At 38.7% G+C, this 72,089-nt stretch overlaps 2 protein-coding genes across 4 annotated transcripts in view; both read right to left on the reverse strand.

Annotated features, from left to right (window-relative positions):
* Positions 1 to 35,241: 35,241 nt before the first annotated feature.
* Positions 35,242 to 44,821, reverse strand: LOC142549177 (ubiquitin-conjugating enzyme E2 7-like). 3 transcript variants are annotated; one of them, XM_075658000.1, is made up of 6 exons: positions 44,580 to 44,821; positions 44,361 to 44,463; positions 43,281 to 43,378; positions 43,102 to 43,202; positions 36,143 to 36,220; positions 35,242 to 35,563 (listed from the first exon to the last, which is right to left on the reverse strand). In XM_075658000.1, exons 1-6 carry the CDS (start codon positions 44,626 to 44,628, stop codon positions 35,489 to 35,491), a joined length of 504 nt encoding a protein of 167 aa, XP_075514115.1. In that variant the 5' UTR covers positions 44,629 to 44,821; the 3' UTR covers positions 35,242 to 35,488. The 3 variants fall into 3 exon arrangements, with proteins under 3 accessions (XP_075514115.1, XP_075514114.1, XP_075514116.1); XM_075657999.1 differs by having other exon boundaries at positions 35,242 to 35,566; positions 44,580 to 44,819; XM_075658001.1 differs by lacking the exons at positions 35,242 to 35,563; positions 36,143 to 36,220 and adding an exon at positions 36,249 to 36,559.
* A 27,096-nt stretch (positions 44,822 to 71,917) lies between these two features.
* The window catches only part of LOC142548092 (4-hydroxy-3-methylbut-2-enyl diphosphate reductase, chloroplastic-like), a 1,830-nt gene continuing 1,658 nt past the window's right edge, over positions 71,918 to 72,089 (reverse strand). The window contains exon 7 of the mRNA XM_075656449.1: positions 71,918 to 72,065. The gene's annotated coding sequence lies outside the window, so the exon portion shown is untranslated. The remainder of the gene's footprint in view (positions 72,066 to 72,089) is intronic.

Raw genomic sequence — 72,089 nt, forward strand, 5'->3', positions numbered from 1 at the left:
TATATATTTATGGATGTTCGGAGACTTCAACTGCTCCTACGTCAGCCCTTCTACTGCCTTGGTTAGGGTCCATTAGAAGACTTTGATTTATACAACACCTTGTACAAATCCACTCAGGTAGGACTTACCCACTACCTAAACTGAACTCCTAGACTTGTACTGAAGGCAGAACCTTCTAGTCAACACTTCTTTAATGTCTATATGAGAAAAACTATATACACAAGTTTAAAGTCTTTGTGCAAGACTGTATTTGAGTGGTTGAGAGTGTTTGTGTGTGAGAAATGAACAAGGATGTTCTCACACTAAGCTGATATGTCTGGAAAGAATTCCCTCGACTGGGCTGAATGCTTCTCTTAAGTTGGTATAACTTGGAAGCGTGCCCTTTCTTTTCTCTCTTGTGTTGTATATTCTTCGAGTCTTCAATTATCTTATCTTTATATAGGCGGGAAAAACTGATCGTACAGTGAGACTCATTGGTTGTATCAGTTGCATCTTGAATTCGTTTCTTGGACTTTGTGTCTCGACTTTTCGACTGCCCTTCTGAAACGTTTTTGTCTTTAATGCTCTGATGCAACGTCTATTATTGTCCTTTGACTGGATAATGGCTTTGTACCTTCACGTACAGCTGGATTCCACTTGAAAGAGTTTGTCTTCATCCATAACTGAAAGATTCTAACTGATGCTTCGAACTGGTCAGTGGAACTGATCTTTCAGTTGGGCTGGTGAAATCAGTTGACTCGTCAGTTGAACGGATTTCACACCTGTTCAGTTGGACTGATCAGCTGGGTTTCTTCATCAATTGAACACTCCTTCGGCTGGCCAGGCTTCTGAGGTTTTTCCTGCTGAATCACGTATAAACTGGACAATCAGCTGGACTACTCAATTGACGTAACCAGTTAGACTGATTCATTTCGTACGATCAGGTGGGTCTTTAGTTTTGCGATGTAAACATCTCGTTAGTGATCCTAGATGCTGCACACTAAGATAGATCATTAGTAACATAATTAACATGTTTTGTTATCACCAAAATCAAGATTGCGAACTTGAAAAGTTCCAATAATCTCCTCTCCTTTTTGATGATTACAAAACCTGAGTAGTTAAGCGCAATATACTTAGGTCAAGGATTAGTAAGTTCAAATATCATTAAAGGCATCTCCCTTTATAACTGAATTTAATGAAATTAAAATAATCAAAAACTCTATCTCCAAAACTGAGTTAAAACCTTTTAAAAGAGATGGACAAAATTAAGAAACTACTTTTCAGTTGATGAAAAGGAAAGAATTTTTCGTAACAACTAAGTTTTAAAACTGATTGATAATATTTTTAGATGGAGAGAAAAACAAGAAGCTCCCCCTCAGAAACTGAATAAAAACCCGTATCTGAAAGATATTTATATAGTCATTCATTCAGAGATTATAATCATTTAAGGTTGTCTAGACAAGAGATTTAGAAATATCCATTTAGTCACAATGAAACACAGCTGAACAAATGCGATGTTTATTTAAATAAATTTCCTTGTATTTACATCAGAGTACATACATCAGTTGAACAAAAAAGATTACTACAACGGTAGCATATTTTAAACAACATCAGATATCAGTTGGTTTGTGTGACAGAACTGGATATACCATCAACTGGTTGCTTGACTGCTTAAACTGCTGCATCGGTTGTGAGTTTATCTTGCTAGAGAAACGAGTTAAACTGCTTGAACTTGACTTCTTAGTAGACTAACTGGTCGAGCAGACTCTGACTAAGCTCCACTGGAATGTAGCTGGTGATTTTAATCATCCAACGTCCCAGCATGGATGAGTTTCGTCTGAAGAACAGCTGACCTGGTAGGCTTGCAACTGAATACTTGTTCAAGGAGCAATTTAGCTGTGCATCTTTACAGATGATTCTCAGTGCCCTGCAGACTAATTAAAACCCCTAAGTAAAGAGTCTAATGAAGTGGCTGCAATATTAGTCGCAGAGCCAATCCTCTCCACTCTTTACCAAAGAGCGACATATAAATATTTTCAAATAGTTTTGAAAATTGTATGAGATACTTTTAAATAGCTTTTAACACTATTTTAAAGTAAGATTTTAAAACACAGTTTTTTTCAAATGTTCTTCTTAGAACAACCTGCTCTGATACCAATTGAAGGATTGTTTGCAGAGCAATCTTTCGGATGCTTCAAACAAAATATTCTACAATGAGCTGCAATAGCTCGTGTTCTAAGAATATTAACACCGATGAATTAAATCGAGTTTGGTTAAAAACCAAGCGAAAGAAATTCAAAGTAATCCTTCGTGAAGAAGACTGTTATATTAGAAAGCATTTTATCTTATGTAAACTGAATAACCGAAAAGGGATAGATTAGTTTTTGCATTCATCAGTTCAGTTATGGTGAGAGCTGAACTAATGGATACTCTAACTGATTCAAACATTTTAAAAACAGTAGTTAAACAGTTAATTACACAAGATACGTTTATGGATGTTTGGAGACTTCAACTGCTCCTACGTCACCCCTTCTACCGTCTCGGGTAGGATCCACTAGAAGACTTTGATTTATACAAAACCTTGTACAAACCCACTCAGCTAAGACATACCCACTGCCTAAACTGAACTCCTAGACTTAGACTGAAGACATCACCTTCCAGTCAACACTTCTTTAATGTCTATGTGAGAAAGACTACATACACAAGTTTAACGTCTTTGTGCAAAACTGTATTTGAGTGGTTGAGAGTGTTTGTGTGTCAGAACTGAACAAGGATGTTCTCACACACTGGGGGAAATACGCTTCTAATCTAAGCTGATATGTCTGTAAAGAATTTACTCGACTGGGCTGAATGCTTCCCTTAAGCTGATATAACTTTGAAGCGTGCCCTTTCTTTTCTATCTTGTGTTGTATATTCTTCGAGTCTTCACTGATCTTCTCTTTATATAGGCGGGAAAACTGATCGTATAGTGAGACTCATTGGTTGTATCCGTTGCATCTTGAATTCGTTTCTTGGACTTTGTGTCTCGACTTTTCGATTGCCCTTCTGAAACGTTTTTATCTTTAATGCTATGATGCAACGTCCATTATTATCCTTTGACTGGATAATGGATTTGTACCTTCACGTACAGCTGGATTCCACTTGAAAGAGTTTGTCTTCAACCATAACTGAAAGATTCTAACTGATGCTTCGAACTGGTCAGTTGAACTGATCTTTCAGTTGGGCTGGTGAAATCAGTTGACTCGTTAGTGGAACTGATTTCACACATGTTCAGTTGGACTGATCAGATGGTTTCTTCATCAGTTGAACACTCCTTCGGCTGGCCAGGCTTCTGAGGTTTTACTGCTGAATCACCTATCAACTGGACAATCAGGTGGACTGCTCAATTGATGTAACCAGTTAGACTGATTCATTTCTTGCGATCAGTTGGGTCTTTAGTTTTGCGATATAAACATCTCGTGAGTGATCCTAGATGTTGCACACTAAGATAGATCATTAGTAATATAATTAACAAGTTTTGTTATCACCAAAATCAAGATTGCGAACTTGAAAAGTTCCAACACAATTGCCCCAGAACAACCACGTATCACAAGTAACACAATAAACCCGTGAACAAGACTTTTGACAACTAAAACGATTTTTACGACTACTCATTCTCCCAAGTGCCTAACGACACTGAAAAAAACGTCAATAACTATCCCAATATCATTAACAAAGTACCTATATGCAACAGCGATTACCCGTCGATCCCCAACGAAGCCTGCAACAATAAAACTTCAAGAAAACGTCAATAGCATATATTTTCAGAAAACACAGTTTGAGCAGTCCAACAAAAACGATCATAACTCACTCATTTCTAATCCAAATATTTCAAATTTACTGTCATCTCGAAGGTATCAAAAAGTTCTACGTTTTGTATGTTGAAAGTTTTACCAGAAAAAGCGACCGAAAAATCGCAGTATTTAAAAGAACAGTAAATTTCGAGTTTTAGATCTAAAAACGTTTCCAAAAATCAACCTAACAAGTTTCTGCTCAAACTTTGCACACCATGCATGGATTTTTACGCTTAATAAACAACACAACGCGTAATATGACGAGATCTATGCAGGAAAAATAGAATATACATGCCTTTAAATCTTTAACGTTATCAGTCGACGACACCGAAGCGGGAAGGATGCGAGAGACGATCCGGGACAAACGTGGCACGATTTTCTTACAACGAAAGTGGCAAAAACTTGTTGGAAATTTAGAGGGATAGGGGCGGCTGCTCTCTCTACGAAGAACCCTAGTTTTCTCTTCTCAAAAATAATAAAATTCTACATGAAATATGTGTGTGTGCGTGTTATCGGTTTCTAGTGTGTGTAAAAGTGTGTGTGTGGTTGTGATTATAGTATTAACACGTGTGTGTGTGTGTGTTTAATTAGGAGTAATTAGGGGATAATGGGTGTAACTAAAAATACTAATACTGATAGGATCGATTAACGAATCAAGATTGTTTATAAGGGGGGGTTGAATAAACACTCACAATTAAAACTGATCTTTTCGAATTTTGAGTTCAGTTTGGTGACAAACTGATTCTCGGAATCTTATTGGTCAATGACAATCAGTTAAACTAAAGTAGTTGCGGAAAATAACTGATTGAAAGATAGAATACGAAACTGAAATAAAGTAGGCAAGAGTTGTTTCTGGATGTTCGGAGAATTTAATTACTCCTACGTCACCCCTTCTATCTCACGGATAGGATATCCACTAAAAGACTTTGATCAAATACAAGAATTGTATTGACCCACTTCAGTTTGCACTTAACACTGCCAAAACTGAAACTCTTAGTTTAACAGGATGTTCTCAGTGCATAACTGCTCTTAGTACTATCAAATTTCAACGATTTTTACAACTTGCTGGTGAGCTCAAATTGTAGCCTTAACTGCTACGAATATATCAAATAAGAGTGAGCTAAGATTTTGGCAGAGTAACAGCAGGCTTTTGAATAGAATAATCTCATTGTCTTTTTAGTTGTTCTTCTGTCATATTTATAAGCTTCCCTTCCAACGGTAACTTGAGATGAATTTGAATCTTTGTATCCGTTGAATTCTTCTTGATTATTCCTTGGGCATTGTTTGTTTCATTTATTGTGATGCGGCCTCTTAATTGCTTTCGCCGAAATGCGTTGTTCCAAGTGCGTCGTTCTACATTCAGTTGCAATCTGCTATGTTCTTTCCCGAGACCTGTTCAGTTGAAGAGTGCTTAGCATCAGGCTGAATATATCAACTGATCAGTTTCCAACTGATCAGTCAGTTGATTTCAGTTATTAAGTCCAGTTGCTGAGTTCAATTTACTCGATCAGTTGGTTCGTACTGATCAGTCAGTTGATTTCAGTTATTAAGTCCAGTTGCTGAGTTCAGTTTACTCGATCAGTTGGTTCGTATTTTTCAGTTGATTCATATTTTGTCAAACGCTGGAATTTAGTTTCCAACAATTTCCCCCTTTATGGTGTTTGACAAAACTAAGTAGATAATAACTGAACGTTTTAGCTTATTGTAGATAAAATAAGAGATTGAATTTCTTGAACTGAAAGAAGTCTTGATTTAATAACAACTGAATCTAATAATCTGGTTAATTGCTTTTTAACAAGATGATTTATTCTGCTGTTACTCAAGATGCTCTTTGATCTTTGATTTCTTCCCCCTTTTTGTCAAACAATTCCATCTTCTCAGATAATTTTCGAACGTCAGTGGAAATAATTTTGACATCTGCGGAGATACTTGAGACATCAGTTTGTAAACAAGTCTGCAGCAATTCCATTTTATTAGAAGCAGAAGTTTCCAATCGCTAAACTCGTTGACTAATTATATCCTGAGTTGTAAATAGACTTTGAGCTAGACCTCTCTTCATCTCATCCACAGTTTTGGTAAGAGACTCCATGTTTGCCTGAATAGCTTTCAGTTTTGCAGAGTCATATTTAATTGAAGAATCCAATTTGACAGTATGAGAGAATTGTGTAGATTGAATTCTCTTGATTTCAGTAATCATCTGCTGCATATTGTGCTGCATATTTTGGATTTATTCAAGAACAAGATCCATTTCTGTGGATTGAGGAGGAGGTGACTGATGAGAGGATTCCGGTCCTCTTGTGGTTTGATCAAATATAACCAACTCTTGGTTAGTTGCTACTGTTTCAGCAACATTCTGAACTGAAGTGATTGTTGCAGCAATTTCTTCTGGAACTTGAGACGGAGAAAGTGGATTTTGATCAGCAGATGAGATGCCTGGAGGAATAATAGAGTCTGATGAAGCCAAAATTGGTGCCTCTAGAGGATGATCTTGGGGATCAATTGGCACAACAGTTGAAATAGTTTGTTCAGCAGATGAATCTGGCTGAACTGGTGCTTCTGAAGAGATAGGAAGCTCTGGATTGATTTGATCAACGGGATGATCAACTTTATCAGAAATAGGTTCACTCAATTGGGATTCTTGCACCACTGTTTGAATAATTTCATCAATGTTTGCGAAAGATAATTCTGCTTCAGTGTACATTTGATGTTAACCAGTAGGTGATTCAGACATATCCTGAACTGGCTCTTCAGTTGGAATATTAGCCTGTTCTGAGGATGACTCTTTCTGCTTAGAGGGAGGTTCTTCAACTATTTCCTTTTCATCATCGTCTGGATCTCCTTTATGAAGGACTAACTCTTGATCCATTTCCCAAAACTTTATCTGAGATAGCAAGCCAATCAGATCGGTGTCTAGCTGAGTAATCACCGCATGATCAGCATAGGCAGTAGGATTTGTTGGAACGTAATTAGCCTTCAGTTTGTCAATAATTTGTGCTAACTTCTTGACTCTCATCTGATCAAACAAATATGTTTTTCTCTCCATAGCTTGAGCAATGGTGGCAGTTTTGACTATCTTGAGGACAGAAGCTTCCAGTTTGATGAACTTGTTCAGCTGAGATTTCTTTCTCAGTTGCTTGGCAAAAATATGTGTACGATAGGCTGTCCAAGCATCATAGAGTTGAAGTTTTGATGCTGCAAAATTATTAACCTCATCCCAAACAAGGTCAATGTGGGTTTGAATGGGATTGGATGGCCTTGATTCTTCAATCAATTTGCCCTTGCCTTTGTCAGAACTGAGGATGTGTGGAATTTCCAGACCAGTTCGAGTAGTATCCACCCGTTCTATAATACTGATGCCTTTGGGTCGGGCAGGTGCCAGAATAGTAGGACGAATAATATTAATCAGAGGGGCTTTGAGCTTAACTGTTTCTCTCTTTGCACCAGCTGATTTTTCTAGTGGGGATGATCTTCAGAGGGACTGCTTCAATTGGCTGCTGAGCATCTGAATGATATTAGCTTGTCAGTAGGAATAGATTCCTCTGTAGTTGTTGGTTTAATCCTCTGGGTTCTCGGTTTCTTGGCGATCTTTGGGGAAGGAGTTTTCTCTGAATCGGATTCCTCCACAACTAATTTCCTTTTTGCTGACTTCAGTTGAGCCAATGTCTTGGCCTTTTTCACTGATTTAGGAGCCGCCTGTTGAGTCCCAATCTCCTGTTTTATCTTTACAAACTGAGCAGGAGAAATGTCCAATTTTGTCTTGGGTGGCATAGTATTCTTCGCATTGAAGACTTTGAATTTGGATGATTTTTCTGAATTATCTGCCACTAACTCCTTCACTTTCAGCAGATAGCTCAGTTGCACTGCAAAGCCTTTGGACTGTTTGGATGATAGAAACATATTCTTTAAAATATTGAATATAAGATGCTTCCAGTTGAGTTTACGTTCAGCCATAATGATAGAAATGGCTTGAAATTTTTCCAATGTAAGTGCAGCAAAAGATCCAGCTTTCGCCAAAATTCCTTTGGCGACTATATCAGCAAGTAACTGAACCTCGTGCTTCAGCTCCTTCTTTGGATCAGAAACATTGATTTTCCATCCATCAGCAGAAAGTGAGGTTTGCATTTTTTCAAAGTCAGATGTTTTAACATCAGAGAAGTGTGCCAGTCCTATCAGATGGTAAAGAAAAAATTTCTCCAAAGGAATCTTCAGAGATGGTCAGCAACTGACCATTGATAGTAGAAGCGATGTTTCCATCAGAATTGATCATACCGTTAGAGTAGAATTCCTGAAGTTCTTTGGGGTAGATCTCTTGTGATGATTGTCCCAAGAATTTCCTTAACCCAGCAGTTTCGAGTTTTTGAAAGACGTTCTTGACATCAGCGTTGCCGAAAGATAGAATGGATCCGAAGTTGATAGCCATTGCATTCAGCATATAAGCAGGATTTTGATTCGCCATTTTGATAAAATGATCTGAAATTCGTAAACGATAAGCTCTGGAATAAGTATGTTCTTAGAAACTGATTGTATGCGTAAGAAGAAAACTTATTTGAAGCGGGATTAGTACAGTTGTTCGTGACTGTTCAAATTCGAGACACGTGTCAGTCCATTAATAATTTTGAGTAAAACTATGTGTACGTGTGCTGTGGGTTTTTGAAAAAGATGAACGGTTTAAAATATACCACGTTATGAAATTGCAGTCACGTCAGTTGATTTGGAATATAATAAGTTTTAAATTTGTTAACTTATGTGAGAAGATTTGTAAAATATCCAGCTGAACGATCAGTTGGGAAACTGATTCATTTCAGTTGAGAGTTCACAAACAATTGTCTTCTCAGTTAACCTCTTCAAAACTGATATTCCCCCTTAATCGGTTCATAGAATAATTAAAGAGACGATATAGATAAGTTTAAAGGTCAGAAAGATTATCGTTTGCTGAAACGTTGACGACCCTTCAGCTTCCTTGATATTCTGCTATAAATAGAGGTAACACGGTTAGTTTCAGTCATATTGGTGAAAACATTCAAGACGAAAGAATGGCATATGCGAGTAGCTCGAGTGCTTCGCCATTTTCTCTGGAAGCTAGGAAGGCTGTTATAGAAGACGAAGTCTTCAACAAGAGTCTTCCCTACTGGGAAAAGTTACAGGAGCTTGCGTTCCTGTATAATTCTGGAGAGGCTACCACTCCCAAACTGATGGCAGAGTTGAGAGAAGTGCGGGAGTGCGGGAGCACTTGTACATAGCTGTGTGGGTGGACCTCTTTACGGATGGTCGTATCTATCAGCTGATGCTTCAAAAAGAACTGGAGATCCTTAATCGCATAGCTTCTTCTCACAGCTTTCTCAAGACATCTTCCTCATCTCTATCCGTTTGGTTGAGAATGTGGATAGATGATATAGAGGAAAAATATGAAAATGTAATCCAAGCAAATATTCATGGTTGAATAAAACATTTATTTTGGTTTAACTTTGTTTTTCTTTTTCCTGCAAGTAATAAGTTTCATTAGTTATATGAATTGCGATCATAAACAGACGAACTGATGATTGGTTAAGCGTTAAGTAATAAATGTCAAACTGATATCAGTTGATAATGAACAACTGATAGTTAAGAAGCCTCGGTAAATGAGAAAAACGCTTCGGTTGATTTGAGTCTCTTCAGTTTCCTCAACATTTAAGTTTCATCTGTCTATAAATAAGATGATTAGAATGTGATAATAACAGTTTAATATGTCGGATTCAAGTAACTCTGATGCATGCAGTAGTTCGCATATTCAAGTTAATGAGCAAATAAGTCCTTATTTAGAAGAGTTGAAGAAGACAATAGAAGAATATGTCTTGATGAAAGTGATGTCAACATGGTTCAAGATTCATGATTTGCAGAGGGTAAGTAATAGTGGTGTTGTTCCTACTCGTGCCCAAGCAGCAACAGCAAGAAAATACATTGATCGTTTTGAAGTTAGGCATGTTACAGATCTGATTGATGACAAATGTCTGTTAGAGGCAATGTTATGGAAGGAATGGCATGTGGTTGAGAAGATTTCTACAACTAGGTCATTTTCTAGAATCCAAATTTATGAGTTGAATAATTGGATTAGAGAATGGCAGGATTCAGTTGGTTCTATGATATCTTCTGTAAACTGGGATCGATGGTATTCTTAATAAAGTATTATTTTCAATTTGTTGTGTTCTTATTTTCTGCAGATAATTCTATTAGTAAAGCAACATTAGTAATAATTTTAAGACAGATCAATTAAACCAAGAATATTGCGAAAGTGAGAAAACTTAGTCTCGGGTAATGGTTTGGTGAAAATTTCAGCTGCTTGTTGCTCAGTTGATATATACTCCAGTCTAATGTCCTTCTTCAAAGCATGATCTCTGATGAAGTGGTGTCTGACATCTATATGCTTTGTCCTTGAGTGAAGAACTGGATTATAGGTGATGGCAATTGTACTCGTATTGTCACAAAATATGGGCGAATTATTTGTAATTACTCCATAATCTCTCAGTTGTTGCTGGATCCAGATCAGTTGTGCACAGCAACTACCAGCAGCAAGGTATTCTGCTTCAGTTGTTGAGGTAGCTATAGATGTCTGCTTCTTGCTGAACCAAGAGATCAGCCTGTCTCCTAGAAACTGACAAGATCCACTTGTACTTTTACGATCAAGCTTACATCCTGCATAATCTGCATCGGAATATCCAACTAAATTGAAAGTAGAGTCTTTAGAATACCATAACCCAACATTTTGTGTGCCCTTAAGATATTTCAAAATTCTTTTAGCAGCTGAGAAATGTGATTGCTTAGGATTTGCTTGAAATCTAGCACACATACACACAGCAAATACAATATCAGGGCGACTGGCAGTTAGGTATAACAATGACCCTATTAAACCTCGATATAGTGTCGCCTCAACTGATATTCCTCCTTGATCAGTGTCCAATTTTACTGATGAGCTCATGGGAGTATTTGCAGCTGAACATGATTCCATGCCAAATTTCTTCAGCAGCTCCTTTGTATATTTAGTCTGACTTATGAATATACCAGTTTCCAGTTGCTTCACTTGTAGTCCAAGAAAGAATGTCAGTTCACCCATCATGCTCATTTCAAAATTATCCTGCATTAGCTTAGCAAATTTCTCGCATAATTTGGGGTTAGTTGACCCAAATATGATATCATCAACATAAATTTGAACTAATAAAATGTGATAATTCCTAGTAAATTTGAACAAGGTCTTATCAACTGATCCAACAGAAAAATCATGATCAGTTAGGAATTTTGAAAAAGTTTCGTACCAGGCTCTGGGAGCTTGTTTAAGACCATATAAGGCTTTGTTCAAATGATATACATGATTAGGAAAGTTGTGATTTACGAAACCTGGGGGTTGTTCAACATATACTTCCTCTTGTAGTTGACCATTTAGGAATGCACTTTGACATCCATTTGATAGACTTTGAAGTTCTTGTATGATGCATAAGCAAGAAACATTCTGATTGCTTCCAGTCTTGCAACTGGAGCATATATCTCATCATAGTCAATTCCTTCCTCTTTCCTATATCCTTGTGCTACTAGTCTCGCTTTATTGCGCACAACTGAACCATCCTCGTTCAGTTTATTCCTGTACACCCATTTTGTACCTATAACAGTTTTTGAAACTGGTCTTGGAACTAAGTTCTAGACATTGTTATGAGTGAACTGATTTAGCTCTTCTTGCATTGCATTTACCCAGTTAGGATCAGCAAGAGCTTCATCAGTTTTCTTTGGTTCTAGTTGTGATACAAAATCTGAATAGATAAATAAATTTAGCATTTGATTGCGAGTTCTTACTGGATCAGATGGATTTCCTATTACCAGCTCAGGTGGATGTGATTTTCTCCATCTGTACTCAGTATTTGTTGTATCAGCAATTTCTTCAGTTGGTAACTATACATAGTTTTCAGTCTCAGTTGGTGCTTCGTCAACTGGTATTTGAATGTTATCATTATGCTCTATCAACTGATCATTAGGAATGGCTTCTGGTTCAGCTGATTGATCTGACACTTCTGGTTCGGGTGTTTGGAGATTGTTTTGATTAATATGATTGTCATTTCATCACCATCCTCCAAACTGATATCTGTAAATCGATCAACTAGCTCAACTTGATTAGTTGGCTTATTAGTTAGTTCAGTTTCATCAAAATCAACATGAGTAGATTCTTCAACATTTAGGGTTTTCTTGTTGAAGACTCTATAAGCTATACTAACTGATGAGTATCCAAGAAATATTCCCTCTGCAGATTTAGCATCAAACGCTTTTAAATAATTTTTACCATTATCAAGGATAAAACATCTGCAGCCGAATATTTTGAAATAAGTAATTATACTTTTTCTTCCATGCCAGATCTCATATGGTGTTTTCATATGATTCTTATTAATCATTGATCTGTTCTGAGTCTAACACGCAGTGTTTACTGCCTCTGCCCAAAACCTTTGAGAAATACCAGAATCAGCAAGCATTGTTCTAGCAGCTTCTTTAAGGGTCCGATTTCTTCTCTCAGCTACACCATTTTGCTGAGGAGTTCTGGCTGCTGAGAGCTCATGCTTAATTCCAGCATTCTCTAGAAAATTTGAAAGAGTTTGATTGATGAATTCAGTTCCTCGATCTGATCTGATTCGATCAATTCCAACTGATTTTTCATTTAAAAGTCTTTTGAAGATCTTTATCAGTTGTGAAGCAGTATGGTCTTTAGATTTGAGAAAAATAACACAAGTAAATCTTGAAAAATTATCTACGACTACCAAGGTGTATTTCATTCCCCCTAAGCTCATGACCGGTATAGGACCAAAGAGATCCATGTGCAACAGTTCTAAGTATCGGGATGAAGATTTACAACCCTTGTTTTTTAAAAGAAGATCGTACTTGTTTACCATACTGACATGCTGAGCAAAGTTTTTCTTTTGAAAAGTCTATTTTGGGCAAACCAGTTACAAGTTCATGTTTACTCAATAGGCAATGAATTTAAAGTTTAGATGACTTAGTCTCTTGTGCCACAACCAGTTTTTAGATGATTTGGAAGTAATAAAACAAACTGGTGCATAAGTTTGATCATTTTAACTGACTTTATATATGTTTCCACAACGTTTGCCAATTAGTATGATTTCATCAGTTGAAGTTTTGACTGAACATGAGTTTTTGTCAAAATGTATTGAGAATCCACTGTCGCATAACTGACTGATGTTGATCAAGTTATACTTCAAGTTTTATACTAATAGAACATCTTTAAAAGTAAAGTTACCATGGATAAGCTTACCCTTACCCACAGTTCCACCTTTGGAATTGTCCCCAAAACTGATATTTGGACCACTGTATTTGATCAGTTGAGATAGCACACTTGCATCTCCTGTCATATGTCGCGAACATCCACTGTCCAAATACCATATTGAGTTCTTGTTTGTACCTGTTACCTGCAGTCACACACATAATATAATTTGGTACCCATATCTATTTGGGTCCTGAACTGATTAGTCCTTTAGGAACCCATACTTGGATTAGTCTAACAAACTTTCCAGTAGCTGTATTCCAAATGGTTTTTCTCGGCTTTTGTGTGCTTGTGTAGTGTACGGATGATACAATATGTGTTTTAGCTTTATTCAACTGATTGTTCAGTCTATATCTCTTCTGAACTGGCTTGCAGTTATAGTAATTGGAATAGCCATTCTAATAGTTTTTGTAAAATCTCTTTGATGACTGACTTTGTGAATCAGTTGAGAATTTTTGACTATAACCAATCTCATTTCTTCTAGCCTTGTTCATATTCTCAGTAGGTTGCTCAATCAGTTTACTGGGCTCAATTTGTTCTTGTACCACTGCTGATTTGACAAAGTGAATGTATTTCCCTTTGTCGGTTGTTAGCTTTGGTTGAGTATCATTTGGATACGTTTCTCCTTGAGTGGTGAACCCAAAACCAGTTTTATCATAAACTGATTTTTGTGAATTCTGCATCTCACTTAGTGCAGTTGATGACTTGTTCCAAGACTGAATGAGCTCAGTCTGTTTTGAGTTTTCAAGCATCAACTTCTGGATTAATGACTGATTTTTATTTCTCTCTGCTTTTAACTCAGCAATCTCCCTTTTTAGACTCAACCCATCAACTGATTCATCAGTTTTGGTTTTATTGTCTGTGGGATCAGTTTGTTTTGCTTTGATTTTTTCAAATGATGATGCAAGTTTTTGATACTCATTTACCATGTCATGTAGTGTTAGAATGAGTTCTTCTCGTGTAAAATCAGTTGAACTGAAATCAAATACCTGTTGGCTAGATGACTCTTCTTCTGCATCATTAGCCATCAAACACTTGACTTCCTCATCATCACTGGAGCTGTATGAGCTTTCTAGTTCTGACTCCTCACTGTCAGTTTCTGCCCATTTGGATTTGTTTTCTTCAGCTAAGAGTACTTCATGTTTCTTTCTGAAGGAATTCTTATCTTCCTTGGGTCTTCTTTTGTGTTCATATGATTTCTTTCTTCTATCAGTTGAGCCTTGACTGTCCTTCTTGGGTTTAGGACAATCAGCAATAAAGTGACCTGATTTGTCACAGTTATAGCAGGCATTTGGTTCATCTTTGGAATTGTTCCTTTGGTATGGCTTCTGGAAGTTCCCTTGATTCTTTCTCATGAATCTTCCAAATTTTTTGATGAACAATGACATAGCATCATTACTCAACTGATCAGCAGATTTTTCGACTGAACTGATTGGTTCAGTTCTGACAGCAGCTAGAGCAGTTGTGGCTGCAGGGGTGGATAATTCTCCTTCTCTGGTCTGCAGCTTGAACTCATAAGCCTTTAAATCAGCAAATAAATCATGAAGTTCAATCTGATTTAGATCTTTGGACTCCCTCATTGCCATGGTTTTGACATCCCATTCCTTGGGAAGACCTCTCATTATCTTTATTGCAATCTCTTTGTTAGTATACACTTTTCCAAGTGCATTTAACTCATTGATGACACTGCTTACTCTTTCATCATACTCGTGCATCGATTCTCCTGCTTTCATTTTGATGTTATCAAACTTTTGCATAGCAACAGAAAGTTTATTTTCCTTGGTTTAATCATTTCCTTCATACAGCTGGATCAGCTTCTCCCAAATTTCTTTGGCTGTTTTACACATCTTTATTTTGCTGAAGGTTACTTTGTCCAGCGTTTTGTACAGAATGTCTTTTGCCACATTATCAAGATTTGCTTTTCTTTTATCTTCAGTTGTCCATTCATCTCTGGGCTTTTCTATCCTTTGCGGTGCTCCTTCTGTAATTGCAACTGCTGTATTTGTTTTTAGAATCTTCATGGGTCCATCAGTTATGACATACCACATGTCATCATCTTGTGCAGCCAAATGAGCCTGCATTCTGATTTTCCAATCATCAAATTCTTCTCTAGAGAACATAGGAATTTTGTTGAATGAAGTCATGCTAGCAAGTTTATAGATCAAAAGTATTCAAGAACAAGATTCAACCGCTCTGATACCACTTGATAGGATCGATTAACGTATCAAGAGTGTTTAGAAGGGGGGGTTGAATAAACACTCACAATTAAAACTGATCTTTTCGAATTTTGAGTTCAGTTTGGTGACAAACTGATTCTTGGAATCTTGTTGGTCAATGACAATCAGTTAAACTAAAGTAGTTGCGGAAAATAACTGACTGAAAGATAGAATACGAAACTGAAATAAAGTAGGCAAGAGTTGTTTCTGGATGTTCGGAGAATTTAATTACTCCTACGTCACCCCTTCTATCTCACGGATAGGATATCCACTAAAAGACTTTGATCAAATACAAGAATTGTACTGACCCACTTCAGTTTGGACTTAACACTGCCAAAACTGAAACTCTTAGTTTAACAGGATGTTCTCAGTGCGTAACTGCTCTTAGTACTATCAAATTTCAACGATTTTTACAACTTGCTGGTGAGCTCAAATTGTAGCCTTAACTGCTACGAATATATCAAATAAGAGTGAGCTAAGATTTTGGCAGAGTAACAGCAGGCTTTTGAATAGAATAATCTCATTTGTCTTTTTAGCTGTTCTTCTGTCATATTTATAAGCTTCCCTTCCAACGGTAACTTGAGATGAATTTGAATCTTTGTATCTGTTGAATTCTTCTTGATTATTCCTTGGGCATTGTTTGCTTCATTTATTGTGATGCGGCCTCTTAATTGCTTTCGCAGAAATGCGTTGTTCCAAGTGTGTCGTTCCACATTCAGTTGCAATCCGCTATCTTCTTTCCCGAGACATGTTCAGTTGAAGAGTACTTAGCATCAGGCTGAATATATCAACTGATCAGTTTCAAACTGATCAGTCAGTTGATTTCAGTTATTAAGTCCAGTTGCTGAGTTCAGTTTACTCGATCAGTTGGTTCGTATTTTTCAGTTGTTTCATATTTTGTCAAATGCCGGAATTTAGTTTCCAACAAATACCCATTTGACATGCTAATAAAAATTAAATCAAGGATATCTCTACAAAATCCCCTAAGTAAAATGAAGCACACAATTGTTAAACTTTAAAAGTTTTAAAATTCTAAAATCACTCAAATAAATAATTTAGGCTTTTAAAATGCTAGAACTCAATAAATTATTTAAAATGCCTCATCCTTAATTTAAAATAAAATACCATGTTTTAAAATTGTCAAACTCGTCGCCGGTCTCTTTTCCTCGATCTCGTATCGGATGATCGCTTGAAACATGAAACTCAAGAAAATATTTTTAACGTGCATCACATAAGCATAAATAATTTAAAATAATAAAAATCTCATAAATCATGCATCCCTAAAAATCACTTTAAAATTAAATAAATGATTTAACTATTAAGTAATGCATGGGATTTACGTGTATTGATTTTGGGCTCTACAGTTCCTCCCCCACTTATATAAATTTCGTCCTCGAAATTAAATCTTACCAAACAACTCCGGGTAGCGACTTCTCATATCAACTTCGGTTACCCAAGTGGCCTCCTCCACTGATTGGTTCAGCCACTGGACTTTGACCAACTTTGTTACTTTGTTCCGAAGTCTCCGTTCTTGTTTGTCTAGGATTTGAGTAGGTCTTTTCTCATACGAAAAATCTGGAGCAATCTGCAACGGCTCATAGCTCAGAACATGCAAATGATTAGCTAGGTAATTCCTCAACATCGAGACGTAGAACGCATTGTGTACCCCGGTCAGATTCGGCGGGAGGGCAACACGATAATCAAGTGTTCGAACTCTGTCAAGAATTTCGAACGGCCAATAAACCTCGGACTAAGTTTGCCTCTCTTCCCAAATCTCATAACGCCCTTCATGGTTGCTATCTTCACAAAAACGTGATCACCTACGGCAAACTCTAGATCTCTCCTTCTCTTGTCATGATAACTCTTTTGACGACTCTGTGCAGTCTTCATCCTGTCTCGGATATTGACCACCACATCTGCAGTCTGCTGAACTATTTCTGGACCAAGTTCTGCTCTCTCACCGACTTCATCCCAATGAATCGGCTATCTGCACTTCCTCCCATACAATACCTCGTAGGGAGCCATACCAATAGATGCTTGGAAACTTTTGTTGTTGGTAAACTCTACTAGAGGTAGCTTAGATTCCCAAGTCCCATAGAAATCGATCATACAGGCCCGCAATAGATCCTCCAAAATCTGAATCACTCGCTCAGACTGGCCATCTGTCTGCGGGTGAAAAGCTGTAGTGAATAGCAACTTCGTCCCCATGGTTGCATGCAAACTCTTCCAAAAGGACGTTGTAAACCTTGGGTCCCTGTCGGACACAATAGAAACTGGGATTCCGTCCAATCGAACTATCTCCTTCATATAGAGCTCTGCGTACTGCGTCATGGAGAAAGTCGTCTTCACTGGCAAGAAATGTGCCGACTCAGTTAGTCGGTCCACTATAACCCAAATAGCATTGGATCCCCTACTGACCTCGGCAATCCAATAACGAAGTCCATGGTGATATTCTTCCATTTCCACTCGGGGATAGGGAGTGGCTTGAGCATTCCTGCTGGCCTCTGATGCTCTGCCTTCACCTGCTGACAAGTGAGACATTCATATACAAATCGGCGGATGTCACGCTTCATACCTAACAACCAATATAGGATCTGCAAGTCCTTGTACATCTTGGTGCCTCCTGGATGAATGGAATACGGTGATGCATGCGCCTCTTTCAGAATATCCTCTCTGATCGAATCAACACTAGGCACCCACATTCTACCTCTGTATCTCACAATGCCATCAGACACTGAGTAGAGTACACTGCCCTTGGCCTCATCCTTCAGTCTCCTATTTCTGTAACTGCTCATCTGAAGACTGACCTGCACGGATTCTAATCTAGAAAATAGGACTGGACTGTCAGATTAGACAGTTTAGGAGCCCTGCCCTTATGATAAACCTCTAACCCGAATCTCTGAATCTCTGACTGGAGAGATCTCTGCACTGACAACTGTGCTACGACTGCAACCTTTCGACTCAAGGAATCTAACACAACATTAGCTTTCCCTGGATGGTAGCTAATTTCGCAATCATAGTCTTTCACCAACTCTAACCACCGTCTCTATCTCATATTTAATTCTTTCTGCGTGAAGAAATACTTGATACTCTTGTGATCAGTGAATATCTGGCATTTCTCGTCGTACAAGTAATGTCTCCATATCTTCAACGCAAAGACAACGGCAGCTAACTCAAGATCATGAGTCAGTTAGTTCTTATCATGCACCTTCAACTGCCTAGAAGCATAAGCTATAACCCGACTATGCTGCATCAACACTGCGCCTAACCCGAGCTTAGATGCATCGGCGTATAACACAAATTCTCCTTGCCCCGATGGCATAGCTAACACTGGCGCTGAAATAAGAGCTTGCTTCAAAGTATCAAAGCTCTTCTGACATTCATCACTCCACACGAATTTAGCATTCTTCTTTGTCAGTGAAGTGAGTGGCACTGCTATCGAAGAAAACCCTTGAATAAATTTCCTCTAGTAGTCTGCTAGGCCTAGGAAACTGCGAATCTCTGACGCATTCTTCAGTTCAACCTATTCCTTAACTGCTGCTACCTTAGCTGGATTCACCTCGATACCACTGCTAGATATTATATGACCCAAAAACGCTACCTTCACCAACCAATATTCACACTTACTGAATTTCGTAAACAACTTGCGACTCTACAAAACCTGCAAAACTGTACTCAGATGCTTAACATGCTCCTCATGACTCTTCGAGTAAATGAGAATATCGTCAATGAACACTATGACTAACTGGTCTAGGTAGGGCTGAAATACTCGATTCATCAAGTCCATAAAAATAGTTGGAGCATTTGTCAGTCCGAAAGGCATCACTAAGAACTCGTAATGTCCATATCTGGTTCTGAAGGCTGTCTTATGAACATCGGCATCCTTTACCTTCAACTGATGATACCCCGACCGAATATCTATCTTAGGGAACATTGTGGCTCCCAGCAACTGATCGAACAAGTCCTCGATCCTTGGAAGTGGGTATTTGTTCTTGATCTTTACCTTGTTCAGTTCTCGGTAATAAATGCACAGCCTCATGCTCCCGTCTTTATTCTTCACAAAGAGCACTAGCGCGCCCCATGGTGAGAGACTAGGGCAGATGAATTCTTTGTCTAGAAGCTCCTGAATCTGCTGCTTGAGCTCTAACATCTCAACTGGAGCTAGACGGTACGGTGCCTTACATATTGGCACGGTGCCTGGCACAAGGTCAATTGAAAAATCCACATCTCTCTCTGGTGGAAGGCCTGTGACGTCATCTGGAAATACGTCAGGAAAAACTCTGACCACTGGTACATCAGCTATTGACGGAGTGGGTACGTCAGGTGTAGACACAAAGCTGGCCAAGAAATCCTGACAACCCTTGTGCATAAGTCTCCGCGCCTGCATGCAAGAGATCATGCAAGGGAAACTCATCCATCTAGCTGCTCAAAGAGAAACTTTTCCATGCCCAAAGGTCTTACTAACACTGACATTTTCTGGAAATCAATAAGAACTCTGTTCTTCGTCAGCCAGTCCATTCCCAAAATAATATCAAATTCTGGCATCGGCAACATGATCAGATCGACGTACACTAGGTGGCCCTACAGCTCGAGATCGATGTCTCTGACCACACTAGTAGCTTACAATTCTTCCCCTGATGGGACTGTCACTGAATAGCTCACGTCGAGTCCAATAGACTTGACGTCCAGGTGACTAGCGAACGTCACCGAAATAAAAGAGTGAGTGACTCCCGAGTATATCAGGGCCTTCGCGGATACTCCCTTTATAAAAATGTTTCCTGAGAGACGTTATCACACACAAACTTATATCCCCAAAATTCTAACCTTAACCTCAAGCATAGAAGAAATTTATATCCCAAGTCACCCAAAAATATTACTAGCACACAAATGAACCCCAAATAAAGTCCAACACATCCATGGAAATTAATACGGTGCTTAATTAAATAAGTTTACAAGTCAATAGTGTCATGTCTGGGTTCTCCTCCTGAGCATGCATGGCGAACACTCTTACCTGGGTCGGCTGCCTCTACGGTGGGCACTCCTTTAACATGTGATCGCTGGCTCCACATTTAAAGCACTTGCATGATCCATATAAACACTGTCCCGGATGTTGGCGGTGGCATTTCGGGCACACTGGGTACTCAACCGGCTTCTGAGGAGCCTTCTGCTGTGGAACAGGACCCTTGCCTTTTGGCGGTCCCTGAAATGGCTTCTTCCCTTACTGTCCATGGAAAGGCCTCTTAAACTGGGTTCTCTGCTGCTGCTGCTGCTGAGGTGCCGGATAGCGCCTCTTGCCTTGCCTATCACTCTCGATATCCCTTTGGTCCTGCTCTGCCGCCAAGGCTCTAGATACGGCTACAGCATAGGTAGTAGGACCAGCAAGCCTGACATCACGGCGCAAGATCGGCCGCAAACCATCCATGAAATGCCTCAGCTTCCCCTGGGCATCATTAGCTATCAGGGCACAAAGTGACACCCCCTTTCAAACTTCCTGACAAAGTCTGTCACGCTGCTGTCTCCCTTGCAGCATCATTTTGTATGTTGAAAGTTTTACCAAAAAAGCGATCGAAAAATCGCAGTATTTAAAAGAACTGTAAATTTCGAGTTTTAGATCTAAAAACGTTTGAAAAAATCAACCTAACAAGTTTCTGCTCAAACTTTGCACACCACGTATGGATTTTTACGCATAATAAACAACACAACGCATAATATGACGAGATCTATGCAGGAAAAATAGAATATACATGCCTTTAAATCTTTAACGTTACCGGTCGACGACACCGAAGCAGGAAGGATGCGAGAGACGATCCGGGACGAACGTGGCACGATTTTCTTACAACGAAAGTGGCGAAAACTTGTTGGAAATTGAGAGGGATAGGGGCGGCTGCTCTCTCTACGAAGAACCCTAGTTTTCACTTCTCAAAAATAATAAAATTCTGAATGAAATATGTGTGTGTGCGTGTTATCGGTTTCTAGTGTGTGTGGTTGTGATTATAGTATTAACACGTGTGCGTGTGTGTTTAATTAGGAGTAATTAGGGGCTAATGGGTGTAACTAAAAATACTAATACCCATTTTACCTGCTAATAAAAATTAAATCAAGGCTATCTCTAAAAAATCCCCTAAGTAAAATAAAGCACACAATTGTTAAACTTTAAAAGTTTTAAAATTCTAAAATCAATCAAATAAATAATTTAGGCTTTTAAAATGCTAGAACTCAATAAATTATTTAAAATGCCTCATCTTTAATTTAAAATAAAATACCATGTTTTAAAATTGTCAAACTCGTCGCCGGTCTCTTTTCCTCGATCTCGTATCGGATGATCGCTTGAAACATGAAACTCAAGAAAATATTTTTAACGTGCATCACATAAGCATAAATAATTTAAAATAATAAAAATCTCATAAATCATGCATCTCTAAAAATCACTTTAAAATTAAATAAATGATTTAACTATTAAGTAATGCATGGGATTTACGTGTATTGATTTTGGGCTCTACAGTTCCTCCCCCACTTATATAAATTTCGTCCTCGAAATTAAATCTTACCAAACAACTCCGGGTAGCGACTTCTCATATCTGCTTCGGTCACCCAAGTGGCCTCCTCCACTGATTGGTTCAGCCACTGGACTTTGACCAACTTTGTTACTTTGTTCCGAAGTCTCCGTTCTTGTCTGTCTAGGATTTGAGTAGGTCTTTTCTCATACGAAAAATCTGGAGCAAGCTGCAACGGCTCATAGCTCAGAACATGCAAATGATTAGCTAGGTAATTCCTCAACATCGAGATGTGGAACGCATTGTGTACCCCGGTCAGATTCGGCGGGAGGGCAACACGATAATCAAGTGTCCCAACTCTGTCAAGAATTTAGAACGGCCCAATAAATCTCGGACTAAGTTTGCCTCTCTTCCCAAATCTCATAACGCCCTTCATGGTTGCTATCTTCACAAAAACGTGATCACCTACGGCAAACTCTAGATCTCTCCTTCTCTTGTCAGGATAACTCTTTTGACGACTCTGTGCAGTCTTCATCCTGTCTCGGATCTTGACGACCACATTTGCAGTCTGCTGAACTATTTCTGGACCAAGTTCTGCTCTCTCACCGACTTCATCCCAATGAATCGGCAATCTGCACTTCCTCCCATACAATACCTCATAGGGAGCCATACCAATAGATGCTTGGAAACTGTTGTTGTAGGAAAACTCTACTAGAGGTAGCTTAGATTCCCAAGTCCCATGGAAATCGATCATACAGGCCCGCAATAGATCCTCCAAAATCTGAATCACTCGCTCAGACTGGCCATCTGTCTGCGGGTGAAAAGCTGTACTGAATAGCAACTTCGTCCCCATGGTTGCATGCAAACTCTTCCAAAAGGACGATGTAAACCTTGGGTCCCTGTCGGACACAATCGAAACTGGGATTCCGTCCAATCGAACTATCTCCTTGATATAGAGCTCTGCGTACTGCGTCATGGAGAAAGTCGCCTTCACTGGCAAGAAATGTGCCGACTAAGTTAGTCGGTCCACTATAACCCAAATAGCATTGGATCCCCTACTGACCTCGGCAATCCAATAACGAAGTCCATGGTGATATTCTTCCATTTCCACTCGGGGATAGGGAGTGGCTTGAGCATTCCTGCTGGCCTCTGATGCTCTGCCTTCACCTGCTGACAAGTGAGACATTCATATACAAATCGGCGGATGTCACGCTTCATACCTAACAACCAATACAGGATCTGCAAGTCCTTGTACATCTTGGTGCCTCCTGGATGAATGGAATACGGTGATGCATGCGCCTCTTTCAGAATATCCTCTCTGATCGAATCAACACTAGGCACCCACATTCTACCTCTGTATCTCACAATGCCATCAGACACTGAGCAGAGTACACTGCCCTTGGCCTCATCCTTCAATCTCCATTTCTGTAACTGCTCATCTGAAGACTGACCTGCACGGATTCTATCTAGAAAATAAGACTGGACTGTCAGATTAGACAGTTTAGGAGCCCTGCCCTTATGATAAACCTCTAACCCGAATCTCTGAATCTCTGACTGGAGAGATCTCTGCACTGACAACTGTCCTACGACTGCAACCTTTCGGCTCAAGGAATCTAACACAACATTAGCTTTCCCTGGATGGTAGCTAATTTCGCAATCATAGTCTTTCACCAACTCTAACCACCGTCTCTGTCTCATATTTAATTCTTTCTGCGTGAAGAAATACTTGATACTCTTGTGATCAGTGAATATCTGGCATTTCTCGCCGTACAAGTAATGTCTCCATATCTTCAACGCAAAGACAACGGCAGCTAACTCAAGATCACGAGTCAGTTAGTTCTTATCATGCACCTTCAACTGCCTAGAAGCATAAGCTATAACCCGACTATGCTGCATCAACACTGCGCCTAACCGGAGCTTAGATGCATCGGCGTATAACACAAATTCTCCTTGCCCCGATGGCATAGCTAACACTGGCGCTGAAATAAGAGCTTGCTTCAAAGTATCAAAGCTCTTCTGACATTCATCACTCCACACGAATTTAGCATTCTTCTTTGTCAGTGAAGTGAGTGGCACTGCTATCGAAGAAAACCCTTGAATAAATTTCCTCTATTAGTCTGCTAGGCCTAGGAAACTGCGAATCTCTGACGCATTCTTCAGTTCAACCTATTCCTTAACTGCTGCTACCTTAGCTGGATTCACCTCGATACCACTGCTAGATATTATATGACCCAAAAACGCTACCCTCTCCAACCAAAATTCACACTTACTGAATTTCGCAAACAACTTGCGACTCTACAAAACCTGCAAAACTGTACTCAGATGCTTAACATGCTCCTCATGACTCTTCAAGTAAATGAGAATATCGTCAATGAACACTATGACTAACTGGTCTAGGTAGGGCTGAAATACTCGATTCATCAAGTCCATAAAAATAGTTGGAGCATTTGTCAGTCCGAAAGGCATCACTAAGAACCCGTAATGTCCATATCTGGTTCTTAAGGCTGTCTTATGAACATCGGCATCCTTTACCTTCAACTGATGATACCCCGACCGAATATCTATCTTAGCGAACATTGTGGCTCCATGCAACTGATCGAACAAGTCCTCGATCCTTGGAAGTGGGTATTTGTTCTTGATCTTTACCTTTTTCAGTTCTCGGTAATCGATGCACAGCCTCATGCTCCCGTCTTTATTCTTCACAAAGAGCACTGGCGCGCCCCATGGTGAGAGACTAGGGCAGATGAATTCTTTGTCTAGAAGCTCCTGAATCTGCTGCTTGAGCTCTAACATCTCAGCTGGAGCTAGACGGTACGGTGCCTTACATATTGGCACGGTGCCTGGCACAAGGTCAATTGAAAACTCCACATCTCTCTCTGGTGGAAGGCCTGAGACGTCATCTAGAAATACGTCAGGAAAAACTCTGACCACTGGTACATCAGCTATTGACGGAGTGGGTACGTCAGGTGTAGACACAAAGCTGGCCAAGAAATCCTGACAACCCTTGTGCATAAGTCTCCGCGCCTGCATGCAAGAGATCATGCAAGGGAAACTCATCCATCTAGCTGCTCAAAGAGAAACTTTTCCATGCCCAAAGGTCTTACTAACACTGACATTTTCTGGAAATCAATAAGAACTCTGTTCTTCGTCAGCCAGTCCATTCCCAAAATAATATCAAATTCTGGCATCGGCAACATGATCAGATCGACGTACACTAGGTGGCCCTACAGCTCGAGATCGATGTCTCTGACCACACTAGTAGCTTACAATTCTTCCCCTGATGGGACTGTCACTGAATAGCTCACGTCGAGTCCAATAGACTTGACGTCCAGGTGACTAGCGAACGTCACCGAAATAAAAGAGTGAGTGACTCCCGAGTATATCAGGGCCTTCGCGGATACTCCCTTTATAAAAATGTTTCCTGAGAGACGTTATCACACACAAACTTATATCCCCAAAATTCTAACCTTAACCTCAAGCATAGAAGAAATTTATATCCCAAGTCACCCAAAAATATTACTAGCACACAAATGAACCCCAAATAAAGTCCAACACATGCATGGAAATTAATACGGTGCTTAATTAAATAAGTTTACAAGTCAATAGTGTCGTGTCTGGGTTCTCCTACTGAGCATGCATGGCGAACACTCTTACCTGGGTCGGCTGCCTCTACGGTGGGCACTCCTTTAACATGTGATCGCTGGCTCCACATTTAAAGCACTTGCATGATCCATATAAACACTGTCCCGGATGTTGGCGGTGGCATTTCGGGCACACTGGGTACTCAACCGGCTTCTGAGGAGCCTTCTGCTGTGAAACAGGACCCTTGCCTTTTGGTGGTCCCTGAAATGGCTTCTTCCCTTACTGTCCATGAAAAGGCCTCTTAAACTGGGTTCTCTGCTGCTGCTGCTGCTGAGGTGCCGGATAGCGCCTCTTGCCCTGCCTATCACTCTCGATATCCCTTTGGTCCTGCTCTGCCGCCAAGGCTCTAGATACGGCAACAGCATAGGTAGTAGGACCAGCAAGCCTGACATCACGACGCAAGATCGGCCGCAAACCATCCATGAAATGCCTCAGCTTCCCCTGGGCATCATTAGCTATCAGGGGCACCAAGTGACACCCCCTTTCAAACTTCCTGACAAAGTCTGCCACGCTGCTGTCTCCCTTGCAGCATCATTTTGTATGTTGAAAGTTTTACCAAAAAAGCGATCGAAAAATCGCAGTATTTAAAAGAACTGTAAATTTCGAGTTTTAGATCTAAAAACGTTTGCAAAAATCAACCTAACAAGTTTCTGCTCAAACTTTGCACACCACGCATGGATTTTTACGCATAATAAACAACACAACGCATAATATGACGAGATCTATGCAGGAAAAATAGAATATACATGCCTTTAAATCTTTAACGTTACCGGTCGACGACACCGAAGCAGGAAGGATGCGAGAGACGATCCGGGACGAACGTGGCACGATTTTCTTACGACGAAAGTGGCGAAAACTTGTTGGAAATTGAGAGGGATAGGGGCGGCTGCTCTCTCTACGAAGAACCCTAGTTTTCTCTTCTCAAAAATAATAAAATTCTGAATGAAATATGTGTGTGTGCGTGTTATCGGTTTCTAGTGTGTGTAAAAGTGTGTGTGTGGTTGTGATTATAGTATTAACACGTGTGCGTGTGTGTTTAATTAGGAGTAATTAGGGGCTAATGGGTGTAACTAAAAATACTAATACCCATTTGACCTGCTAATAAAAATTAAATCAAGGCTATCTCTACAAAATCCCCTAAGTAAAATAAAGCACACAATTGTTAAACTTTAAAAGTTTTAAAATTCTAAAATCACTCAAATAAATAATTTAGGCTTTTAAAATACTAGAACTCAATAAATTATTTAAAATGCCTCATCTTTAATTTAAAATAAAATACCATGTTTTAAAATTGTCAAACTCGTCGCCGGTCTCTTTTCCTCGATCTCGTATCGGATGATCGCTTGAAACATGAAACTCAAGAAAATATTATTAACGTGCATCACATAAGCATAAATAATTTAAAATAATAAAAATCTCATAAATCATGCATCGCTAAAAATCACTTTAACATTAAATAAATGATTTAACTATTAAGTAATGCATGGGATTTACGTGTATTGATTTTGGGCTCTACAGTTCCTCCCCCACTTATATAAATTTCGTCCTCGAAATTAAATCTTACCAAACAACTCCGGGTAGCGACTTCTCATATCTGCTTCGGTCACCCAAGTGGCCTCCTCCACTGATTGGTTCAGCCACTGGACTTTGACCAACTTTGTTACTTTGTTCCGAAGTCTCCGTTCTTGTCTGTCTAGGATTTGAATAGGTCTTTCCTCATACGAAAAATCTGGAGCAAGCTGCAACTGGCTCATAGCTCAGAACATGCAAATGATTAGCTAGGTAATTCCTCAACATCGAGACGTGGAACGCATTGTGTACCCCGGTCAGATTCGGCGGGAGGGCAACACGATAATCAAGTGTCCCAACTCTGTCGAGAATTTAGAACGGCCCAATAAATCTCGGACTAAGTTTGCCTCTCTTCCCAAATCTCATAACGCCCTTCATGGTTGCTATCTTCACAAAAACGTGATCACCTACGGCAAACTCTAGATCTCTCCTTCTCTTGTCAGGATAACTCTTTTGACGACTCTGTGCAGTCTTCATCCTGTCTCGGATCTTGACCACCACATCTGCAGTCTGCTGAACTATTTCTGGACCAAGTTCTGCTTTCTCACCGACTTCATCCCAATGAATCGGCAATCTGCACTTCCTCCCATACAATACCTCATAGGGAGCCATACCAATAGATGCTTGGAAACTGTTGTTGTAGGAAAACTCTACTAGAGGTAGCTTAGATTCCCAAGTCCCATGGAAATCGATCATACAGGCCCGCAATAGATCCTCCAAAATCTGAATCACTCGCTCAGACTGGCCATCTGTCTGCGGGTGAAAAGCTGTACTGAATAGCAACTTCGTCCCCATGGTTGCATGCAAACTCTTCCAAAAGGACGATGTAAACCTTGGGTCCCTGTTGGACACAATAGAAACTGGGATTCCGTGCAATCGAACTATCTCCTTGATATAGAGCTCTGCGTACTGCGTCATGGAGAAAGTCGTTTTCACTGGCAAGAAATGTGCCGACTCAGTTAGTTGGTCCACTATAACCCAAATAGCATTGAATCCCCTACTGACCTCGGCAATCCAATAACGAAGTCCATGGTGATATTCTTCCATTTCCACTCGGGGATAGGGAGTGGCTTGAGCATTCCTGCTGGCCTCTGATGCTCTGCCTTCACCTGCTGACAAGTGAGACATTCATATACAAATCGGCGGATGTCACGCTTCATACCTAACAACCAATACAGGATCTGCAAGTCCTTGTACATCTTGGTGCCTCCTGGATGAATGGAATACGGTGATGCATGCGCCTCTTTCAGAATATCCTCTCTGATCGAATCAACACTAGGCACCCACATTCTACCTCTGTATCTCACAATGCCATCAGACACTGAGCAGAGTACACTGCCCTTGGCCTCATCCTTCAATCTCCATTTCTGTAACTGCTCATCTGAAGACTGACCTGCACGGATTCTATCTAGAAAATAAGACTGGACTGTCAGATTAGACAGTTTAGGAGCCCTGCCCTTATGATAAACCTCTAACCCGAATCTCTGAATCTCTGACTGGAGAGATCTCTGCACTGACAACTGTCCTACGACTGCAACCTTTCGGCTCAAGGAATCTAACACAACATTAGCTTTCCCTGAATGGTAGCTAATTTCGCAATCATAGTCTTTCACCAACTCTAACCACCGTCTCTGTCTCATATTTAATTCTTTCTGCGTGAAGAAATACTTGATACTCTTGTGATCAGTGAATATCTGGCATTTCTCGTCGTACAAGTAATGTCTCCATATCTTCAACGCAAAGACAACGGCAGCTAACTCAAGATCATGAGTCAGTTAGTTCTTATCATGCACCTTCAACTGCCTAGAAGCATAAGCTATAACCCGACTATGCTGCATCAACACTGCGCCTAACCCGAGCTTAGATGCATCGGCGTATAACACAAATTCTCCTTGCCCCGATGGCATAGCTAACACTGGCGCTGAAATAATAGCTTGCTTCAAAGTATCAAAGCTCTTCTGACATTCATCACTCCACACGAATTTAGCATTCTTCTTTGTCAGTGAAGTGAGTGGCACTGCTATCGAAGAAAACCCTTGAATAAATTTCCTCTACTAGTCTGCTAGGCCTAGGAAACTGCGAATCTCTGACGCATTCTTCAGTTCAACCTATTCATTAACTGCTGCTACCTTAGCTGGATTTACCTCGATACCACTGCTAGATATTATATGACCCAAAAACGCTACCCTCTCCAACCAAAATTCACACTTACTGAATTTCGCAAACAACTTGCGACTCTACAAAACCTGCAAAACTGTACTCAGATGCTTAACATGCTCCTCATGACTCTTCGAGTAAATGAGAATATCGTCAATGAACACTATGACTAACTGGTCTAGGTAGGGCTGAAATACTCGATTCATCAAGTCCATAAAAATAGTTGGAGCATTTGTCAGTCGAAAGGCATCACTATGAACTCGTAATGTCCATATCTGGTTCTGAAGGCTGTCTTATGAACATCGGCATCCTTTACCTTCAACTGATGATACCCCGACCGAATATCTATCTTAGAGAACATTCTGGCTCCCTGCAACTGATCGAACAAGTCCTCGATCCTTGGAAGTGGGTATTTGTTCTTGATCTTTACCTTGTTCAGTTCTCGGTAATCGATGCACAGCCTCATGCTCCCGTCTTTATTCTTCACAAAGAGCACTGGCGCGCCCCATGGTGAGAGACTAGGGCAGATGAATTCTTTGTCTAGAAGCTCCTGAATCTGCTGCTTGAGCTCTAACATCTCAGCTGGAGCTAGACGGTACGGTGCCTTACATATTGGCACGGTGCCTGGCACAAGGTCAATTGAAAACTCCACATCTCTCTCTGGTGGAAGGCCTGAGACGTCATCTAGAAATACGTCAGGAAAAACTCTGACCACTGGTACATCAGCTATTGACGGAGTGGGTACGTCAGGTGTAGACACAAAGCTGGCCAAGAAATCCTGACAACCCTTGTGCATAAGTCTCCGCGCCTGCATGCAAGAGATCATGCAAGGGAAACTCATCCATCTGGCTGCTAAAGAGAAACTTTTCCATGCCCAAAGGTCTTACTAACACTGACACTTTCTGGAAATCAATAAGAACTCTGTTCTTCGTCAGCCAGTCCATTCCCAAAATAATATCAAATTTTGGCATCGGCAACACGATCAGATCGACGTACACTAGGTGGCCCTACAGCTCGAGATCGATGTCTCTGACCACACTAGTAGCTTACAATTCTTCCCTTGATGGGACTGTCACTGAATAGCTCACGTCGAGTCCAATAGACTTGACGTCCAGGTGACTAGCGAATGTCACCGAAATAAAAGAGTGAGTGACTCCCTGAGTATATCAGGGCCTTCGCGGATACTCCCTTTATAAAAATGTTTCCTGAGAGACGTTAGCACACACAAACTTATATCTTCAAAATTCTAAACTTAACCTCAAGCATAGAAGAAATTTATATCCCAAGTCACCCAAAATATTACTTGAACACAAATGAACCCCAAATAAAGTCCAACACATGCATGGAAATTAATACGGTGCTTAATTAAATAAGTTTACAAGTCAATAGTGTTGTGTCTGAGTTCTCCTCCTGAGCATGCATAGCGAACACTCTTACCTGGGTCGGCTGCCTCTACCGTGGGCACTCCTTTAACATGTGATCGCTGGCTCCACATTTAAAGCACTTGTATGATCCATATAAACACTGTCCCGGATGTTGGCGGTGGCATTTCGGGCACACTGGGTACTCAACCGGCTTTTGAGGAGCCTTCTGCTGTGGAACAGGACCCTTGCCTTTTGGCGGTCCCTGAAATGGCTTCTTCTCTTACTGTCCCTGGAAAGGCCTCTTAAACTAGGTTCTCTGCTGCTGCTGCTGCTGAGGTGTCGGATAGTGCCTCTTGCCCTTGCCTATCACTCTCGATATCCCTTTGGTCCTGTTCTGCCGCCAAGGCTCTAGATACGGCAACAGCATAGGTAGTAGGACCAGCAACGCTGACATCACAGCGCAAGATCGGCCGCAAACTATCCATGAAATGCATCAGCTTTCCCTGGGCATCATTAGCTATCAGGGGCACAAAGTGACACCCCTTTTCAAACTTCCTGACGAAGTCTGCCACGCTGCTGTCTCCCTGTCGCAGCGTCATGAATTCCCGGGTCAGTCTGGATCGTACTTCCTCAGTGAAGTACTTGGAGTAGAATACCTCCTTGAAACCGTTTCAAGTCAAAGTCTGCAAATTAATCAACACAGACGCAATGTCACACCACGGTCTGGCGTCCCCTGTCAGAAGGAATGTGGCACATCTGACCCTATCTGCATCTTGCAGCTCCATAAATGCGAAAATCACCTCGATGAACCTAATCCATCCTTCAGCTATCATTGGGTCAGTAGTCCCCGAGAACTTCTTAGGATTCATCCTCCTAAACCTTTCGAACACCGCATCTGGTCTGGGCCTCGCCCCCGTGTCCACTGCCGCCAGGTTCCCCGCAAACTATGCAAAGAATTGAGTCATACCTGCAAGCTTCTGTGCCTGCATATCTGGCGGTGGAGGAGGTGGAGCATCTCTCCCCTCCTCTCGAGCCTCTCTGTCCTCATCCCTTGCTTCCCGGTTAATTATACGTCTATGAGGCATACTGTTCCAACATTTTACCCAATATGCATGAACATAATATCAATAACGTAAGATGTACATAATTCAAACTTAAAACATGTACATGCTGAAATCATGACTTAATGCTTACTACATGAAATAATTCAAAACTTTAAAACTTACAGACTTTAGGTGTGGCTTCGTGAGCTTCTCGCAACTGGCAGTAGGCGTAACCCTTTACAAGAACACCGCTCTGATACCAACTATAACGTACCGTACTTTCAAACTACTTGAAATTTTGCGGTGAAATTTTGCGGAAAAATATAAGTTTTCATAAACACCAATAAGCTTTCAAACTGTGATCATAAACGAACTGTCCAACCGAAAATTTTTGCAAAAGAGCGAACATAACTAAAGTTACTAAGGAAAATTGCTTGTTTAAACATTGTAATCAAAACGTGAAATCAGAGTATTTTGAACATTTTATAAGAACTTAAAATATGACGGTCCTCGGGTTTAGCCTCCCACTCAGTCCAAGCCAGCTCACTGGTCCCCACCGCTCGTCTCTTCAAACTCATCCTCACCTGCATCGATCAAGTCTAGTGAGTCTAAAGACTCAACATGTATAAACTGGAAGTAACGAGTACTACACATGCAACTTTAAAATAGAACGTACATACTGGAACTTGAACTTGCATAAATAATATTGAGCATATGTACATACATACATAGACGTGCCATCAACATAAAACTTTTCTTAACATTCTAACATCGTACATACTTGAACATACATAAACTTCATCATTTTTCGTAGAGGCATGTTTGAAAGCAAGTGACCCATACATAAATACGCCTGATCAGACTAAACAACAGTACAGGGACGACAGGGAAGATCCACTGCCACATACATGAGATCCCCGTTCATAATTTAACGAGTGGATTGATCTCTGGTCATACTTTACCGCTTTCCAATCCTGATTTAAACCCGTTCATAATTTAATGGGATGGATTGGTCCCTGGTCATACTTTACCGCTCTCCAATCTCATACATAATTTGGTCACATGACATTTAGCATACCTCAAAAACTTGAAATATTTTCTGTTGCACGCCGAACATACTTACTTGGTATTGAGGGATTCGTTGGATCTCGCTTGGAGCCACTGCTGCACATATTCACATGAATTTAAACACTTAACTTGCATAACTTAGACGTAGGTATTCGTGCTCACCACCGAATCAAATAAATAGCTTGTGACATTCTAGATTACTCGGGACTTAACCTCGTTTAATTATTGTACTAAACCATGACATAAAACCCCAAAACAATCACTAAAACTTTCTCCCAAAAATGGAGTACACGGACCCTTGCACCTCTCCGGGTCCGGGTCCGGGTCCGTGTAAGTACTGTATCTTCACTCTACTGAAATAACTCAGGCACGGACCCCATGTAAGGGTCCGTCTACAGGTCCGTGTAGGCTCTGGAAAATGACACTTCAAAGGAAACAAAGGCACGGACCCCGTGCCAGGGTCCGTGTACCTGCGGGAGGAATGAACTAACGAAAATTTATGTGCTTGTGACTTAATCTCGATCATACCGACCATGAATTGACACCTCGAGAGCCATCATAGGATACTATAACACTGACTCAAGCTTATACAATTGCCGCAAAACAAACACGTATCACAAGTAACACAATAAACCCGTGAACACGACTTTTGACAACAAAACGATTTTCACGACTACTCATTCTCCCAAGTGCCTAACGACACGAAACGAAACGAAACGTAAATAACCATCCCAACATCATTAATAATATACCTATATGCAGCAGCGATCACCCGTCAATCCCAAACGAAGCCTGCAACAATAAAACTTCAAGAACACATCAATAGCATATATTTTCAGAAAACGCAATTTGACCAATCCTACGAAAACGATCATAACTCACTCATTTTTTATCCAAATATTTCAAATTTACTGTCAAATCGAAGGTATCAAAACGTTCTACGTTTTGTATGTTGAAAGGTTTTCCAGAAAAGCGAACAAAAAATCACAGTATTTAAAAGAACAGTAAATTTTGAGTTTTAGATCTAAAAACGTTTCCAAAAATCAACCTAACAAGTTTCTGCTCAAACTTTGCACACTACACATGCATTTTTACGCATAATAAACAACACAACGCATAATATGACGAGATCGACGTAGGAAAAATAGAATATACATGTCTTTCAAATCTTTAACGTTACCGATCGACGGAACCGAAGCGGGAAGGATGCGAGAGACGATCCGGGACGAACGTGGCACGATTTTCTTACAACGAAAGTGGCGAAAACTTGCTGGAAATTGAGAGGGATAGGGGCAGCTGCTCAGTCTACTAAGAACCCTAGTTTTCTCTTCTGAAAAATAATAAAATTCCGAATGAAATATGTGTGTGTGTGTTTTATCGGTTTCTAGTGTGTGTAAAAGTGTGTGTATGGGTGTGATTATAGTATTAACGTGTGTGTATTTAATTAGGAGTAATTAGGGGCTAATGGGTGTAACTAAAAATACTAATACCCATTTGACATGCTAATAAAAATTAAATCAAGGCTATCTCTACAAAATCCCCTAAGTAAAATGAAGCACACAATTGTTAAATTTTAAAAGTTTTAAAATTCTAAAATCACTCAAATAAATAATTTATACTTTTAAAATGGTAGAACTAAATAAATTATTTAAAATGCTCCATCCTTAATTTAAAATAAAATACCATGTTTTAAAATTGCCAAACTCGTCGCCGGTCTCTTTTCCTCGATCCCGTATCGGAATGATCGCCTGAAACATGAAACTCAAGAAAATATTTTTAACGTGCATCACATAAGCATAAATAATTTAAAATAATGAAATATCATAAATCATGCATCGTTAAAAATCACTTTAAAATTAAATAAATGATTTAACTATTAAGTAATTCATGTGATTTACGTGTACTGATTTTGGGCTCTACACGATCAGCCATTGTTTCAGGCAATTGAACTCCATCTTCGAAGACTAATATCAAAAGCAAAGCTCGTGGGTCGTTCCTAACTCGAAGCTTCTAGACGAGATCAAAGTGTCGATAGCGAGAAATCTAATGCCATCTTATAGGGAGTTCTTCGACAGGTTATATGACAGTTTGGAGCAAGGCGAGCGACGACTCACCCGAAAATCTGGGAAACTACTTGTCGGATTTGTTTCATAACACTGCTGTTTCTGGACATTCATCTTCTTCTACCCAGTCCTTCATGTCTCGATGCCTTTGAATCAACAAATAACAATTGTATTTACTTCTTCTTTTTTTACCTTTTTACTCATAAAGAACAAGTACTTTCACGTTCAAGTCTTGTTTTTATGTATTCCACAAAGGGTGGAAAATTTTGGAAAACAATTTTTGGGAACAGCTGAGTCGGTATAATTAGGTGCACATACCCAATTTTCGTGCATGATTGGGTATTTCTCGGGCAACGATGGATCATATATCAAAGAGATTTTGATCCCTCTTCAATTTTTCATGTGCCATTTTCCTTTAGTTCTTAACGATAATTTTTAATTTAATATGGGAGATAAAAATTATCTAAAATTCATAAATCAAGGGACCTTTACACAACGATCAAAATGGTTCCAACCCCAAATAATAGGCACTAAAAACGCAATTATCGCATATAATCATATATATCATGCGTGCGTGATTTTTTAACAGATGAGGAGAGCTCTCCGACAGTAATGAATACAATATAATGCCAGATGTAGTAAATTTACATGGTCTAAGAAACCAGCAAAACAACATCTCTACTGACCAAAATATCTGTTGAGCAAAATAGGAGGGATAAAGTAAGTAAACAGTCAAAACCAAACCAAGTTTCACAGCAAGATATCACCAATTTACATAATTTCTTGTGATCGTCTTACGCAGCGTCCAACTTTCTTCCTGAATTCATCCTTTTGTTCTCTCCACTCCTTCTGCAGATATTGGAATTAATCATTCATTTAGTTGGATGGATTTACAAGTCAAGAACAGACAGTGAGAAATTGAACGGAGTTGGAAAAAGTGACAATGTAGAAACAAACATGAGAATTAAAAGAATGCTTTGTTAGTTTTATGCAGAACATCTTATAACTTCAGATAGGGGCTCCTTTTAAAGCTTTATAAGATCTCCTATAATGAACACACACATATTTAAAACATATGTCAGATCAAGATTTTTTTTAAAGATCGGTATTATAATATTACAGGCTAAATATTTTGTAAGACAAAAATTGGGTCAACGTTACTTTTAAGAGAGAAAATTATACGAGACCGGGCTTAGCACAGTTGGTTGATCTCACCCTTTCCCTCCCCATGGGCCTAGGTTCGAGTCCCCTTTGTAATAAAAAAACAAAAGAAAGAAAGAAAGAAGATCATACAAGTGAGTAAAACCTTAATTAAATGCCTAGTTGCTTTATGGAGTTCAGAAACAGGAAAACACCCTCTAATTATGGGTCAGGATATAATCAGATAGTGAGGAAATCATAGCAATCTAATGCATTTGAACTTACAGCAGCTTCGACATTGGCAGGAGACTCATCATTCGGGCTTGAAAGCATAGATACGATGCTTAGTACTATACTCTCCACCTGCAAACAAAAAAATCATTTGTATAATATTTGTTCTCACAGAATTATCATGGGTAGAGTAACCGCTGCTGTACGCATTTATCATAGAATACATTGCCTTTGATGGTAATAAGGAAAAATTTGGAAAATCCAAATTTACATATGCTCAAGTACAGGTAAAAGAATTCACAACCAAGAAAAATGTTTCCTTAAGCTCTAGATTTCAAGTGAAAAAAAAATTAAAAAATATACAGAGAGAAAGCAACAAATATTCACAACGAAGATGCTATTTGCAAAATTACATCCCAGGCAAGTTGGAATTTCTGATTGAACATATGCTTGAATAGGTTCTCCGACAAGCTTAAAAATGAAAAGGTTCATCACTAACTCATCACTACGCTCTAATAGTCTGAAAACAGAAACATAAACCAAAACCAAAAACATCTACCAGAGGCAAAAATGGAACTTCAAAATTTTTGGGTAAAAACAAAATCTTGAAATTCAATTTGATGCCAAGTCCTCTCTTGTTACAGTCGCTTATTCGTTCTATTTCGAAAGATAAAATAGATGAAATAGAGTTGTGCATGTGAAAAATAAAATATTTGCAAAGACTGTTCAACACTTCATAAAATAACATCCCCTGTTGAAACCAAATGAATCGATAAACATTCTCGTAAGTCATACCCATTGAAAAAACGACAAAAGAGAAGCTACGAGTTCTTAAATCCATGTGCTTCTCCAAAATATCTCACAATCTGTCAATTACATTTCTTTTGCCAAAGGCTCGTTTTTAAAGTAAATATAGGAGAAATTTTGATTTATTTGATAGTTTCATTGATTAAGACTGCAGATAACAATAAACATAAAAAATGCATATGGAATGAAATATTGCAAGAAAAATAACATGATTGAGAAAATAGTCCGAGGGCTACAGGCTCTACAATCTATGTTGCATGGATATGCGTACGGGTATCGTATCGAATACGATACGGATACGGAGATATGGAAAATTTTGAAATATAAGACACGATAAGGCTTTAATACGACAATTACCAAAAAATATATGAATATTAAGAAGAAAAGGCAAAAATGTATTCTGAAACGTTTCCATCCCGCCGGGTTCATGGCGTATTCTAGCCGTGTCCAAAGCGTATCGACTGGTCAAACCTACAAAAACTCAATGACATGGATTTCATCAAATCCGACGAGCGTATCGGTGTCCGATACTTCAGAAAACAAATGATTTTATGATTATTGATAAGCCCAAATCTTATAGAGATTTTAGGGATTCTAATTTATAATATTTGTGCTTATCTAGAATTATTATCCCTAATTTTGTGCTTATCTTAATTAAGTTTATAATGATTGTAGATTTGAATAGAAGAGGAAAAATGCATAATTTGTGAGATAATATGATTTTGCATGACTTCAAAGACAACAAAATACCAAGAGGAAGGAAATAAAATATTCTTATATTTTATTCCTTGATAATGTTGAAATTTTGGAAGAAAATCTGTCCAGATATTGAGAGAGGAAGCCTAAAAATTGAAAAATAAAATATTATCTACAATTTTAAACATGAGAAGAGCTTCAAAGATTTAAAGGATGAGGCCCATGAAGAATTATAAAAGGTAGCGTACGTGAGCAGAAAAGGGGGGCGCACTAAAGAGAAAAAATCAGCGCAGAAGAGAGAGGCAGAGAAGCAAGGAGGAAGAGAGAGGGAGAAGCATACGGAGACGTGAACAGTGAGAGAAAAGAAGAGAGAGGCAGAGGAGAGAAGACGGAAGTGCAGAACAGAAGACTACACGGAAGACAACACCAGGGAGGAAGAAGAGAGAAAAGAAACGGGGAGGAAGACAGGCAAAAGCTGGAGGAATTCCTCATCACACGCCACAAATCAGCTGAGAATTCCTTTCACTCATCCTTAATTTTGTTTTCTTCTATGAACTTAAATATGACTTTGCACTTTTGTTTTGAATTCATGGAGTAATTTTATTTAAACTAAGACCACGATAGGGCCAAACAATATTTTATTTGATATTTGTTTTATTTTCAATATATTATTTTTCTAAATTTTAATTATTGATTGATGTTAGTTTAATATTTCTTGTTAATAGCCTGATCAACTATTTACATGTATGTTGATTAATCACGAATCGATGATGATTGATTAAATATAGCAACAAAGACGTCATCAACACATGGTTAAACTGACTAGAAATAGTATTTGGTTTCAGAGTGCGGTTTTAGGTGAAAACTGAAATTCCACAAAGATTTAATGCATTTAGATCTAATTAAATTCAATTAGAAATAATTGGACTGTTAGATTTAAATAGGTTTATTAACTCGAGGAATCGTTTAATAAATAAAATTTGGGATTTCACCGTGATTGTCAAGAATTAAATAATTAATTGAATTTTAACACGTGTCAACATAGTAGAGTTTGGTACCGTTGTGTGTCTTAGTTATTTATTTGAATTTGAACCCCTCCTTGATATTTGAATGTCTCGTTTTTAATTGAAATTATTTTAATTAATAATTTAGATTAATAATCCACATATTATCTTTTTATTTATTTTGTCTAGCTTAAGTTAAGTGATATAAATTCTAGTAATTAAATATTAGTCTCTGTGGGATCGATACTTGGACTCATCATCCATTTACTATAACTTGACCTAGTCCGCTTGCTAGATTTATTCCCAACCGAAATCGTCGGTCAAGTTTTTGGCGCCGTTGCCGGGGACTAATTTATTTATATTAGACTAAATTACTTATTTGAGACTAGACATTTTTTCGAATTTTTTATTTATTTTATTTGATTTATTTTTATTTTATTGCGAGGTACTTCAATGATGGATCATCGATGAGTGTTAACGAATTTTGCACAACAATACTCGGAACCATTCTATGCTGCTTGGGGGAGATTCAATGATCTAGCAAACAACTTTCGGTTTCATGATTTGTCAAACTCCACTCTTATTCAAATTTTCTATTTTGGTTTGGATGAGACAACAAGAAGTTGGGTAAATTATGGAGCTTGGGCAACTGGTAGTCACTTATTTAATAGAGATTACAACAGTGCGACGCACTTGTGTTAAATGATATGGCAGATTTCGACTACCACTGGCATTGTGATCCTTCACTACAGGGTTGGAGTCACCAATATCCTCCACAATTTTGCCCCAATTTTGTAAACCAACCATTTGAGCAACAAGAAGAGCGTAGTGCACATTTAGATGAAATCATGGCCCAGTGGGAGAAGATGGTCAACTCTTTATGCTTCATCGATGAACAGATTGAGCTTCTAATGCAACCAGTGTCCGAAATCCACCAAGAGGACGAAGCGATTTTTGTCGATCAATTAATGACCAACCAGGTATGGGTTAATGATGACAACTTAAACAATAAAGGTTTGGAGAGTGATTCAAATCATGTAGAAATTTCATCTGAATCTGATATTCCACAAGTATTTGAGCGGAAGGAAGAAGAATTCTTACGCAAAGATGAGGCAGAAGTGAAGTTGGAAGATGTAGAGGAACAAAAGGCGAAGGATTTGAACTCAAATATGGTTTTAACATATATTCCACCAGCAGATTCTTTATTTCTATCAACGCAAACTCAAGAATATTACATCCTCTACGAGCTTTATCATGGATTGGATTGTTCTTCCCCTAATAATCAATTTTTGCCGAGTGTTGTTGGAGCGACGAGCTTACAATAACTTAGGGATGATTTACGCGATCTTTGGACCGTTTGAGCCTTTCGAGCCTATCCAATGCATCATTTATATCCCTAGTATCCCCTTTTGAGCCTAATAAATCGAATGCAGTGTGTCAAAGACATACAATTAGCCCTCATTCGTATTCCTTCAAAATCCCACATCAACTACCCAATTTTAACTCATACACTATTCACCTACCTTAATTTTGAGAGAAATAAACCCCTTTAGCACTTTAAAATTTTCAATAACTCCCATTTGTTAATAATTGATACGAAAAATTGGAGGAGTTTGAAGAAAAAAATCATGAAGAAAGGGAAGGAGATTGATGAAAAAAATATATATAATGAGAAAAAAAGAAAGGAGGAAGAATGTTGTATGATGTGGTGATTGAAAAAACTAAAAGAGAATGTTGTTGAAGATTGAAAAAAGTTGGAGGAAGAAAAAAAAAGGGGAATATAAACGAAAGTACAAGGAATATGAAAAAAAAGATGGAAGATGATGAAACTCAATAAGGAGGAAGATAAGAGATGAAGGAATGTGCTGAAGGAATAATTGTTTATTTTCTCTCATTTTGAATATCCCTACCTTTATTGTAGCCGTGAGTCGTGGCCTAACGTTATAAGCTTAAAAAGACCTATTGACCGCGTCATATTCCTCCAATATTTAGTGGAGAAAGGTATGAAAAACAAGCTTATGGAGAGTTTCTTTATATAAAAAAGAATTTCAGAAAATATGAGCACTCCTTGAACTAAAACACCTTTGAAGAATATGAGTTTTGACTTCCACACTACACACGTCTCATTATCTTGATCTTTTCTAGTGAATGCTTGAGTTTTGAAGTTGCACCGAAAGTGATTTTTATGATCTTCGAAGTGTGATCTTTTGATTGAGTGTGACGAAATTTGGTAGGTTGAAAAGTGTTGATTGTGTCATTTTTGTGGTGAATCATTGAATATTCCTCGGTTATATTTTTATTCTTTTTATTTGTTCGAGAACGAACAAAAGCTAAGTGTGGGGGGATTGATAAGCCCAAATCTTATAGAGATTTTAGGGATTCTAATTTATAATATTATGCTTATCTAGAATTATTATCCCTAATTTTGTGCTTAACTTAATTAAGTTTATAATGATTGTAGATTTGAATAGAAGAGGAAAAAATGCATAATTTGGGAGATAATATGATTTTGCAAGACTTCAAAGGCAACAAAATACAAAGAAGAAGGAAATAAAATATTCTTATATTTTATTCCTTGATAATGTTGAAATTTTGGAAGAAAATATGTCCAGATATTGAGAGAGGAAGCATAAAAATTGAAAAATAAAATATTATCTACAATTTTAAACATTAGAAGAGCTTCAAAGATTTAAAGGATGAGGCCCAAGAAGAATTATAAAAGGTAGAGTACGTGAGCAGAAGAGAGGGGCGCACTAAAGAGAAAAAATCAGCGCGGAAGAGAGAGGCAGAGAAGTAAGGAGGAAGAGAGAGGGAGAAGCATACGGAGACGTGAACAGTGAGAGAAAAGAAGAGAGAGGCAGAGGAGAGAAGACGGAAGTGCAGAACAGAAGACTACACGGAAGACAACACCAGGGAGGAAGAAGAGAAAAGAAACGGGGAGGAAGACAGAGGCAAAAGCTGGAGGAATTCCTCATCACACGCCACAAATCATTGAGAATTCCTTTCACTCATCCTTAATTTTGTTTTCTTCTATGAACTTAAATATGACTTTGCACTTTTGTTTTGAATTCATGGAGTAATTTTATTTAGAATAAGACTACGATAGGGCCAAACAATATTTTATTTGATATTTGTTTTATTTTCAAAATATTATTTTTCTATATTTTAATTATTGATTGATGTTAGTTTAATATTTCTTGTTAATAGCATGATCAACTATTTACATGTATGTTGATTAATCACGAATCGGAAAAGGATTGATTAAATATAGCAACAAAGACGTAATCAACACATGGTTAAACTGACTAGAAATAGTATTTGGTTTCACTGTGCGGTTTTAAGTGAAAACTGAAATTCCACAAAGATTTAATGCATTTAGATCTAATTAAATTCAATTAGAAATAATTGGACGGTTAGATTTAAATAGGTTTATTAACTCGAGGAATCGTTTAATAAATAAAATTGGGGATTTCACCGTGATTGTCAAGAATTAAATAATTAATTGAATTTTAACACGTGTCAACATAGTAGAGTTTGGTACCGTTGTGTGTCTTATTTATTTATTTGAATTTGAACCCCTCCTTGATATTTGAATGTCTCGTTTTTAATTGCAATTATTTTATTTAATAATTTAGATTAATAATCGACATATTATCTTTTTATTTATTTTGTCTAGCTTAAGTTAAGTGATATAAATTCTAGTAATTAAATATTAGTCTCTGTGAGATCGATACTTGGACTCATCATCCATTTACTATAACTTGACCTAGTCCACTTGCTATATTTATTCTCAACCGAAATCGTCGGTCAATTATCCGTTCTACATAGACCACAACCTATGAAAGTAAATATACCCTGTACAATCTTGACAAAGTAACAATTTGATGAGAAGCGCTTTCTCAACAATATTTTATCCTAAATTCATTTGTAGAATTAGTTATTTGAAGCATCAATTTCAATCCAAGTTTGGATCAACCACAAGGCAAGAGCAAATCATAAATACTGTGAAATATTGACGTAACGAGGGCCAACTATGAGAAACAAATATAAAGAGCAGAAATAATCCGAATACCCTTTAAGCTTTTACTAATTGAAGACATAGCTCATAACTTGTTACAAAAAGTCAAACTTGGGAAATTTTCTCTCGCATAAATCAGGCTGCCAATGCTTGAACAACAAATTATCAAGTCTCTCCTACTTTGAACAGTAACAGATCATTTAATTACTTATTTTGAGAGGGACTAGGGTCTAGGACAGCAAAGTGTACTAAACAAACAATTAACAAACATTCAATTCAATAGATTCATTCAAAGAGGACAATATTGTAGGAATTTCATAGCTACTAAAATATTTTAAAAATTGCAATAGTACTGTGGTTAAAGCTATTAAAATTTTTACAAATTAACATGCCCAATTTAGTGTACGGTTTTACAGGAGAATTCAACTACACAGGACGGAAATCATAGCCACTGGCGAGTGTAACACAAAATTGATTCATGATTATACCGTGTGTACAGGAGACCATCGTTCACTAGCCAGCTCATAGCCATTTGGATCGTCTCCAGGGGGGTGAAGAATTGAAATGCAAACCTTCCCATCGGGATAAACTGCATATTGTGACTTTTCAAATTAGAACCCCATGAAACATCTTATTGAGCATTTTAAAAAAGTGATTGAAAACAAACCATTGGGATGCCAAATCTCAGAGGTAAATTTCACTGTTGGAGGACTGTTCGGATAATTCGCAGGGAAGCTCATGATGGCATTGAAGAAACCACCTTCACTGCATCCAAATTAAGCGCGATAATTAAAAAGAATCACGCAATAAGTTCTACTATTGAGGATAACATCCAAATTAACATAAAGACAATCAGGTTCTTAAAAGCAAAACCAGATGGCATGGTTATTCAAGCCCCACCAGGTCGGTGCAATTGTCCTTTCATTTCATTACGATTTTATTCTCAATCGCATAGAATAGTGTTTGTACGGTCAGGGTCCCAGGATCTAAAGAGAACTTTGCTATTACCACTGCTTACGATCCAAGGCCAAGAAGCCAACATTCAGTCATCAACATAATAACGGGAAAATGTAAGGTTATAAAAACGCGAAGCGCGGTTAAGCATTACAAGCTTACATATGCTTAATTGAAGCTTAAGTGGGAAAAAGAATATTAAGTTTTTAGTAAAATTTTAATCATCTCAAGCCAAGTAATTAAACATAATCAATTTTCAATTTAAGACTAAATGAATAAATTCTATATTGGGGTAGGAGATGAATAAGCTTATAATGTTTAAAATAATGAATTTCGGATTGTCTACAAAATAATCCATAAGTTTTAATATTTATCTTATTAAAAAAACTTTAGATTCTTGTAGTATTAATATTGGAACTAAAAAGCTCGCTTATTTTACGAATTAAACATGCTTCATATGCATTGAACATGCTTCATATGGTATGGTTCTTAACCGTTTTCCCCATTTTTTTTATCAAATCGTTATGTTTCACTCGTGTTTCGTGCTTAATCTTCAATTTTCGGGCAAATCTGAGTGTTTTGCATGTGCTTCATGATTAATCTTCACTAATTAAAAGGTATTTTAGGTGTGTGCCGTAAGAACAAAATCCAAAAACACCAACACAGCAACTAAAACCTTTATGAGAGAAGATTTATAAAACCACAGAAAACGATTGAATAACGAACAATAAATTCATTTAAGCAAGGGCATGAAGATTCACGAATGTTACACAAAAAGAACATGATAACTCACTAGAGTGTGTCAGGGGGGCCAATTATGGTGACACTCCATTCAAACAGGTTGCTTTCATCCAACAAACCAGCCGAAAATCCATCCACGGGATGTTTGCACAGATCTGAAATCGAACGCCCGGACCATAAAACCACAAAATTTATCAAGAATTGGAAAAAGATAAAGTCTTCTCGCAAGAAATTCAAAAAGAGAAACTCAAAGTTCTCAACATACACATACCTTTAAGCTGCTTTTGCAGGAGGAGGCTACCTTGAGAGGCTGAAGCCATTGATTTTCTCCTGTTTTTACTGGATTTTAGTGAGTTTTAGGGGTAGACGGAGAGGGTGGCAAAAATTACGGCGGTGAGGCTGACACCGCTGTTCCAATGTCTTTATATCTCGAAACATAAGATTTGCGGGCCACCTTTGGGCCGAAATCAGTTCACTGCGGGTGATACACGAGTATGGAAGAATGGCCGAGCGTTCCCTATGCATTTTCGGATTTGATTAATTAATTAATATATATACTAGTAAACAGACACATACAGCGTGTAATATAATATATGAATTTTGTCGTTTTTTTAAAAAATTATTAAATGAATAAGACTAAAGTTTATAGCATTACGGGCATATGCAATGTGGGTTGTTATAACATCCACTAACTCATCAAAAATTGTGAGGTCCACTATCACATATTTATTATAACAATATATTTTTTTCACTCAAATTCTTTTTAATATTAAAACTCATTATTTATGGATCACACTTGTCCACTCAATCATCTTAAATTTTTTTAATATTAAATAAATATGTTTTACAATATTTAAATCATTATTATTCTAATTTTTATAAAATAATATTATTGTTACTTAAATTATTTTTATTAAATAAAACAGATGTTCGAAAGAAATACCACGACAGAATAATTATTTAAACAAGACATGAACACGATTTATTTAAAATTACAATATAATAAAAAGTTAAAAAAATATAAATAAAAAATCCAAAAAAATGATTAATTTAAAAAGTTTTTAAAAAAATAAAAAAATCCAAAAGAAACCAAAAAAAAAATTAAAACAAAATAAAAAAATTTAAATAAAATAAGAGAGAGAGGCGTTCATTCTTCTCTCCTGTAATGCTCACTCACAATGGAGAGAGCGTATAATGTCTATTTAACACCCCATTGAGCATGCCCTAACAAATTATAAAAACAATAAATATAAATCAAATAAAGACTATATGGAATGGAAGTTGAGGAATTATAATGTTGATAGGAAGTTATAACTGTTAGTGGAGTAAAATTTGTAATATATATGGGGCTGTAAACCAAGAATACACAAACCGAGCCCACCCATCAATCCTAGCCTCACGAACTACCCATGTACTTCGACCAACCGTGCTTCAGCCGTCTTAGACCACGACTCAGACCCACCAGGGTCTTCACTGTGGCCTGGTTCGACCCATACATGGCCGTCCCTCTCCCTTAACCAATCGAGCTCAAACACATGCCAAAAACCGTATGATCTGATCGGCTCTCTACATGGCTTGCACTAGCTTCAATTCCAACACTTAAATGCCTTCAAACCTGCTGTAAAATAACCCTAAACCATCGAGACCTGGCAGCCCCTTCATTACATGCCAAAAACGTGAGATGCATAAAAGAAAAATGAGATTTTTTCCATGAAAAATCGATCCATACATGCATATATCAGTAGTTCGGTCATATTTCATGCACAAACACATATAAACATATATTGGTGTGAATGATGAGAAGACGAAGGTATAAGACGTGCTTTTGCATCTAATCGCAATTCACACAAACGATGCGATAGACGAACATCAGAGGGACGGGATCATGTTCTTTAAGGATTCTCTTGAAAAACCGAGGTAAGAAAACCTATTGTAGGTGTGAAGGTGTGCGGCCGAGAGAGAGGTGCAAGAGGGGCTAGGGTTTGAGTGAAAAATAAAGTGAAAGAATGATGGGATAATGGGCCTAGACTTTAAAATATTAAAGGTAGTCGTCTTGGCCCAAAATCCTACACAATAATGAGAACGTATGATGTCAAGATTTCAAGTGCATATCCCACAGAAAATGCACCTAGAAATAGAAAATCATAATTTCGGTCTCAGGATTACTCGACTTGAATGTCATTAACTAATTCCAAAATAATAATCTCGTGTGCCAAAAATACAATACAATAGGAGAAACGTGTAACAAGAACAATATGGATCAACACGTAGGTCATAATATCATGCCTTATACTAAATATCATTTAATATTTCACATTAACCAACATATATGTCAATGATGCAATTAATAAACCACAGTAGTCAACGAGACACTAATATCATAGAAACTCGTATAATCATGTATGTGGGGACCCGAACCTAATTCGTTTTCTTAATCATCATTAGGATCAGTTAATTAATTTGGGTCTAAATTTTTTTTTTAAATACATGAGTGCGCAACATATGATAATCGATCTGATATAAACATCGAAAGTAAAGTACTAGTCTTGTACAATATATGTTCAGATCAACTAGTGTTCAACAACTACATCAAGTGCTGAAAAATCAAATCTACTTCTAAGTCCGGATCTCCACGCTAATCTTGATCTCTCATCCTCTTCTCGACCCTGATCTTGTCCCACCTGTTGTCATGCACATATACAAACACAACAACAACCGGATAACTCCGGATGAGAAATATATTCTCAGTATAAACAACGTATACATGCAATCATATAAACAAATATAAAAGCATGGAATAGATATCAATAACATGTACCATAATCTGAAAGACATGAATCGATATAAAACTGTAAATCAAAATCTTGACTCATAATCTCTGACTCGACTCTTTCCTAATCTAGGGATCCTGGTCCTGGACATTGGCACACTATATCGAATCTCAGAAATATAAGTCGATATGCTCCGAAAGCAACATCGATATAAACCAAACATCCAGTGTCTTGGCACATCCGCCGAAGACTTGGCACCTCAGCCAATGACTAGACACATCAGCCCATAACTCAATACATGCTTTGCTATAAATCAATAGACTAAGCATATCAATCTCATGAATTGCAAACACAATGCAATAAAATAAAGTATGCGGTTTTGGGAAACTCAAGTCGAATCTAACTCAAGTCGAATCTTCCCGGTTCAACATTGATTTATACCTTTCTCTTGTCAATCTGACGAAGTCAAAATGTTGAATTCGAAGCCTGGCAATACTCAATCTGGCAATGACAATATTGAGGAGTACAATATCAATATACAACCCAATTCAATACTGGATATAATCAGAACTCAATCTAATTCTGTTTCAACGGCATAACAACACAATCTCAATATACCCAGCAATACAATATCAACAGATATCAATTTCAATAACTCATAATCAATCAAAATACAATCTGATATCAAATCTGTATAATCTCAATCAAGTTCAATCTGAAAATGATAACAATTTCATACGGTGTCTGTTCTTCGATCTGATTTCAATTATACGCTGATAACAATCTCAGCAACAGATAATATCAGTCACATCATGATTCCTCCCAAATCAGATTTTCAAATCATAAAAGAAAGTAGCAAAACTTACGTCCTTCTGAAGCCCTTGTCGATAGAAACACGGTACTGAACTTGGATAGAAAATCGGACGGGCGGATTTTGCACAAATCACAATTCTACCACATGAAAAGCTGAAGACTTATATATATATATATATATATATATATATATATATATATATCCTGCATGCCAAAGCCATGTGGCTTATTCTTCAATCTGCACGTCTCGCGCATATGCGCGACCTCCCCCGGCGCATATGTCTCGGCACTCTTCATTGAAATTGCTCGCGCATATGCGCGAGGTTCTCTGCCATGCTCGCGCATATGCACGCATCCTATCGCGCATATGCGTGAGCTTCTCTGCCTATCTCGCGTATATGCGCCTTGCTTGGTCGCGCAATTGCGCGAGGGGTTCAGTCCTTGCACATAACAATGTCTTCTCTCGTCTTCCCCGGTCTGTTCCTTTCCGTCTATAATCACATCAATTCATAATCAATAATCGCAGATTAAAAGAATAAAAATCTCGGGCATTACATTTCTCCCCCATTAAGATCTGATTTCGTCCCCGAAATCACAGGCAATCAAATCAGATATCAAATCAGATACAAGAAAGAGATATACAGAAGCTAAATAAAGAGACTCACATCAATGAAATAACTCTGGGAACTTCTGTCTCATATCTGTCTCAGCCTCCCAAGTAGCTTCTTCGATGCCATGACGACTCCACTGAACTTTTACAAGCGGAGTAGTCTTCGTTCTGAGTTGCTTTTCTTTTCGATCGAGAATCTGGACTGGCTTTTCAAAATAACTTAGTGTCTCATCAAGTTCTGCCTCGTCTGGCTGGAGAATATGAGATGCATCAGGAAGATACTTCCGCAATAAAGATACATGAAACACATCATGTATTCCAGATAAAGAAGACGGTAAGGCAAGTCGATAGGCACGATCTCCTATCTTCTCGAGAATCTCATAAGGACCGATGTATCGTGGAGACAACTTTCCTTTCTTGCCAAATCTGACAACACCTCTGAAAGGAGAAATCTTCAAAAATACTCTGTCTCCTGCCTCAAACACTGGAGGTCGAAGACGAACATTGGCATATTTGGCCTGTCTGTATTGAGCTGTCTTCATTTTCTTCTGAATCAGCTTTACTTTCTCTGTCATATCTCGAATCATATCAGGCTCAATCTCAGGTACCTCAGAAATATCATCCCAATAAAGAGGGGATCTGCACTTCTTGCCATACAACGCTTCAAATGAAGCCATCTCTATACTTGTCTGATAGCTATTGTTGTACGAAAATTCACAAAATGGCAAAGAATCTTGCCAACTAGTGCCAAAGTCTAGCACTATAGCTCTCAGCATATCCTCCAATGTCTGGATAGTCCGCTCTGACTGTCCGTCTGTCTGTGGATAATATGCGTACTCAAGTGCAATTTAGTACCTAGAGCTTGTTGCAGGCTGTGCCAAAAGTACGAAGTAAACCGAGGATCATGGTCTGATGCAATCGACTTCGGCATTCCATGCAATCTGACCACTTCTCTGACGTAAATCTCTGCCATCTGGTCATGTCTGTACGTCATCTTGTATGGAATAAAACATGCTGATTTGGTCAATCTGTCAATCACAACCCAAATCGCATCACAACCTCTGGAGGAACGTGGTGATCCCATTTCCATTCAGGAATAGATAAGCTGTGTAATAAACCTCTTGGTTTCTTTCTTTCGGCTTTCACATGTTGACAATTCAGACATTTTGATACAAACTCTGCAATATCTGCTTTCATCTGTTTCCACCATAACTGTCTTTTCAAATCATTATACATCTTTCTGCCACCAGGAAGAATGCTGAATCGACTAATGTGCGCTTCTAACAATATCTGTCGTTTCAAATCTGAAACATCTGGCACATCAAGACGATTATTCACATATAGCACATCATCACGAACCTGATACTTGGATTGATGTCCTGCTTTGACCATAAAAATCGAATTCTGAACATTTTGATCAACTTTCTGAGCTTCTTTAATCCTCAAAATCAGCTTTGGTTCAGCTTGAACAACATATAATCTCAGAGGTTGACAATCTGTCTCAAATATCAATCCAGAAAGACAACAATCTTCAATCAAATTTGAAACACCAATCGTCGATAAGGATAAGGAACATACCTTTCGACCCAGTGCATCAGCTGCTGCATTGGACTTCCCCGGATAGCATTTGATTTCACAATCAAAATCTTTCAATAAATCAAGCCATCTTCATTGCCTCATATTCAATTCAGACTATGAAAATAGATATTTCATACTCTTGTGATCAGAATAGATCTCAAATTTCTCACCGTATAAATAATGTCGCCAAATCTTCAGTGCAAACACGATGGTCGCCAATTCAAGATCATGAATTGGGTAGCGAGTTTCATGTGGCTTTAATTGTCTGGAGGCATAGGCAATAACATATCCTCGCTGCATCAGAATACAACCCAATCCTCTGTGAGAAGAATCACAATAAACAACAAAATCACAAGTACCTGACGGGATAGTCAACACCGGAGCATTGGTTAATCTCTTCTTCAACTCCAGAAAACTGGACTCACATTCTTCTGACCATTCAAATGGTGCATTCTTCTGAGTCAAGTGAGTAATTGGCTTCGCAATGCTGGAAAAATCTTTAATAAATCGACGATTGTATCCTGCCAATCCCATAAAACTGCGTATCTCTGGCACTGATGTCGGTCTAGACCAACTGATCACAGCCTCAACTTTACTAGGATCAACAGATATCCCATCTCCAGATATGATGTGTCCCAAAAACACCACCTGTCTCAGCCAAAACTCACATTTCGACACCTTTGCATATAATTTTTCAGCTCTTAGAATTCTCAATACAGTTCTCAGATGCTCAGCATACTCAATCATATTCTTCGAGTAAATCAGAATATCATCAATGAAAATAATCACAAAATCATCAAGATATTTCTGAAATATGCAGTTCATCAATCCCATAAATACAGCTGGAGCATTGATTAAACCAAATGGCATGACTATAAACTCATAATGGCCATACCTGGTTCTGAAAGATGTCTTTGAGATATTAGAATCTCTGACTCTCAGTTGATGATATCCAGATATCAGATCGATCTTGGAATAGACAGAAGAACCCTGCAACTCAATATATAAATCATCTATACGAGGCAAAAGGTATTTATTCATTACCGTAGCCTTATTTAGTTGCCGATAGTTAATAAAAAGTCTCATTGAACCATCCTTCTTTCTCACAAACAGTACTGGAGCACCCCAAGGAGAAACACTCGGTATGATGTAACCCTTGGCCAATAAATCTTCTAACTGCTCTTTCAATTCTTTCAATTCAATCGGTGCCATTCTGTACGGAGCTCTAGAAATCGGAACTGTACCTGGTACCAATTCAATGCTGAAGTCTATCTCTCGAACTAGAGGCAAACCCGGAATCTCATCTTGGAAGACATCAGCAAACTCACATACCACTGGCAAATCTGCCAATGATGGGCTCGATTTCAGTACGTCTACTGAATACACAAGGAATCCCTCTACTCCTTTCTGTAATAATTGAGTCATAGATAATGCAGATATCAAAGGAATTCTAGATCTAGAACCCTTACCGTAAAATTTTCATTCATCAGCCAATGTCAGGTCTGAATCTCACAATCTTCTGGAAACAATCTACGGTAGCTCTGTACTTGGTCAGCATATCGATACCAATAATGCAGTCAAAATCAGACAACCCAAGTACAATACAATCTAACTCAATCTCATGCCCGTCATACTGTAGCATACAATGTTTCACAGAATTCACTGATATAAGACCTCTCCCCAAAGGTGAAGAGACAGATACTACAGCAGATAATGACTCAACAGGCAATGCATGAATCAATGAAAATTGTTCAGAAATAAATGTATGGGATGCACCCGTATCAATCAATACGTAAGCAGAGTAACCACATAAAGAACATTTACCTGCAACAACATCATCTGGTGCTTCCTGTGCCTGTTCTTTAGTAAAAAAAATACTCTGGCCTGCTGTCTCGGAGGCTGGCTAACAGTCTAGCTTCCTCTTGGCCTCTGCTGTGACTGAGTAGTAGTCGGTGGCTGGAAAGAGTGAACAGCTGATGATCGTCTATCAGTCTGAGCCACTAATCAAGATGATTCTGCTCCCTGGGATCTTTGGGAACTTCGTTGTGGACAGACTCTGGCAAAGTGTCCCTGTAGAACCCGTAAATCAGTAGACGTATAAGCCATGCATAATTCTAGATTTTTAAATTTAATTGACTTCATTGCATGATTATTTTAAATCCATTTATTTGAAGTTAATTATTCATTATTTCAGTTCAGTAGTTTGATTTTTAGCATTTCAGTTATTTCAGTGAGGCCGGACCGGAGTCGGAGTTTTGAGGTAGAATTTAAGATTCGAGAAATATTTTCAGAAGTTAATTTAGCTAGCAAGTAAGTTCATTTAAGTTAGTAAGGGAGGTTTGAGGATTTAATTTAATTATTTGAGGTGATTAAGAAATGAGCTCATTTAAGTTATTAAATTAAGGGGTTAGCTCACTAAATTATTTAAAGGATTAGTAAGGCTTTCAAGGATTATTAGTTGACTAGATAACCAACACTTCCCACTCATTTTATTAGCATGATTTCGGCCCCTTGGATTTATTAAGCAATTCATTCCAACTCATCAACTTTGACCAATTCTTTGCATGTAATTAGTAGGATAATTCTAGGATTTTTGGGAGCACAATTTAATTAAATAAATGGACATATCCTAGACTAGAAAATAAGAAAAAAATCGGCCACTACCTCCTAGAAGCATCCACCAACTCATTTGATATCAAACCATAATTCAAAATTCAAAAATGGGAAGACTTGGTCTTGGATCTTCCTTAAATCTTGCACCTATCCCCCTCACCCTCCTAACCATCATTCCCCCTCCCTTAGTCACGAAATTCAGAGTGTTTTTGAGAGAGGAAAACCGTGGGAATTCAGTAGGAAGCAAGGGAAGAAAAATCGAGAGCAAGAAAGGTAAACAAGAGAAGCGCTCCACCTCCTCCGTGCCGCGTCGTCGTCGTTTCGTTCGTTTTCTTTCGAAACGAAACCAGGCATGTCTAGATTCTTTCTAAACCTCAATCAAGTCATATTATCATTTATTTTTCAGTACATGATCATGTTTATTCAAGTAAAAATCGAGATCCATGTCAAAACATTTTGAAACAACACATGCAGAATTTCGATTTTCCTTGGCAAGCTTCACGGTTTCTTTTGGTTTGTGAGTTTCAGGTATTGGATCGACTCCAGGCTCCCAAGGCGACTCCTAGACACGTAATAGGATGCATTAGGACCATTTTGGTCCATTCAAACCAGCCCCATGATTGCTGGAAATTCAGAATGACAGCAAGTTCCCATAGGCGCAGATTTGTGTTTCGAAATTTCAGTTTTTGTGTCAAGGGGTTGGATCTGATCTTGGCTGCCCTAAGGGCTCTTAGCCATGGTTGGATCACTCCCCTAGCAAGTCTAAGACGTGACTAAGTTGTCCCTTTTGGTGGCTTGGTCCATGGCTCATCGGTTTTTAAATAATCAACAAGAACAGCCCCTTTCCCCATTCGGCTTCTTCCTTTGTTCAGCATATGGTTTCGGTTTGTGTTTGCTTGGTGTGGATCTTGGTTGGCCTATGGCCCTTAGCCACGGTTCATATCATGCTCCTAGATGTCTAGATCGTGCCATGGTCAATCAAATGGCCATTGGAATGACACGAGACATCGATCATAGCATAAACACTACACACGCACGCACGTTGCTCTCGGTTGGACCTTCGGTTGAGTTTAGGTGTGATGCGGATTGTGACTGGCCTAGGGCCCTTAGCCATGGTTCAAATCATTCCTTGGGATGTTGGTAAGAGTCTCTGGTCGGTGGTTCACGCCCCTAATGGCCGATAGTCTCGAAACCAACGCAAGTCTTGTAGTTGCGCAGCTGCTGGAAATTACAGCATGTTGCTGTGTCGTTTAGAAGGCTCGTTTGAGTTCTTGGTTGGCTTTTAGCCCATGGCCTTGGACTGGACAGTGCCTCATTGAGTTGGGAAGGTCATGTTTTTGACCGTTCGTCATTCAGATCATTTTCGAGGTCGTACGAGAATTTACGGTGCAATGTGCCAAATTGACTCTCGAAAGAGCGTTTCGTGTTTTGGCCTCCATTCCACCTAGATTTCGACCCTATCATTTTAGGATCATTATTTTATGATTTTTCAGCGTATTTTAATCATGACTATATGTCGGTTCGGTGTCGGTTCAGGTTGGCTCGGAGTCATGATTAAATGCGAAGTCATTAGGCGTCATAGCCGCATCTTTTGAATGTAAATTGCATAGTTGGTCAAGTTTAAGCTATTGCATATTTTTCATAGCACAGTTAGGTTGCAGCGAGCTTGGGGACGATCCAATCCAATCCAGTTGGTAAAATTACAGGAATTTTCATTACGCCAGTTAATTATTTTACGTGCATTAAATAGAAAATGATTATTTTTGAGATTTATGCGATATGGCTTGTGGTTCATTCACAATGTGGGAGTGTTATGTTATACGGTCTCCAGTGACCGATCAGTTCAGTATGGTACCACCCGGTCGCCAGTGACCGGCCAGCTCAGTTCAGTTTCAGCCCCCCGGTAGCCAGTTACCGATCAGTTCAGCTTAGTGCAGTGGCCACAGGCGTAAAACATAATCTCAACAGAAAATTTTATCAGTTATTTCAGTACAGGCTCCAAGGAGCAAACATTTTTACTGTGATTATCAGTTCATTTATGCACGTATTATAATTGCTCAGTACAGATTATTTTTCAGTATGCCTCAGGACAGAATATGTTAACTCATGCATATTTTAAATTCAGATTTTTACTCGTTAGATGCGATTTATGCATGCTGAGTCTTTAGGCTCACTAGACTTGATTGTTGTAGGTACTGATGAGGCAAGGGCCGAGGGCGGGGACCAGTGAGCCAGCTTGGGTCGGCAGTAGTGGCACCCGAGGACCTCAGTGCAGCAGTTGTTATTTTATTCCGCAAATAATTTTTATCAGTCGTTGGATAATTTTTAAATTGTTATTGTTGGCAAAACTTTATTTTCTTCCGCTACTATTATTTTAAACATTGAACTTGATTCCCCAGTGATTTTATGAATGAGGCCATTTAAGTTCTTTTAAAAAGAAAATTTTTAATTTTTCCGCAAATTTCAAGAAAGGAGTTTTAGGCCTCTTTACAGTTGGTATCAGAGCGGTGGTTCTGTATAGGGTTTCACTACTACTGACCGCGAGAAGCTCACGAAGCCACGCCTTTGGTCTGTAAGTTTTTCAGTTCAGCATTATGTTCAGCATTTCAGTTAAAGCATGAATTATTTTGTCAGCATGCTTCCAGATTTTCAGTACTTCAGTGTTCATTTAAAATAAATTATGGAATTATGCATGTTAGTTACGTATGGGTTATGTTGGAACAGTATGCCCCCTAGACGCATTTTAGAGCGCAACAGAGAGGAGAAGCCTCGCCGAGAGGACAGGGAGGAACGTAGACCGGAGGGAGACCTACCACCTCCTCCACCGCCACCACCGGACATGAGTGCCCAGATGTTAGCTAGGATGGCACAGTTCTTCGCACAGTTTGCGGGGGGCAATGCCGCAGCCGTAGCCGCAGCCGCAGCCAGGCCGACAGGGCCCGAGGCTGTTTATGAGCGATTCATGAAGATGCGCCCGAAGGAATTCTCTGGGACATCTGACCCCATGGTTGCTGAGGGATGGATCAAATCCCTCGAGGTTATCTTCGAGTTCATGGAGCTAGGAGACGCAGACCGAATCCGGTGTGCCACCTACCTGTTCACTGGAGATGCCCGCTTATGGTGGGAAGGAGCTTCGGTAGCCCTGACCTTGGCTACACTTTCTTGGACCCGCTTTACGGAGGTTTTCTACTCCAAGTATTTTGGTGAGGAGGTTCGCACCAGGCTGACCACCGAGTTCATGAGCCTGAGGCAGGGGGATATGACGGTTACGGAGTTTATCCGTAAGTTCGAGAGGGGACTGTCACTTTGTGCCCCTGATCGCGAATGATGCCAGAGCCAAGCTGATGCACTTCTTGGTGGGTTTACGGCCGATCTTGCGCCGGGATGTTAGGGTATCTGACCCTGCTACTTATGAGATTGCCGTCTCCAAGGCCTTAGCCGTAGAGCAGGATCTGCGGGATATCGAGAGGGATCGCCAGGGCAAGCGCCCAGTCCAGGCACCGCACCGCCCTCCTCCTCATCAGCATCAGCAGCAGAATAAGAGGCCTTTTCATGGACCGCCCAGGAACCGAGGCCAGCAGCAGCAGCAGCAGCAGCGGGGACGCCCAGCCCCGAGGACTCAGGAGCACCCAGTTTGTCCCAGGTGCTCACGTCGCCATCCTGGAGCATGTATGGCTGGCTCAGGAAAGTGTTTTAAGTGTGGCAGTCCAGACCACATGTTGCTGCAGTGCCCTCAGAGGAATCTGCCTACCCAAGGCAGAGTTTTTGCTCTCCATGCCGCGGAAACCAACCCGGAGACTATGTTGTTGACATGTACCTTTAAACTTTAAGTTATTCTTCGAATTTCAGCATTTTGGGAATCGGGATTTAGATTTTTGAACTTAGAACTGTTATAGGATTGCATGCTCTACTCAGATTTATTTCAGAGGAATTAAGCTAGAGGAACCTTGACCTTTGCATGTCTATAAGTTTAGATCTTGTAGTGGGATTCAACTTAGAGCTCCGCTCTTTCAGGGAGAATTTTTATATCTAGGTTCCGCTACCAAGGCCTTGATAGATTCAGGGGCCACTCACTCGTTTATTTCGGAGGTCTTTGCAAACTTTCTCAAGATCCAGACCATTGGGCTAGATACAGCCTTTTCAGTAGTGTTGCCGTCAGGCGAGGAGATGGACAGCCACCAATGTTATCCGAGATATAGACCTTGAGCTGCACGGTAATCTTGTTTATGCGGATCTGATTGTGCTACCGATGCCGGAATTTGACATCATCCTAGGGATGGACTGGCTATTGAGGAACAGAGTGTTGATAGACTTCCAGCGGAGATCCGTTCTTGTCCGACCGCCTGGAATGGAGCAGTTCGTATTTGAGCCGGACAGGTACTTTCCTTTACCGCGCATTATTCCTTATGTTCAGGCTAGGAAACTCATGCATAGAGGGTGTCGGGCATTTCTAGCGACCTTTTTATCTGTCCCCGAGGAACCCAGCCAGTCAGCCTCAGATGTTCCGATTGTCAGAGATTTCTTAGACGTTTTTCCCGAAGACGTCTCTGGTATGCCACCCGAGAGAGAGGTGGAGTTTTCCATTGAGCTTATGCCAGGTACGGCTCCGATATCCAAAGCGCCGTACCGACTAGCACCGACAGAGATGGCAGAGCTTAAGAAGCAGATTCATGAACTTCTCGACAAGGAGTTCATTCGCCCGAGCTTTTCTCCATGGGGCGCGCCGGTCTTATTTGTGAAAAGAAGGATGGCTCGATGAGGCTTTGCATTGACTACCGGGAGTTGAACAGGGTTACAGTGAAGAATAAATACCCACTGCCGAGGATTGAGGATCTATTTGACCAGTTGCAGGGAGCTTCGATTTTCTCCAAGATAGATCTGCGTTCCGGTTATCACCAGTTGAGGGTGAGAGATGCTGATGTCTCGAAGACAGCTTTCAGGACTCGTTATGGCCACTACGAGTTCCTAGTGATGCTGTTCGGTCTGACGAATGCGCCAGCGATCTTCATGGATCTAATGAATCGCGTATTTCAGCCGTACCTCGACCAGTTTGTGATAGTGTTCATAGATGACATTCTCGTCTACTCCAAGAGTCGGGAGGAGCACAGCAGGCATCTGACCACAGTGTTGCAGACATTGCAGAAACATAAACTATTCGCAAAGTTCAGTAAGTGCGAATTCTGGTTAGAGAAGGTGGCGTTCTTGGGCCACATTGTTTCTAGCAGTGGCATTGAGGTAGACCCGACGAAAATTGCAGCAGTCAGAGATTGGATTGTGCCTCAGAATGCATCAGAGATCCGCAGTTTTCTTGGGCTAGCAGGATATTACAGGAAGTTAATTCAGGGATTCTCATCCATTGCCGTTCCACTCACAGCACTGACCAAGAAAAATGTGAAGTTTGTGTGGAGCGAGGAGTGTCAGAAGAGCTTCGATGCTTTGAAGCAAGCTCTTATCTTAGCACCCGTTTTGGCTGTACCGTCAGGATCTGGTGAGTTTGTTCTTTATACCTGATGCTTCGAAGCTTGGTTTAGGTGCATTTTTGATGCAGCATGGGAGAGTGATAGCGTATGCTTCTCGACAGCTGAAAATTCATGAGAAGAATTACCCTACCCATGATCTGGAGTTAGCGGCCGTAGTTTTTGCTTTGAAGATTTGGAGGCACTATCTGTATGGAGAGAAGTGTCAGATCTTTACCGACCACAAAAGCCTCAAGTATTTCTTTACGCAGAAGGAGCTGAACATGCGTCAGAGGCGTTGGTTGGAGCTTGTGAAAGACTACGATTGTGACATTAGCTACCACCTGGGTAAAGCTAACGTAGTTGCGGATGCTTTGAGCAGGAAAGTCGCAGTGATGGCTCACTTGACGATTCAGAAACCTCTTCAGATTGAGATGCAGAAGTTCGATCTTGAGACTTATCCGCGAGGTAGAGTTCCTCGTTTATCTACCTTGACCATTCAGTCTTCCCTTTTGGACCGTATTCGCAGTGGTCAGACCGCAGATGAGCAGTTGGCACAGTGGAAGAAGAGAGATGAAGCCAAGGGCCGTGTTTTGTATGCAGTCAGCGACGGTATTGTGAGATACCGAGATAGGATATGGGTTCCCAGCAGTGATTCTATCCGAGCAGACATCTTATCAGAGGCCCATACGTCCCCGTACTCCATTCACCCTGGGAGTACGAAGATGTACAAAGATCTGCAGCTATTGTACTGGTGGCCAGGGATGAAGAAGGACATCAGGCGTTTTGTATCCGAGTGCCTGACTTGCCAGTTAGTGAAGGCCGAGCATCAGAGACCAGCAGGTTTGCTCAAGCCTCTCCCTATTCCCGAGTGGAAGTGGGAGAATGTTACCATGGACTTTGTGACCGGATTGCCGAGGTCAGCCAGAGGATCGAATGCCATCTGGGTGATTGTAGATCGTCTTACCAAATCAGCGCACTTCTTGCCTATTAAGACGACTTTCACCATGGTTCAGTATGCAGAGCTGTATATCCGAGAGATAGTCCGACTCCATGGTATTCCAGTTTCGATCGTATCCGACAGAGATCCCAGATTCACTTCCTCATTTTGGAAGAGTTTGCATTCGATTTTGGGTACGAAGTTGCTGTTTAGCACAGCTTTCCATCCGCAGACGGATGGGCAGTCAGAGCGAGTTATTCAGATTTTGGAGGATCTTCTTCGCGCTTGCGTCATTGATTTCTCTGGGAGTTGGGAGTCGAACTTACCATTGGTAGAGTTCACCTATAACAACAGTTTCCAGTCGTCTATAGGTATGGCTCCGTATGAAGCACTGTATGGCCGCAAGTGTAGATCTCCTGTTCATTGGGATGAAGTAGGAGAGAGAGCAGAGTTGGGTCCAGAGATTGTTCAGCAGGCAGCAGATGTAGTAGTCAAGATCCGTGATAGGATGAGGACTGCTCAGAGCCGACAGAAGAGTTATGCCGATCAGCGGAGGAGAGACTTAGAGTTTGCAGTGGGCGATCATGTCTTCGTGAAAGTGGCACCTATGAAGGGTGTCATGAGATTTGGCAAGAAAGGGAAGCTCAGTCCGAGATTCATTGGACCGTTTGAGATCCTCGACAGAGTTGGGACGCTTGCTTATCGTGTGGCTCTTCTGCCGAATCTGGCCGGAGTACACAATGTCTTTCACGTCTCCATGCTGAGGAAGTATATGGCAAATCCTTCGCATGTACTGAATTTCGAGCCGTTGCAGCTTACTCCGAACTTATCTTATGAGGAGAGACCCGTGCAGATCCTAGACAGACAGGAGAAGAAACTTCGGAACAAGCTCGTTAAGCGAGTCAAAGTCAAATAGCTCAACCATTCAGAGGAGAAAGCTACGTGGGAGTCTGAGCCGGAGATGAGAAGTCGATACCCAGAGTTATTCGGTGAGTTCTAATTTCGAGGACGAAATTTATTTTAAGGGGGGAAGGATTGTAGAACCCGTAAATCAGTAGACTTATAAGCCATGCATAATTCTAGATTTTTAAATTTAATTGACTTCACTGCATGATTATTTTAAATCCATTTATTTGAAGTTAATTATTCATTATTTCAGTTCAGTAGTTTGATTTTTAGCATTTCAGTTATTTCAGTGAGGCCGGACCGGAGTCGGAGTTTTGAGGTAGAATTTAAGATTCGAGAAATATTTTCAGAAGTTAATTTAGCTAGCAAGTAAGTTCATTTAAGTTAGTAAGGGAGGTTTGAGGATTTAATTTAATTATTTGAGGTGATTAAGAAATGAGCTCATTTAAGTTATTAAATTAAGGGGTTAGCTCACTAAATTATTTAAAGGATTAGTAAGGCTTTCAAGGATTATTAGTTGACTAGATAACCAACACTTCCCACTCATTTTATTAGCATGATTTCGGCCCCTTGGATTTATTAAGCAATTCATTCCAACTCATCAACTTTGACCAATTCTTTGCATGTAATTAGTAGGATAATTCTAGGATTTTTGGGAGCACAATTTAATTAAATAAATGGACATATCCTAGACTAGAAAATAAGAAAAAAATCAGGCCACTACCTCCTAGAAGCATCCACCAACTCATTTGATATCAAACAATAATTCAAAATTCAAAAATGGGAAGACTTGGTCTTGGATCTTCCTTAAATCTTGCACCTATCCCCCTCACCCTCCTAACCATCATTCCCCCTCCCTTAGTCACGAAATTCAGAGTGTTTTTGAGAGAGGAAAACCGTGGGAATTCAGTAGGAAGCAAGGGAAGAAAAATCGAGAGCAAGAAAGGTAAACAAGAGAAGCGCTCCACCTCCTCCGTGCCGCGTCGTCGTCGTTTCGTTCGTTTTCTTTCGAAACGAAACCAGGCATGTCTAGATTCTTTCTAAACCTCAATCAAGTCATATTATCATTTATTTTTCAGTACATGATCATGTTTATTCAAGTAAAAATCGAGATCCATGTCAAAACATTTTGAAACAACACATGCAGAATTTTCGATTTTCCTTGGCAAGCTTCACGGTTTCTTTTGGTTTGTTAGTTTCAGGTATTGGATCGACTCCAGGCTCCCAAGGCGACTCCTAGACACGTAATAGGATGCATTAGGACCATTTTGGTCCATTCAAACCAGCCCCATGCTTGCTGGAAATTCAGAATGACAGCAAGTTCCCATAGGCGCAGATTTGTGTTTCGAAATTTCAGTTTTTGTGTCAAGGGGTTGGATCTGATCTTGGCTGCCCTAATGGCTCTTAGCCATGGTTGGATCACTCCCCTAGCAAGTCTAAGACGTGACTAAGTTGCCCTTTTGGTGGCTTGGTCCATGGCTCATCGGTTTTTAAATAATCAACAAGAACAGCCCCTTTCCCCATTCGGCTTCTTCCTTTGTTCAGCATATGGTTTCGGTTTGTGTTTGCTTGGTGTGGATCTTGGTTGGCCTATGGCCCTTAGCCACAGTTCATATCATGCTCCTAGATGTCTAGATCGTGCCATGGTCAATCAAATGGCCATTGGAATGACACGAGACATCGATCATAGCATAAACACTACACACGCACGCACGTTGCTCTCGGTTGGACCCTTCGGTTGAGTTTTGGTGTGATGCGGATTGTGACTGGCCTAGGGCCCTTAGCCATGGTTCAAATCATTCCTTGGGATGTTGGTAAGAGTCTCTGGTCGGTGGTTCACGCCCCTAATGGCCGATAGTCTCGAAACCAACGCAAGTCTTGTAGTTGCGCAGCTGCTGGAAATTACAGCATGTTGCTGTGTCGTTTAGAAGGCTTGTTTGAGTTCTTGGTTGGCTTTTAGCCCATGGCCTTGGACTGGACAGTGCCTCATTGAGTTGGGAAGGTCATGTTTTTGACCGTTCATCATTCGGATCATTTTCGAGGTCGTACGAGAATTTACGGTGCAATGTGCCAAATTGACTCTCGAAAGAGCGTTTCGTGTTTTGGCCTCCATTCCACCTAGATTTCAACCCTATCATTTTAGGAGCATTATTTTATGATTTTTCAGTGTATTTTAATCATGACTATATGTCGGTTCGGTGTCGGTTCAGGTTGGCTCGGAGTCATGATTAAATGCGAAGTCATTAGGCGTCATAGTCGCATCTTTTGAATGTAAATTGCATAGTTGGTCAAGTTTAAGCTATTGCATATTTTTCATAGCACAGTTAGGTTGCAGCGAGCCTGGGGACGATCCAATCCAATCCAGTTGGTAAAATTACAGGAATTTTCATTACGCCAGTTAATTATTTTACGTGCATTAAATAGAAAATGATTATTTTTGAGATTTATGCGATATTGGCTTGTGGTTCATTCACTATGTGGGAGTGTTATGTTATACGGTCGCCAGTGACCGATCAGTTCAGTATGGTACCACCCGGTCGCCAGTGATCGGCCAGCTCAGTTCAGTTTCAGCCTCCCAGGTAGCCAGTTACCGATCAGTTCAGCTTAGTGCAGTGGCCACAGGCGTAAAACATAATCTCAACAGAAAATTTTATCAGTTATTTCAGTACAGGCTCCAAGGAGCAAACATTTTTACTGTGATTATCAGTTCATTTATGCACGTATTATAATTGCTCAGTACAGATTATTTTTCAGTATGCCTCAGGACAGAATATGTTAACTCATGCATATTTTATATTCAGATTTTTACTCGTTAGATGCGATTTATGCATGCTGAGTCTTTAGGCTCACTAGACTTGATTGTTGTAGGTACTAATGAGGCCAGGGCCGAGGGCGGGGACCAGTGAGCCAGCTTGGGTTGGCAGTAGTAGCACCCGAGGACCTCAGTGCAGCAGTTGTTATTTTATTCCGCAAACAATTTTTATCAGTCGTTGGATAATTTTTAAATTGTTATTGTTGGCAAAACTTTATTTTCTTCCGCTGCTATTATTTTAAACATTGAACTTGATTCCCCAGTGATTTTATGAATGAGGCCATTTAAGTTCTTTTAAAAAGAAAATTTTTAATTTTTCCGCAAATTTCAAGAAAGGAGTTTTAGGCCTCTTTACAGTCCCTGCTGTCTGCAGATGTGGCAGCTACCAAATACTCCTTGGCATTGCTCTGTGGAATGTCTTCCTCCACAAGTTCTGCAATAGACCCCTGTATTACTCTGGCTCTGTCGGGAACCACTGGAGCTAGATGAACTACTACCAGATCTATTAAACTGTCTTCCTCGAGCTTTCATAAAATCTTTCTTTCCACTGCTGTTATTGCCACTCTCAAATCTGGGAGGGGGTTGTTGGAATGGGACTGAAGGTTGTTGCTGTCTCGGTACTGGAGGAACATACAAAGCTCCTTTCTGCCTAATCAGGCCAGCTTCAGTTCCTTTTGCTCTGTTCAGGGCATCAGCAAAATTATTCGATCTTCCAGTGTTTAGCAACGTAAAGATCTCGGGATTCAATCCGTTGATGAACTGATCAGCAACAGCTTCATCACTCTCAGCAACATGTGGAGCAAAACGTAACAAGGTAGAGAACTTGGCCACATATTCTTCAATGTTCAGTTGACCCTGTCTCAGATTGGCAAACTCTGCACCCTTGTCTTTCCTGTACGATACTGGGAAAAATCTTTGATACAATTCAGTCTTAAAGATTTTCTTAAACGACTATAACCTCTTCAACAGTGTTTCCATCGGTGTCGCTGTAACATCCATCGGATTAGTCGAGGTACTACCCTGTTCTGGGATTCTTCGAGGAGGCATATCTGATTATCAGAAGGGTTAGTAATCAAATCTGACAAATCTGTCTCAGTCCCCTTCTGATCATCTTACCTCTGATCAAGAATCGATTTTGATTCATTCTCAATAACACATGTTTCCAATCAAATCAGATAATCAGCTAAACATGTATTAAAACAGTAAAACATTCTAGCATAGCAAAAGCAGGAAAGAAAACTCAATCTACCCCGCTAACTAGCTTCTATCTCAGTCTAAGGAACCTACAGCTCTGATACCACCTGCTGTGGGGACCCGAACCTAATTCGTTTTCTTAATCATCATTAGGATCAGTTAATTAATCTGATTCTATTTTTTTTAAATACATGAGTGCGCAACATATGATAATCAATATGATATAAACATCGAAAGTAAAGTACAAGTCTTGTACAATATATGTTCAGATCAACTAGTGTTCAACAACTACATCAAGTGATGAAAATCAAATCTACTTCTAAGTCCGGATCTCCACGCTAATCTTGATCTCTCATCCTCTTCTCGACCCTGATCCTGTCCCACCTGTTGTCATGCACATATATAAACACAACAATAGCCGGATAACTCCGGTGAGAAAAATATTCCTAGTATAAACAACGTATACATACAATCATATAAACAGATATAAAAGCATGGAATAGATATCAATAACAGGTATCATAATCTGAAAGACATGAATCGATATAAAACTGTAAATCAAACTGTTGACTCATAATCTCTGACTCGACTCTTTCCTAATCTAGGGATCCCGTTCTTGGACATTGGCAAACTATATCGAATCTCAGCAATAGAAGTCGATCTGATCCGAAAGCAACATCGATATAAATCAAACATCCAGTGTCTTGGCACATCTGTCGAAGACTTGGCACCTCAGCCAATGACTAGACACATCAGCCGATGAATCAATACATGCTTTGCTATAAATCAATAGACTAAGTATATCAATCTCATGAATTGCAAACATCAATGCAATAAAATAAAGTATGTGGTTTTGGGAAACTCAAGTCGAATCTAACTCGAGTCGTATCTTTCCGGTTCAACATTGATTTATACATTTCTCTTGTCAATCTGAAGAAGTCAAAATCTTGAATTCGAAGCCTGTCAATACTCAATCTGGCAATGACAATATTGAGGAGTACAATATCAATATACAACCCAATTCAATACTGGATATAATCAGAACTCAATCTAACTCTGTTTCAACGGCATAACGGCACAATCTCAATATATCCAGCAATACAATATCAACAGATATCAATTTCAATAACTCATAATCAATCAACAATACAATTTGATATCAAATCTGTATAATCTCAATCAAATTCAATTTGAAAATGATAACAATTTCATACGGTGTCTGTTCTTCGATCTGATTTCAATTATACGATGATAACAATCTCAGCAACAGATAACATCAATCACATCATGATTCCTCCCAAATCAGATTTTCAAATCATAAAATAAAGTAGCAAAACTTACGTCCTTTTGAAGCCCTTGTCGATAGAAAAACGGTACTAAACTTGGATTGAAAATCGGACGGGCGGATTTTGCACAAATCACAATTCTACCACATGCCAAAGCCATGTGGCTTATTCTTCAATCTGCACGTCTCGCTCATATGTGGGACCTCCCCCGGCGCATATGCGTGAGACACTCTGTCTCGGCACTCTTCATTGCAACCTCTCGCGCATATGCGCACCCTCTTCTCGCGCATATGCGTGAGGTTCTCTGCCATGTTCGTGCATATGTGCGCATCCTGTCACGCATATGCGCGAGGTTCTCTGCCTATCTCGCGCATATGCGCCCTGCTTGGTCGCGCATATGCGCGAGGGGTTCAGTCCTCGCACATAACAATGTCTTCTCTTGTCTTCCCGGTCTGTTCCTTTCCGTCTATGATCACATCAATTCATAATCAATAATCGCGGATTACCAGAATAAAAATATTGGGCATTACAATGTAAATCACATACAACAACATCAATATGCGTAAAACAAAATTTATGTGTTATCTTTGTATGTCATTGAACTATAACATACTTATACCGACTTGAACAATGGTGCAACGATCAACTTTAATCTCCTTGGACTAACACTGGTAAAATATGTCGAGTATTTCATAAATCAATCCACAATAACTCAAATAATCCATCTAAATTTTCCAACTTCTCGACGTGGAATTATTTTATTGAAGATCAAACTTATCCAAATATTTTTCAAATTTATCACTTCGGCCTACTTATTAATATAAAAAATGTATACTTACAAATGTTTTATACTATATTTTATAGTTTAAAGCATATTAAAGTATATAAGTTTTATAATAATTTGTATAAAAAAATATATGTATTGTATAATTGTATTGTTTTTGTTATTTTTGCATGGTCGGCAAAACAAGAATAAATTTTTCTAGAAAAATTAGAATGAAATGATTCTTTAACCTGTATAAAAATGATTTCAATGTCCACATTATTGATGAAACAAATGAGATAAAAGTTTCTCACAATCGAGGTCAAATTTATTAACAAATGAAAGTGGTACCAATGGAATTATAGTTTTATCATGTTTCTGTATTTTGACCATATCTGTCAAAATACTTGATAAAAAAATATGAATATTTACCACAATTCAGAAAATCAAATTATGAACAATAATTATTTTATGTGGAAGGATCAAATTCATTGATAATATTGTCAAATATAGAGTGCAAGATGTAATAAAGATTTGGATCATTCATGAAGAAAAATTGCACCAATTATATGTACAAAATAATATTTTATTTTCTTTTGTCTCCACAAATTTGCATACAAATAGAAGTGTATTATGCTGAATGAAATGATCCTTTATTCTGTGAACTAAACTTTGAGTTCATAATCTCTCTTTATTCTCTCCAAATTTATTCACTTATAAGTATAAATTCCAAGTTCTTCATTTCCATCGTGAGTAGCTAATTTTCCAATGTCGAGATGAAAAGGTAAAGTTCTTTGTATAACAATAAATTAACATTATTTAATCTTTATTTATTATTTATTTATATTTAATTTCTTTTATTTAAACATTTTTGCCCTACTTATATGTGAAAGTTTTCATTCATTGATGTTATATGTTATACCAAATTCTTGATACCACTTAATTATTAGTTTGATATTATCAACAATTTAAAGTTTTTATCTTGATTTATTATATATGAATATTATCATAATATTAAATTCTCATTACCATTTAAATGTTAGTTTGATAATATCAATTATTTAAAATAATTACCTTGTTTGGTATGTACAAGTATATAGCTCAATAAATACTTTACATCATTTATAAGTTTTGGTGTATATATTAACTGAATAAGATAATAATATATAACAATAACATAAATAATGATTATTTAATATATTAGAACAACTTTATTTAATAAAAAGGGTAAATCCTTTAATCTCGACTATTTAATTTAAAATTTTGAACATACAAAAATCATCATCTATGGCTAAAAAAACTAAAAGATAAAAAACAGAAAAACAACATAATGGACTTGTAATTACTTTAGTTTCCCAGTTTATACGTCATTCGAACTCACTGAATTATACTATTTGTGGAGAACCTACTATTGAGAGTGCATGAATCAAAGTTGTGACAAGTTTTTAGGTATTATTCCTATATCTTTAGTTGAAGATAATTTCACAAGTGTCATGATTGGGAAAAAATTGAGAGTTTCATCTATGTATGATAAAATCACAAAAATTATTAAAAATTCAGATACTTTTATTGCATTACCAGGTGGTTTCGATATTTTAGAAGAAATTTTCACATTGTTTATTAGGCACAACTTAATATCAATGATAAACATGTGGGCTTGTTGAATATCATAATTCTTATGATATTTTAGTTGATATTTCTTGATCCAACTTATTTACCAAATGATCCAATGTTCTGGACCCAAGATCATATTGGAAATGCTTCTCAAGGTAGAACCGTGGGTAAGAGTAAACTTATCAATTATAACTGTAACGTCCCGAAAATTTGAAGGTCCACGTGAACCACATGCATGCAAGTTATAAAATTGTTTATGTATTTAATTAATTTATTTTAATTGCATTTGGTAAATATGGTAGGCGTTTTTACATGTTTGAAATATGGTTTTCCACTAGAATGCATAAAACTTGTTTTTAAGGTTATTTGAGATACGATCGAGGAACGAAAACCGGAGACCATACGATGGAAAATATTTTATTAAATAATTATTTTTAATTGTTTAATAAGTGGTGTATTTTAAATGGAATTTTCAAAAATGGGGTATTTTGAGGTGTTTTTATACGCCGAGTTTTAACCGGTATTCGATATTCGACGAAAATATGAATTCATCGAGAACTCGGCTAATATTTTCAATGGGCTTCATGGACCTAATATATTATGTTAATGGACCTAAGCTTACACCATGAGTTCAAATTGATATTTAAAAGCCAAAAACCCTCTCTTAACCTACACAACTCACGCCCCTTCCACCCTAAAACAAACTAGGACTGTCCATCAACATACAAGCCACAGATCACACGAAATTTTTAGGAGGAAACTCATGTTTTTGAGGAAAAATTCAGCAAGCTTCTTCCCTTTTCTCTCCGCCAACGTCCCTCGCATCGCAAGTTAGTTTTCGTGCGTTATAAACGCATAGGCATGCCTTAACTTTCTTTCAAACATCTTTTACACCATATTATGTGTATTTAATTATCCTTGCATGAAAAACATGATACACATATTTTATTTTCGTTTTTTGACATGCCATGGACAAAAACTCATAGTTTTAATGATCCAAAACTCTTGTTAATGGTGCATAAAGGGGCTGCCATGCTATGGAAATAAAAAGGGATGAATTTCATAGGGTTTAAGAGGCTATACGTGGTTGCACAAGGGCTGGACATGGAGGGTACCTAGCTTGCACGAGAATAAGAGTCCTAGTGGCTAAGGGGTCTTCGGCTAGGAGTCCTTGTTGGTTACGGTTTCTAGCTACTGTTAGAGCATGACTAGGAGACCTAAGAAGGGCAGCATGAGGGTCCTAAGATGGCTACACGAGGGTTGGATAGTAGGGCAAGGAGGATCGCACGAGTTGAGGGAGCCGCGCACATGCATAGTTGACGGATGGAAGGGCTGGGGCTTCTAGGTACTCTAGGATCGGTCCAGTAGGGTCCTTAAGGTTCGGTCAGGGTCCTAGGATGGTCTAGGGTCTGGTTGGGTTGGTTAAGGGCTTGGGCCGAAGGGTGCAAGGTTAGTCAAGCTAGGGTTTTCAAATATAAGTGCAGAAAAATTCAGTAGCTTCCTAGACTTGTGCAAAGGTCTTAATTGGCTTGATTTGGGTTGAATATGGTTTATTTAGGTGTTATTAAGCTTTGGTGCAAATTTTGTAAAGTTTGGGAAAGTTACGAGTCAATATGCGTCAAAACCGGGATGTACATCTAAGTTTAAAAACGAGTCGAGGAATCTGTCGAAAAGCTAAGTTCTAATCCTGAAGAATATTTATGGGAATGTCTTAAGGTTATATGTTAAGTTTGAAATAATTTGGGGCGTCGTTTCGAGGTGTAAGGAAAAATATGAAATGTTATGCTTCTAAGAGTAAAATTGTCATTTTACACCTGAAAAATGTTAAATATCCTAGCAGTACCCTGAATGTTGTAAATAATTTTAATATGTTTATTTTAAATGTTTATGAAATTATATGATAAAATGTTAAGGCTAAAAGACGTGGTGCATGCTTGGTTTAAAAAAAATGATTTACATATACATGGATGAATTTTCGTAAGTGATGAAAATATGAAACGTTGAAAGAGGTGAAGTGATTGTGACTATTACGATGATACGATAATATGATTGGAGATAACGTGAGGGAAAAAGGCCCAGAGGAAGCCCGTTTAAGGGAGAAGGCCCCAGAGGGAGCCCGACGTTCTTCTTTCCGTTGACATGATATGATGATATGAGAGGCCAAGGCTCAGTTGATGGGTGAAAGTGTCGCTGATGTCTCCGCCACCCAGTACTGTGGTTAGATGTAGATGGATTCATCGACCTTCAGCTAATACGAAAGTCACAATTAATGATCTGAATTCAATAAAAAGAAAACGTATACGTATATGATGAAAAAATATGATATGATATGATGAAAGGAAATATGATATGATATGATGAAAGGAAAAATGTTTAAGTTTATGCATGTTCATGAAAAGTTATTTTAAGTAAAAGTATTTTCACTATTGCATATGATTGTATATTAGTGTTAGTTTGGTTAGCTCACTAGATGTGATCGATGTAGGTGATCATGATGTTAATGTTAATGGAGGACTTGATGGTTGATCTTACTGGACTGAAGGTGCACATAACCCGAGGACCAACGCTAGTTTTTCGTAATTTAAGTTAAATTTATGATTTAAGTTTATGTTAAAGATTTTATGACTTTTATTATACTTTAGAGAGGTTTTTTAGAGGATGCTAGAGTTAGTTTTATTTTGAAATATTGTTAAGTTAGGTTTGGTAAATGATTGACGATTTTATGTTTTATATCTTCCTTTTGAATTTTCAAATATAGTTGGTTGGCTTAATTTTAAAATGGTTTCAAAATTATATATATATATATATATATTCGGCCGAAGTTTTTAGAATTTTTTTTACTTTTAAAGAAAAACAAGTAGTGAACATTTGCAATTGGTACCAGAGCAATGTTCATGCAAAAGTTATGATTTTCATGCATGCTGGCCTTGTGGTGTAATAGGACATGTTTAAAAATTTGGTTAATGGGCGTTAGGAAAAGTTGAAAATGATTTGACTATATTGTTGGGTTTTAGTACTGATGTTTTACTCTTTGGGTCATAAATTAATCATGAAGATTATGAATGCTTTTAGGGCATGTTGATTTTCTAAGAAAATACTGATGATTCTGATTACTAGTCGAGTTAATTTTTGAGAATTACATACAAGGAAAAATGATTCGAAGATTGCGAGGTCTTTCACTAGTAGAAAAATCGCTTTTTACTTCGCGTATTCAATGAAGTAATAAGGTAGTTAATTGCCGAAGTATATGAACGTGAAGTAATAGATGTACCTTTTTCTTCGCATAATAACCGAAGTTGTATGATTGAAATTACTGAAGTCTTTGGCCGGTTTTTGAAGGAAAACCGGTCCAGAATTGGACCAGTGCCGAAGTAAGAAATGTGTTTTACTTCATCGATTTTTGTAAATAGTGAAGTAATAGATATATATAACTTTGTCTTAATTATTATTTAGCGAAGTAGTTTGTAATATTTTACTTCACAATTTACAATGAGTGACGAAGTAATTCATCTGAAAGACTTCATAGTTATGTATTTTAGTGAAGTAATAGACGCAAACAACTTCAAAATTTATCCTATTTGTTGAATTAATATAATCTATAACTTCAGCATTTATCCTATTTGTTGAAGTATTTTATATTATGTTACTTCACAATTTACATTTAGTGACGAAGTAAGTGGTTCGAAAGACTTCAATAATTTATATTTTGGTGAAGTAATTGCGCAAAACAACTTCGTTTTTACATAACAATGGTGAAGTAAATTAATTCTATCACTTCGTCTGATTTCGTATTGATGAAGTAATTGTTAAAAAAAAAATTCCCAATATATGACTTAATACACTAATATAATTAAATTCATAAATTATCCATCTAAAAATGATGAATATCCACGAATCCACAATTACATATTCATCAATTCACAAATAACCCAAAAATATATCCACAAAACCAAAAGTATATCCAAAAATCCACAATGAAAAACAAAATATTTATCCTAACATACACCATCCATTTAAGCACCTACATAGGAGTAGATAAATTCACTCCATTCACTTCTGACCTCATCATATTGAGATTGGTTGTAATATTGGTTCTTGATGCATCCTGCAAACTAAAATTTAAAAAAAAATACATTAGATTCTTCTATTTTAAATAAAAATCGACAGATATATATTTAAAAAGTATTTAAATTGATTGAATCTGAACATATTACATACTCTCTGTAGATACAACAAAGGAAAATCCACGAAGAATAGATCAGCTGCAGCCCACAATCTTTCAAAATTCTCGAGAGTTGAGCAAACTTAGGTTACCTTATCAGGCGTCGATGCACTAGAAGTGACGCCGATTGTGATAGGACCGTCTGGTAGCCAGTTCTCTTTCTCTACCAACTCACCATGCTCTCAAATGCAACTTTAAAATGT

Source organism: Primulina tabacum, chromosome 6, assembly GCF_025594145.1.
Source record: "Primulina tabacum isolate GXHZ01 chromosome 6, ASM2559414v2, whole genome shotgun sequence".
In the NCBI taxonomy this organism is placed as follows: Eukaryota; Viridiplantae; Streptophyta; class Magnoliopsida; order Lamiales; family Gesneriaceae; genus Primulina; species Primulina tabacum.

Excerpts from the sequence above, each read along its gene's own strand:
- LOC142549177 (XM_075657999.1), bottom strand. The coding sequence starts at position 44,628 with ATGGCTTCAGCCTCTCAAGGTAGCCTCCTCCTGCAAAAGCAGCTTAAA. Across the intron at positions 43,379-44,360 it reads GGCCCCCCTGACACACTCTA|TGAAGGTGGTTTCTTCAATG; the intron begins GTGAGTTATCAT and ends ATTTGGATGCAG. Across the intron at positions 36,221-43,101 it reads GATGGTCTCCTGTACACACG|GTGGAGAGTATAGTACTAAG; the intron begins GTATAATCATGA and ends TTTTGTTTGCAG.